This window comes from Platichthys flesus, chromosome 16 (assembly GCF_949316205.1).
Source record: "Platichthys flesus chromosome 16, fPlaFle2.1, whole genome shotgun sequence".
Taxonomy (NCBI): Eukaryota; Metazoa; Chordata; class Actinopteri; order Pleuronectiformes; family Pleuronectidae; genus Platichthys; species Platichthys flesus.
The window spans coordinates 9,197,448-9,268,759 of NC_084960.1; the positions used below are offsets into that span (position 1 = coordinate 9,197,448).

Sequence of the window (71,312 nt, forward strand, 5' to 3'; positions counted from 1 at the left end):
TGATGATGTGATGATGAGGATGTGATGATGATGATGATGATGATGACGAAGATGATGATGAGGATGAGGATGATGATGAGATGATGATCCAGATGGTGAAGATGATGATGACGACGATGACGATTATAATGATGATGATGATTATGATGATGATGATGGTGATGATGATGATGATGATGACCATGATGGTGATATGACATTATATTATAAACCAAAAGATTTACCATGTATAATATAATATATATATATATTTATTATCATATATACATATTTAAGTTATATTCCAGTATTATTACTTTTTGTTGTTAATTAAAGTTTCAATAGTACCGATCAACTCAGAATAACCTTAGTGTAACTTCTTGCACATCACCACAGCTCACTCTCTAACTGCCGCTGAAAGTTGTTTTGTTATATTGCATCATAATTAGCAATTTGTCACAGTAACAGACTTGCATGGTAAAATCGATGTCTTTGCTGTCTGCTAAAAGTGATATAGTGTTGGGGAATCCTTGTGTTGAGAGAAAGTGCATCATCTTGTGGGAAAGCCCCGTTAAAACCACACACAGTTGTGACACCTAGGTTCCAGCAGGGGGAGCCGCAGGCCCACACATTCCAAAGCAAGTGCACAGTGACCTCCTGTCGCGCAGTAGTATTGCAGGTAGTGGCATCTCGTGCCTTGGCTCCATGGCTGTCTGAGATCTTTTATCAGATCCGTTACTGCTGGAAAAACACCTGGTGTTTAACGTGAGGGTTGATTTTGTTGCTCTCTCATGTGCACCATCGCCCCTCTAAACAGCTCTACAGCCACAACAGCATCAAGTGATTTTAAATAACTGCTGATGCAAACAGGAAGACATACACCCCAGTATATATCTCTGATAAGCAGGCCCGTCCTCTGCAGTGGGGAGTGGAGCCCCCGTGCGTAGCTTTTGGCAGGGCAGGCGTGGTAAATGAGCGGCCCTCACTGATGGGGATGGCAACATTAATTGTGGCGCAGGCTGTGGGTCTGAGAACTGGGGCAGACACCTGCTGCAGAAGTGGGTGAAGATGAAGAATGCTGCCCTAGATTGCCCACCAGCTCACCTAAACCCAACCCGCTGAATTAATCAACTCTTCAGAGGCCATCCGGTTGTCTGGGGCAGGCATCCGAGGGAGGAAGGGGGGCAAAGGTCACACAGACCTGTAGGAGCATCCTCAGTGTAAGACAGAGAGAGAGATGAGGAACAATACCAGGCTGCAATGTTGCAGAGGCACTGGGATTTACACTTGCCCTGCAGCGTGGAGTGGTAAGATGTAGCACGTCTTCAGCCATCTGCCTCTTTGTCTCTGCAAGTTCTCTCCTGAGAGGTGTTTTGAATGTGGTGGGGTGGAGATGCTGCTGAGGAGGGTGATGTTTGATGAGGTGCGCTGAGACAGAGGGGGTGTTTGGGGGCCCCACGGGGAGCAGAGATGACTAACTCACTACTCCTCCTAATCTAGGACAAGCACACCTAGACATCCTTCATGACTCTAATGTTTTACTCGTGTCGGGCCAAAAATATGTCCACTGAGGTTAGCCAAAGTGGGTCGCCCAGCAGCTTTTTTTGGATCACAGAAAAAGAAATTGTGCCATCTAAATGATCGCTGTCTTCTAACACCCACCCTGGATGACGGAAAAAAAAAGTCAGTCCCCTCCAGTTTATTTTTACAAGTATCAAACTGGGTCAATGACACCACAGAAGACCACCAACCCCAATTTAAACAGTGTTTAAAAGCATCAAAAAAGCAATGTAGCAACACTTAAAATCCTTTTTCAAAACATTTTTATTGGTCTTATAGAAAATAAAGTAAGCTGTATCAACAAACATACAATATATACATCAATAACTTAGACACCTCGGAGAACCACGTTTAAATCCACAGTTGTAACTGTATATATGAATACATAGTACTTATCTACAGATTGCAAAAAGTACAATAATTTAATTTATAAATAGTTACAATTAACTATCGTCTGTTTTCATACAAAGTACTACAATATTTTATTACAACCCATACAGAAAAATAACAAAACAGATTATTTACTTTGTATTACTCGCTGTATTCAGATCTTTATACCTTGGAAACACAGACCCTCTCCATGGAGTAAGAGGGGGACGAACCTGCACAGTCAACTGTTTACAAAGCATAAATTCATGTAAAAACAAAAGCCAATGTCTGGAGAGCTCCTAAATTCAACCACCCCACAAGTGCTGTTATTTATTCTCTCTAACAAGTTGCTTGTGAAAACACGAAACTAACAAACAAACAAAAACAAAAAAACAAAAAAGAAATAACCACAACCGATTAAAATGTAAATCTGCAGAACAAATTACAGTGTTAAGATCAATTCCAAATACACACTCAACATGTAATGAGAACAGAAACACTGCGAGTGGTGCTACAGCAAACGACAAGCATTAATGACTGGTGTAGCAGCAGAGGAACCTCAATCACACAAAAACACACACACACACACACAGACAGACTCACAAAACCTGGCATACCGAGGGGAAATAAAATAACCCAAAACAGATATTGCAAGAGGCCCTTGTGACAGAATCTATTGTTGCATCCATTTCCACTCAGTGCACAAAACCTAAGACACTGTATATTACAGCAATATCTTTGAGTCAGATATCCGAGTCCGATTTATGGATCTGCAATTCAGTTAATTTAAGACCAGAGTAATGAGGGAGTAAGGCTCGAGTGCAACCCCATGGTTCCTTTTAATAAACAGTATACACTGTTACACTGTTAGCTCCTATAAAACAAGGGCCAGGGATGCAAAGTCTGAGGGCAAAATAAAACTTTATACAAACTAAAATCTACAAAACAGCAAGGTTTATTAAATAACAGACCATAGTCACTTTGACAATATTGATTACTCTTACATCTACTCTTTCACACCTTTTCCACTGAGTTGCATATTAAGGGTCACTTTTCACAATGGTGATTAATACCTACTGTAGCTACATACTATACAACCGTATGTGTGAGAAGGAGAGACTCGTCATCTCTGGCGGAGATTGAGATATTGGTCGACGGTGCCGCTCGAACACCTTAAAAGACACTTGACATGAAAAAGATTCACTCCACAGGACAGCCACAGCAATTAACGACGCCAACATCAATACTGGGCTATGTCAAGAGTCGGATACATATTTTTCCCACAGTTAACCAGTCAATGTAGACAGCTAAGCATGTTGACGAGATGAGGATAGCGTAGGCAACTGGCGCACAGACGATAGACCCAGCGCCCAGGTCTCCGGCAGGGAGTTTTGCTGAGGCGCGGTTTTGAGAGGGACTGTAGATTAACACCTCGCCGACACCGTACGACTTTCTGACCAGCAGGAGTGAGAGTGAGTCGTGGATGAAGTGCATTCTGTTAATGTCATTACACAACTACTTTCACCTTGAGGTGTAAAACTGCTTCACTGTTAAATTCCTTTTAGAGGACCAGGAGAGCGACGCGACACTTGGCACAGAGGGAGCGCTGCTGGCAGCTGTTGTTGATTGTAATTCTACGGGTCCGTGCTGTGTCTCTTTCTGAGTGAGGATTGAAGCCCTTTATGACATGTATATTATTATTAAAAAAAAAAATGAACAGAGCTGCCATCCCCGCTTTTCATCTAGAATGGTTTGTTCATTTTTAGAGTAACCTGTTTTGTCCTGAGCAAAACAAGCAGGAGCTTAGTGCATACAAAACCTCAGCCAAACTCTACCGCCTTTAATCTGACAATCTGAAGACCAGTGGGTAAATTTACACAAGAGATGCTGCACCATTTGGCGACTTATCCTTTGAGTTCACTGATGCAATTTACAGTCTTGAGGAATTGCAGGGTTTCAAAACAAACAGGTAAACAATAAAAACGGTTGTTAACTTCACATTTCCTTTAGTGTGCGGGAAGGTAAATTTGATTGGTTACTTGTTCTATTTCTGGGATCTAATTCAGACTAATTAAATGGCGGAAGTAAATACAACAATTAAATGTGCCCTTTAATGGAGTCATTTCCTTTCAGGTTGCAGACAATGTATTTAGAGGGCATCCAGCACCAGGTGCAACCATAATTCAGATTCTGTAATGACAGGTTCACTTTGAGCTTCAGGTAAAAGCCTTTGAATTAATGTCCACTAAAGCCATTTCACCCACTTCTGTCTAACATGGGTCAACGTGGTAAACTCTTAACGACAATATGATTTGTAACTAACACCGAGGAAGCGGAGGATATCACAGATGCCGATACGCACAAAGACAATTGACCTTGTTTACACCACCTAGTTTAGCTCTACAGATTTGTATTTGTTTTTAAATAGCACAGCATTGACATCTACACAGTGAACGACACTGCCAACTTGTCACTGACACATCACATCACGCGCTACCCCACAGTACGCGCCTAGTCACTAGAAAAAGCTATCAGACTTCAATAGTAAGCCACTTTCGGTACAATTGCAAAAAAGATGTCACAGGATTATTTATTTTTTTACTTTTTCTTTTTCTGTATTTCTATAAATAATGGAAGGTTATCTACCAAGTAATAAAAATCAAGAACCCAACATTAGACAAAGTTTTCTACACCTTAACAATTCAAACAGTAAAGCTTGTGTAAAGATTTTTTTTCTTTTTGGAAATATCTGAGGGCCCTGTCGACAAGTAATTACAAAAAAATGCAATATATATCTGTTAAACAAAAACGGCTCCAACAGATTTTCTTTATGAGCAAAAACTATGTTTCAAAAATGCTTGTGGATTTCACTGTCCCCACAACACATGAGGATATTACTGTGATAACATTCAGATTTTCCGATATTGTAGAAGAATCTTGTCATATTGAGATGGCACTCGGGCTCTGAAGCAAAATCATTACGAGTTGCTGATCAGCTCTAACGTTTCCACTTAACCATAAATATGCAAGACCTCTTTGTATTTTCAGTGCATACGTATATTATTGCATCTACCAGTCATATTGATAATGACGAGTTCATTAAAGCCTGTCACACATGAATAAACAGAAATTAATGCTAGATTTGAGAGCATTATTTCACGCTTATATTCCTGACAGACGACCAACAAAATCACAAATAGGATTAATTTACTAGTTTTGGGTTAGTCAGGCTGTTTTGAAGACATCTGTAGCATCCACACCATGATCCTGCGACCAATTGTTATTAACCGAATTAAAAGTCAGTGCATAACAACAAGCAAAAGGGTTTTAAAGGAGACATGTTATGCTTTTTGAACTTTTTCCTTTCCTCTAGTTTGTTATGTAGGTTTTTTTGTGTTTATAAAAAGGTCTGCAAAGTTAAAAGCCCAAGGTCTGTGGTAAGGGAAGCTCTTCTCCTGAAGCCAGTAGTCCGACCGATACTTCAGCGTCGCGTTTGCATAATGGACACCTATTGGCAAGCCTGGCATGCACCATAACAAAGCTAGGTAGGTCGAGAGTGGCAATCGGGAAGAGTTTAATAGCTGCATCATCTTGCAGTGGAGACACTGAACCCTTAAGTGCATGAAAGCAAGTGCTGAAGTCTTCACTTCCAAAAGAGGATGGGTTGAAGAGCCAGGGGTTGAAATGTATTTTCAATATTACTCGTCCTTGACAATACATCTCCAACCTTCTCTTGTTCCAGTCAGTTCATTTCATGCTTCCTGGTTGTGGCTTAGCTGTAGCTCAATTGGAGGCCTTGGCCAACATGCTGGCCAACATTGTTATGACATTTTTTTTGTGAGTCCACATCTACCTAAAACTGTGCAAGAAGTAAGGTTATTGTTTATCAATCTTAACATGTTTAACAGTGTTTCAAGATTGCGACCATTAACTTTGGGCATTTTTGCTGCTGCTCTGTTTACTTACGAGTTTTATTTTATTTCGATTTTGGACATTTAATTAATTGCTTTGTGGACCACGACAATGATTTTAGAACATGGACAGTTAGCCTAGCCGTTGACTGACCTTGTTTCAAGCCTTTTGCTATTGGTAGCATGGCTGTTTGGGACATTTTTACACTGAGGCCAAACAGTTATTCTACAGTGTAGAATTTCCCCAGTCAGCATTTTCGTTTTCAGGGAGGGGGAACCTTTAAAATTGACAGGAGCTTCAGACAGAGGCTGAGAGGTAGAGATCCGCCAATGGACAGTGATGTTTTTTCTTAATATTAGAGCATGTAAACCTTTTCAAATAACAACCCACAATAAAATGATGACCTAATTAAGAGTATAAGATGTCTCCTTTAAGTAAGACAAACCCAGGCTCTTTCTGTTGTTTATGTTGCAAAATCTCCAATACTTGGGACGGAAAAGTCTGAAGACCTAAGTCTTACAGCTAGCTGACAAATCATTTAGTATCTTACCAAAAACCATCAACAGGCCCTTAACAGTCAGGCAATCAATGCCACCCAATATTGCCTTCTTGAATACTTGTGACCGGAATTCACATTTTAAGTGAAATGTGTTAGTATTGCCAATACATCACAATTTTTACTGTCAAATCCTGACATGTACAATTTGATTGTGTCATCTTATAGCACAACATGTCTGTTGACAAGTGCAGACTGCTGAGTCGTACTTTAAGGGTGACATTGGGAAGCATATTTTTAGGGTTAGTGCCAAGGGGTAAAACTGAGAACTTACACAGTTGATCCTGTGCCATGTTATAATGCACTGACTAATCTTGAAAACTTCCTCCCGCTCTTTCTGCTACTACGACCTAGCCTGCGTTTTGGATTTTACGATGGTGATGACACTGGTTGCAGCTACTTTACCAGGGATGAGGGGACCTATGACAGATGCCATTGGTCCCCTGGCTGAGATGACGGGGTTGCGGGCCACAGTCCTGGCAAAGCTCTGGAGAGCCTCATACTTTGAACGCAGAGCGTCCAGCTCCACCTTCATGCTGGCATTCTCTGTGGCCAGCTTGTCCACTTCTTGCTGCAGCAGAGACTTTTGCTTCTCCAGCTCCTCTTTTTGGGTGACACGCTTTACTCGGCAGCTGGCAGCATAGCCCCGGTTCTTAAGGGTGCGCCGCCGCTGTTTCAGCTGCACGATCTCCTCCTTCGTCAGCCCCCGCAGATGCTGGTTCAGCTCCCGCACTGACATGGTCACCAGCTCGTCATCCGTCAGGCTGGTGCCATTTTCCCCTGGCTCCCGTTTCACCTGTGCATAGGGGTTAGATGGTGTTATAAATACAATTATTCACACTGACACAGTGTTACTTTTGTGTCATGCAAGCTATTTACCTTCAAGGCCTTGTTTCCCTTGTTTGGGGTAGTCATGCCACGAGTCCACCTGTAATGCTGGTTGTTCTGCAGGTAAGAAAATACTATTAGTATGATACCGCTAGAAAAACTAGGAGGAAGCAAATTTCTTTGAAATATCAGTAATGTATTAAAGTGCAATGCAGCTACAGCGTGACTCAGTCCTTGCACAAAGAGGGTCAAGGACTCCAGACTTCCCTCTAAGTGTTGCCAAGTCTGTTGAGCGAATCCTACCTGGACTATTGCTGCCACTAAGGACAAATAACCTGCTGGCATATGCACGTCCCTTTCCAACATAGGTCAATTTGAGTAGGACGAGGCCGAACAAGTCCTTAAAGGTTTCTCACTTGAATCCTGCATTGCATTAAAGTGGAGAAGTGGGGTGAGTCACAAGCAGAGTGACATTTTATTCAGATGGCAGCAGTTCACAATGATTTCTTGGAAAACAAAAATTGTATTACTTGCAGCCTTTCAGGGAACAAGGAGCCATGGATATGAATGGACTGAAAAAGACTGAAGTTTTTCTTTTTCTTCAGATCATACATCATTACCTAAACACATTCATAAAAAGGGACACGGGCAGGGTTTCCCAGTACAAGCCATCCAGCCTACACAGTCACACCTGCCTAGATTTATGTGGGACTTTAATCCCATAAATCAATGAAATAAAGGGATATGCTCAAACCACTGCAGAGCTTCAAATACCATCCAGAATAAAAGCACTGCACTGCAGTTTATTCTGCAATGTCAGAACTGAGGGAGCACCAGGAGAAGAAGCTGGGCTGGAAAGAAATCTAACCCACTGGTGTTAAGACCGACAGAAGGTTGGGTGCCTTTCACTGTGTGAGCTCTGTCACCAGATAAGTACGTGCTCACATCTACACACACACGTGCACACACACACTCATGGCCCTGGGTGCTTTACAGTACACGCAGCAAATGCTGTGTCGGTGACACAGGCACCCACCACTGTCAGCCCAGCCAGCACATTGCCTTAGTAAGCTGATTACACAGCCCATCGGTGTGTGTTTGTACAGAGCACATAAACAAATGCATGTGGGCTCTTACAACTGCATCAAAAGAGGAGACAAAAAATCCCAAAAGGGAGGACTGTCTGCGAACAATGTTTTTGTAGCCTACATGCCCACATAGCCAGTCATCATGTGCATGTGTGATCTGTGCGGAGAAGCTCCGTGAGGGAAGGAAAAGAAAAAAGAAGCACGTGAGTCTCAGCTCTGCAGTGCACTAAGATGGCCAGGATATTTCCATGGCAACAATAGTGTGCTACAGGTGGACCGGTCACCTGAGCCAAACAGGGAGAGACAGGCGCTTGTTAAAAATGACCTGAATACGACACTATCACACAGGCTGGGGACATAACATGAGGTCAGATTGTGACTTGGATTCTTGATGCTTTCCCTTCAAAGAGTCCTCTGGCTGTGCATAAAATGGCAATGTTTCTCAATGCCTCGGATGCCCATTTAAAAATCCTTTCAGGATCTACAAAGGACTTTTTAAATGTGATACTTTTCATCTCTTTTGGGATGCCTATGAATAGCAGACTGATAGTAACACCTACGTTTCACTGGCCTTTGTGGTGACTCATTTCCAGTAAGCATTTGGACCACAGATGCAAAACATAATGGGATAATGGTCTGCCTGATGATGCACAGATAATGGACAAATAGACAGGAAAGTACTCCACTAATAGCTACTGGGATGAGAGTGGGAAGGGGGAAAGGCTGCATCTTCCAAATTTCCAACTGAACCCATATTCCCCTCAGCAGCTTGGACCCAACATTGTTCAAAAAACAAGTTGGAGTCTTGAAAATGGGGGGAGATGGGACAATGTCCAGGTCGAGGAGTCGCACTCTGTCACACAGCTGTGTAGGGTAACATGGCTTGGCGCGTTAAAAGCTCACCATACGACACCGTGGAAGGACTGTGCCCAGGCTGCAACCCTCCAGCACGGGCTGCTGCCAACAGACGGCTACCAGTGACAGGGCATGGCAGCACAACACAGACAAGGTCCAATGCACAGCTGCTCCCTTCCACTACAAGGCATTTCTTACCTCGCGGAGACACTCACACACAGAGGCAAAGAAAGGAAAAACACAATCATACACCCCCCCCAGCCCTGCTTAATTGCAAAAGAATGCCTTTGGATTTGACAAGTTCCCTTTCTCTATGGTTGTCATCAAGTACATGTATTTTCTCCTCTAGTCATTTCAGGTTAAGGAGCAGGAGGTGAAAGCTCCAAAGAGTGGAGCAGGGGGTCAGCGCAGGTAGGGAGCAAGAGGGGGGGGGGACACAAGACATCTTTTGTCGAGGCTTGCTGAATTTGTATGAATTGCCTGGAAGAATGCTGACAAATCAGAGCTGATTGCTTGTGGAGGAGAGACATCACACCCACAGGAAATAGAAAATGCTGAGTGTGGTCACCCAGAGAAAGAGAAGGAGGGGATGGTGAGAGAGAGAGAGAGAGAGAGAGGGAGAGAGAGATAGAGAGAGAGAGAGAGAGACGGACGGACGGACGGACGGACGGAGAAAGAGAGACGGACCGAGAAAGAGGGTGAGAAGAAAAAGAGAGAGAGAGCAAACAGCCTTGTGAAAAATGCATGCTCGACACATTTAGAGGAGCTTGAGAAGAACAGGTTGAGAGAGAGAGAGAGAGAGAGAGAGAGAGGAAAAAAAAATACTGATCTCAGCAAGGACCAAAACCAAGGTGCCAATTAAGAAGTTGTGAAGTTGAACTAACACGATGAGAGCAACCCAGCCAACCTTCAAACGCTGTCTGTGTTCATCTAAATCTATGGAGAGAAGCTCACGAAGGTGGGGTCGACTTAGGTTGAGACTCAAGTGGGAGCAACAAATATATATATAAGAAATAAATGGGATAAATGCTGATGTGACATGATAGGTCCGGCCTTGAGCCTGTGTCATGTTTTAATGATCTCATCCCCTCCACAGACTCTCCCCAGGGGGGCTGCCAAGGATGGACACCATTAGCTAGGGGACCCTTTGTTGAGGGGGAACCGAGGCTACAGCATCCAGGCACTGCATCCCCTGATGAATATTTATCACTGTCGTTCGCTGCCTAAGGTGGGGGTAGGAGACAGAGGCGGGGGTAGGAGGCTGAATAAAGATGCTCAGGAGGTGATTCCTCAAGGATACAGCCAAGGCTCGTCAATCAACGGTTGTCTCTAAAATGGCTGTAGGCTGGTGGGGGCGGCGAGGGGGGGAGGGGGGGAAGAGGTGGGGGTGGTGGTGGATTTCTGGTACGGAAGGTGGCGAGGATGGTGGCTGAGGACTGCAGGGAGAGCCAGCTCCACTTGACAGCAGTGTAACAAGATTATCAGGGCCATAAGTGCAAACAAAAACCCCAGCAACCTGCCTCAGAACCCAGATTACGACAGCGCCCGCTCTCTGAATACTAAACATGGCTGGGGAGGACTTATGTGGAGCGAGCTTCACGGAGACATGACAGCGGATTGCACATCACGCAACGGATCGCATGCGCACGTGCCCACACAGAGACTGATTACCAAAACCACACAAGCACATATAAATTCAACTTGTCATGATCAATTCTTGAAATGAGGCGTCCGAGCACTTGGCACTGGCAGCTTGCTAATGAAGTGAATGAAACTAGACAGTGGAAGTGCATGCTGATGAAAGACTGTTTTCAGGAAAGCACGGGCAGCATCCAACAATGGCAACTCCGTTCTGTGAAACTAACAGCTGCATATTATCTCAGAGCAAACAATACATTTCAGTCCAAAAGAGAAGAGACACAAAGTGGCTCATTTAGCTTATAAACCGATTTAATTCTCTTTCTTCTGCTACAACCAAACTTGCAAAGAAGGTCTGTACATCTATAGATCAATGGCCCAGGTGATAAAAAGGCCCTATAGGAGACAGAATGGTTTAGCACCACCTTGAACTCAGTCTTTGCAAAAAACCTGCAAGTCGATTAACACGACACAAAAGAAGAAAGCTGGATGTGAAGTTGGTACGATCACCTATTCAGTTTCCCCCGATCAATAATGTATGAGGGTCGTAGTCTCTCGACCCTTTATCATGGACTTTCCACAGGAAACAGTATGATGATCACCACAAAGATACCGAAAAGCACAAGTGAAAAATAAGGGGAAATGTCAGCGGCTCTCTAATCACGCTTAGGCTCATTAATTTATACTCTGTGCTCATCTGTTGTACCGTCCACTTGCTGTTTCAGGGTTGAGATTCTTAATGCAGCCAGGCAACATGCATGCCATAAATAGTCATTCTCAACACTTCATGCCTGATCAGAGTCACTACTTTTACTCCCTCCCTTCTAATTCAGAGTTGAAAAGATCGCTTAGATATTCAGATCTAATCATTCCTCCCTTCAGCTGAGTGAAGTCAATTATCAAGCGAGCTCCATGTGTCGGGCGCCATTTAACTGCAAATTAAAAACCAGACTCCTCTGATAGCTCGGGAAGAGTTACTGGAAGACTGGTGTAAACTTGTGTATGGAGACAACAGTGTGTAAAGCGTGTCTGTGTGAGAGAGAAGGGTAAGACTGTTAGAGGGGAGGGAAGCTATTAACTACTAAGTATTCAGAGCGTGAAATAAGAGTGACAAAAATGGGGAGAGGGGAAATCATTCAGCAGCTTTCAGAGGGAAATGTGATACGCTTGTGGTAGAGGGGAAATACTGAGCCCATACTTTTGATTTGGGTTTAAGGGCAATATCAAAATAGCAAGTAACGAAAATCATATCTTAAATTTTTAAATAAATACAATAGTGCTGTTAGCAACAATCTGTTCATCATCCTTAGTACAATGGATATATTCTAGAAGGATAATTGGGATTTGATGTTTTATCCAAAGATGTAGATGCTTGCTGCATATAAAAGGTAATCGACTGAGGAGAGTATAATCAGCACATGATTTGGATATTCGCAGAAAATTCAATCCAATTCCTTTAAATAAAAATCTGTGCACAGGTTGTTAGAGGCAATTGGGAAAGTCAGGAAGGTGTCATTTTTCAAGTTATCTTGTTTACACATTGGTAATAAAGACAGTGATTAATGCATTTAAATGGCTTCTTTCTTATACAGCCTAGTGCTTTTGAAGCAGAAAAATGCTAAATAGGTACCATCAGCGCTAAAGTAAGATTAGCCTTTATGGATAAAGACAAATAATTAATTATACAGTCTCATTTGCTTCAATCAGTTTAAAATATTTAAGTTGTTATAAGGTTGAGATAAACAGTGAGTGACAGAACCAGAGAACATTAAAAATCTTAAAATATTGTACAACTTCATGTCTTTTCCTACCACACAATAATATCCACATTTTTTTCGACCAAAAGGTTTACATACACAACTAATACTAATTATGTGTCACTATTTAAAAATAGACACCATAAAATGATGCACTGTGATAGAGTCTGGCTTTGAAAAGCCCCATATGGATTCTAGTGGGTTGTACCATGCAGATGAGCATGTGGCACATTTATGTCGTAAATTTGCATCTAGTTCATGTGGTTTAAAGTGAAAACATGAATCACTTCCCTCGGGGGATTTTTTATTTTCTGAAGTCACTGATAATGTGAGGGTTATTTAAAGGGACTCGGGCTGCGCTGGTTTGCATTAACCAATGTTTCGATATTTACAGAATCCATTTCCAAGCTCAGCAGATGCTGTTTACTCTTGAAGCTGCCCTGTTACTATAAGCAGCAGGACAAGAGGAGAGACTTCATTGGTCTTCCACATTATCTGCCTGGAGGACCTGATTAAACAGAATAGCTCTTGATACTTCGGCCTTGCACTGGCAGAGGTAGGAAGGATTGCAGGCGACCCACACACTGGCAAAATATCCAGGAGCTTTACTACACTGGTTGCATACATAAGAAATGCATATCGCTCCCATATAACAGCTACAACACAGCCTCTGCAGCACAAAAGGCTAAACTACTACAGTTCTGCTAGTTTTATTGCAATTTCAAGGGAAATAATACAGAAATAATTCACGTTTTATGATTAGTGCCGCTGCACAGCTAGGATCTGAGGAGGATTCTCTTCAACTGAAACATCCCTAAGGCTATCAAATAAACAGAGCTCAGCAGCATCAACAAATAACAAAAAACAAGCAAGAAAACTAATTTATCATCACATTTTCAGATTTGATTCTGATAGTCCGCTGGCAGTTATCACCTGAAAACAACAAAGATGCTAATTTCTATTAATAATATTGTCAGCCTTCATTCAGTTCAATTATGACAAGTGATTGATGAGGTCTGCCTACGAGACATTTGATGAAGCCGCAGACTCAACGCAATTGTCCCCAAAAATTACAGAATTCAGTCTGAATTAATAATTCAGTACTAATATCAAGGGCTCAGCACTAAGGATTTGTCCTCAAGTCTACCTCAAGTGATCACTGCAATGTGCCGATGCAATCTCTGTTTGATTTCCTCACATATTTTAGTCTGAACTAAAGCTCAAAAAACTGGAACAGATTACAATCATAATCCCATATCATAGAAATGTTCAGCATTTGAGTTTGGGATTTTGAAAGGTTGCAGGTTTGATTCCCACAGCAACTAGTATGTTAGCCCACAATGTTAGAATGTTCTAGCTGAACAAGAGACTGAAGTACAAGCTGCTCACGGTGTGTACGGCAGCTAAATAATAAATAATGCCCAGAGGATGGTTTTGCTGATTAAATGTTCGTCACATTGCCTTAATGAATTAAAAAATATATTTTTATATTTATTAATAGATTGTAATTTTGTCTAATGGTGCTAGTGAAACGATGGTGACTAGAGAGAGGAGGTAATACAAATATTAAAGCTGGATCCTGCCGCATATAAAGACCAATTTAAACAGGTAGTGTACAAACTCAGAAAGCTTTCATTTGTTTACAGAGAATCAGAATTTGATTAAGTACTGATGTCATTCATAATGATCTGAGGATCCCTCCAATGTCGGTTATACACTGCTCATGTGAAGACACATTTTCCCTATCTTTTAATTTCTTAAGCCAAGAAAACTGTTTTTTTGTCTCAGTAAATGCTACAAGGAACAAGGAAACCAGCAGCTTCTTCCCTGTGTGATTCACTAGTTTTATTTTTAAGTATTGGTGCGGTCAAATAAGTTGTTTTTTAATGTCAGTTTACCACAGATGTATCCAGCACATAAATCAGGCAAGATAAAAGTAGGTTAGATGAAGAAAAAAAACAGCCACCAGTGGACCGCTCTGCTCTTACACTCCCCATGTTCTGTCCGATATTGGCTAATGTAAATTATGAACACACACAGGGCAGTAATGAACATGCAAGTCTAACTCACACAGAAAATCATCAAACGCACTCGCTACTCTGGATGAAAGTAGTACTTTGAAAAGAGGAGCGGGTATATCGCAATGCTAAGCAATCATAATCTGCATTGCACTTGCAAGAGGTTTCATCACCAGGATTCACTCCCTGTTGCAAAAAACGGGGGGAAAAAAACTATATTGATCTTTTTCTCCTTTCCTTCCAGGCATTCCCATTTCCCCGTGCAGCTTAAGCAGCACTTTTGTGGACAAATCCCACAATTGTGTTCCTTTCTTGAGGCTATTAATGGTGCTGAATAGGCGTAACCACTCCCAAGGCACAGCTGTGTTGGCCAGACAGAGGAGTTGGTGACCAGACTGTACACTAAAGTCTTGCCTTGTGTTTCATCAACCTCACATATCCTCTTCCACCTCCTCCTCTTACCACCACAACAACCTGCCCGTTCCGAGCATCGCCGCTGGGTATGAGTTGTGCGCTGGATTCACCTCTGTGGCATCCAGCCTTATTTCATCTTCGCTACCACAATGCAAGAAGCGATAAATCTCAGAGCTGATCTCCGCCACTCCCTGCCTCCATCCTCACAGCACCGCCATCCCCATTGGGCTCTTATATTGGCCCTCATCTGTTCTTGTTACCTGCAGAGAAAGGCAGAGATGGGCATTACGCTTTATTGAGAAGCCAAGCTTCTGATGTGGGCCTGGCCTGTCTGCTAAAACACACTTCAATGCCCTGCTCGCCTGAGGAGAGATGATGAAATAAGTTGAATATCGGCGCAAGCGTGGGGAACTTCTATTTGTTAAGCCCTGCCTGTGTACGCTCAACAGCTTCCAAGGTGACTTTTCCAATTGCACAGAGATTCTCTGTGGGTAATTCATTACCTGCCCTCCATAAGCGTGCACTCTAATAGGCGGTAAATTTCATCAGGGAAACAAGAGCATCTGCCAGCCCCTAAATACAAGGAGAGACAGGTTCCATTGTATTAAATGTCATAAGGAAGCTCCTTATCTATAGGATGAGAAAATTACAATCTTACGCCAACATTTAATCTCAAACACCACACAATTTAGGTGGTGTTTTCAATTTGCCATAATCCCACAATTACACATGACCCAATTTAAACAAGTCAACCGTTGCAGGACTCCTTTATAAAAATCACAGGCTTAATATATTGCTTATCATTCTTTTCTGTCTTTTTTTTAAACATGGATTTGACATCGTACTTGACACCTAAGCACTTAGTCTAAATGTACTCACACCCTGTTCGTTGGTGCACATCATGACAGAGCGCTAATAAAGCGCACATTCCCGGCTGCATGTAGATGAGAGACTATTGATAAATGCATGATGGTGATCATGACTTGATGACTGACTCGCGGGGACAGATCAGCACCGCTTCGATCCATCTCCTCGGTGATAAACATCGACCCTTATCCACCGAGCAGACCTTTGTCCGGTGGTGCCATATTTCGGGGTGGATTCTGCTCCCGTCCAAAATAAATCATTGTGATGATTCAGCATGATGACATAAAAATAAATAAATAAAAAAAAGCCCACCGCCGCTTGTTGCTCGGCTCTGATGAGAAGATAAACACTGCGCGTAATTGCCTGGTTGTGATATTAAAAGCCAAGGGCGGCGGGGGTTGGTTTGCCATTGTTGCAGGTTACCCGTGAATTGTCACTTCAGGTGAAGCAGTTCAGGAGGAAACGATGGCTTTGATGTATTTCCTAAACTGCTTTTGGAATTTTGCATGCGTTGTGAAGCTGCACACACACAAAAAGCACAACCCGTTGCTCCAGCTTTGACGATCACATTTTTGAAAATACATGTTGCAACCAACCTGATCTCGGCTGAAGCGCAGCCTCTCGCTCCCCTTTCCCGACGAGGTGATGAAGCAGCAGGTTTAAACGGCGGGAGGCGCATGAGTTGACGGACCCGCGGAGAGGAGCCGTGACACCGCGCGGACGCGAGACGAGACGCCCGGGCTCCGGCACAAAGGCGACCCGCGGTCACACAGCCGGTGACATTCCGCGACTCTTCGGTGTCTTCTCCTCCGCCACCGCCACCCCCACTACCACCGCCGCCCCTCCGCCTGGTGAGTGTGGCAAAACAACTCCCCGCCTACAACAACAAGCAAGCGAGGAAATCCCCGTGCTCAGCCGTCCTCACTACACTGCGGGTGACTCCTCAAACCGGGGAACTGCGCGTCACGGCGGGCCACCCCTCCACAACAAACCACCACCAAAAAAAACTGACATGTTATTTTATTTCTGTAATGATTTGCGGGAATGTGTACAGGAGACTCGCTGCCATCTCAGCAGAGGAGGAGCCCCGAGCTTTTTGTCAGCTCTCACCGACCACACGAGCGTTTCCGCTTAGAAAATAAACCCCTACTGCCCCGCCAACCGCTCGGCTCTCTTGTTTTGAAAAGCAAGCCCTTGACACTAGCCGCGCTAGCTTGAGGCGGTAGGTATGCTAGCCGCGCGGAGCTAGCAGCCGCGGCCAGCTTGTCAGCGGCGAGGGCGAAGGCATGCACACTCAGCACAACAGCAGCACCGCTGTGTTTGGCTGTAAAGACCCACCTGACTGACAAACGACGCTCTTCCGGAGTTGTAGCCGTGGCGGTGCTCCTCTCACAGCGGCATGCGGGCGACCAAGACCCCCGGAGCCGCAGCCGAATCGTGGGTTTCTCTGACAGGAGCGCTCCCGACGCGCCAGCTCGTGCTCTCCTTGTTGATTCCCTTTCTCCTGTATCGAAGACAGACGTCATCGTGTTTGGCCACGTGACTTCATTCATGCAGGATCTTCTTTTCTGAAACGCGAAACAATTCTCACCAAAAAAATAAAAAGTAAAAAAAACAAAAACAGTCTACACGTTGTTACAATTTAAAAACCTCAAATCTGCCAGGTGACAGCAAAACAATGCTTACTATAAACAAAAAAAACAAATAGCACCCACAAGGTTTACTTTTTCATATTTATTAATACAAGTAAATATGAAATCACCCAGCTTCATTACAACATAAAATTTCACGGTTCACATTTTGTTGATCAAATATGTAAGTAGTCTATTTTGATATATCATTTTGAAAATGCGTAAAAACACACCTCCACAACAGAGGCACTTTGATTAGCTAATGTCCCACCATGATCTAAGAAATGTTATACCTGAATATATGCACATACATGCAGCGGTCCACAGCTAAATCAATAATATGAGCAGTGTTGTGAAACTTCACACTTCTCATGAACAAGTTCAAAGTTCAGTTCATACAAGTAAACATGAATAGTTCACGTTCATAATTCACCATTTAAATTCTGAACTAGTTCATAGTTCAGTTCATTTCACAGTTTTAAGGTGGAAACTGAGAATGAAAGACTTGTTAAAGAAAACCTTATCCATCTCTTCCCCTTGCCTTTACTGTTGGAAGGTTTTTCAGACAGTGTGTAAAAATCCCTCAGATAATAATAAGGTGCATCGGATTTCGGATGTAGTTGCTGAGTCTGCGTCTCTGCTTTCTCTTGCCATCTGTATATGAGACCGAGAGCTGTTGTGTCGCAGGTATGGCCTGCCCCTTTAAGGAACGTTGTAGTGTGTGACGTATTGCACCAGGGTATTATGGGAAAATACGCTAAAGGTGTGTTTATAAGGAGAAGTGACGGACCACCTAGAGGGGGTGCGAGTGTTGCTCCTGCTGTATATCAGAGAAATGAAGTGGCCGCATTCCAAATAAAGAAACATCTCTCCTCCTTATTCACCGAGCGGTCCGGACGGCTGGTTACCGGCCAGACAGCGAGCCAAGATAACCAGTGACAGGGGCTGCTCCTGGTACAGGCGACATAGGAGACTGATTCATCATGACGTTTTTTTAAATTAAATGAAATGGAAAAAAAAAAAAAAAAAAAAAAGCGCACGCACATCCTGCGCAGAAGCCCATTGCGCAGATCCTGCGCAGAAGCCTACTGCGCGTGCATTTTTTTTTTTTTTTATTAAATTTCCCCCTGTTTTTATATTTAATTAATTTAAATTAACATAGTGTAAGATATTTTGCAATTAATAGGAGAATTCCTGCCAATATTAAGAGCTTAACATATTGCCAGCTTGAAAATTGGAAGGAGTGGGATTCGACCACAGGTCACTCTTTCAAGGGGCGAACGCTTTACCCACTAGGCCATTTCTACTGATAATTCCAAATCAGAACTAAGCACACTAAGTCGATGGACAAATTATCGTGTGTGTTGGTGTCATATTATGCTGCTTTTGATAAACACTTCAGAGAAAATATTATCTACTTTACTACATAAAGTTGACAGCCTTACTTAAAAGTTACTTTTATATTTTTGGCTTTTAGATACTGGATGAAACCTATTGTTAGAGAATAGCCAAGTTGGGGGGGGGGAGATATTTTTTGAGAGAAGATTCGAGATTCATCCACTATACGGCTCAACAGATCTCTGATCCATGAAGCTTCCTTCTACCAAGTTGTGTGGTTCGGAGCCGAGACACTGGTCAGAGAAGAAAACACTTGGAATACGTTGCTTGATTGGTCTGCATATGTGCCATGAGTGATGGGTAACGTAGTGCGAAGTCGAGTTAGTTGGTTTCGGTTAGGCTAAATCGCGGACATTTTACGGGCACTGACCAACGACATGGTGAAAGCATTCGAAATGTCCCGAGGGTCAGTGAACAGGTAGGAGTGGGGCACGTGACAGTTCTAGGCCAATGGCTGTAGGGTTTTTGTGGGATGCCAGGCTCTCATTGGCTGATGAGTTGGCGTATCAAGCGTGAATGAGGAAGGGGAGTGAAGAATACAGTGGTGGATGATAGGAGTGTCGGAGTTACGAACAAGAAGTGTGTCGTGTTCGCTGTACTTTAATAAAGTTACACATACAGAGAGGTTTCCTGTTGTCTATACGTGAGGACGCTACAATATGAACATGTTCACCGTTCAAATTCATTATTTGTCATTGAGTTGCGTTCAGTTCATCGTTCTCATAAAAGTGGACGCGTTCAATGAGCGCGTTCTTTTGCGTTCGTTCATGCACAACACTGAATATGAGGTACATTGGTGTCAGCATAAAGTTTATACTGCAAATCAAAAATCAGTTTTCTCCTGATCAAGTCAAAGAGCTAGAGCATAGGCCTACAGCATATTTCGGTATCACCTTAAACTTGTGATTTTTAATAGCTAAGGAGTTGAAGCAATTTCTCGTAAATTAGATGTACAGATTTATCCAAAGTGTAATCAGCGGTCAAATGCAGTGGAAGTATGAGATTTTTAGTATGAGTTGTTTCTTAGTTGTGATGTTCACAAACAGAATGAGGCATAGACCCCAAAATGAAAACAACAACATGTTCCAACCATCATGTAACATATTGGCGGAACACAGAAACAAACGCTTAATTAACTGCGTGTTACGACCATGGTGACACACAAAATCGGTGCATACGAGGAGGTGAATAACACATCTTCTTCCTGTGGCAAAGTAAATCCTCGGTGTGGTTTTGCATTGAGTTCAACTTTGGTCAACATGACCTGCGATACTTGCTTCGCATTTAAGTATGTGAGACCTTGCCCTATCTAGTAAACGTACTTTTCAAACTACCACAGATAGCAAGTGACAGAAAATTTGGAAAACATTAATGCCCACAGATAATGAAACATAATATATCATAAAGTCCATAAACTCACCAAGGAAAATAATTTGATAGCACAGGAACTGAACCTTAAATGGGGAAGATTTAAACATGCATCGGGTATCATCACAAATTCAGAGTTTTTTTTTTTTTATCTAGACAACATTTCATTAGTTTAGCTTATGTTTCAGAGACCATCTGCCAGTGGTTGTGTATTAACAGCATTTACTGAGGGCTTAACCTGGATTGTCAGTGATGTGACAAATCAAATTAAATTGTGCGGATTCAGTTCTTGTCGGTCCTGGGGTTACTGCTGTTAAAGAAACTGATCGCACGGCGTTTGATTCCTGCAGCCTCTACGTTCACTCCGGGCTGCTGGAGCACTTTGTCCAGAGTTGTCTTCTTTATGGCGGCTGGAGAGATGTTCTCCTGGTCAGCCAATAACTGAAGTTTCCTTTTTAAAAGTAGGGCAGTAACACAGAGACTTTTACAAAGTAGCATGCAACGCACATATTTAGCACAACACAGTTAATGGCATAATTATAACCTCATCACTAGGTAATTAGTAACCAGCTGACACTATTAAAATTATTGGCACGTGGCGCCACCTACTGTCTGAATTATGAACTTCAAAAGACCCTTTGGCAACTTGAGTGTGACAATTAACTTAAAAGCATTTCTCATGCACCGCTATGACAGGGAATATGATTTGCTGCTTTGTTTGTCTCACATTTTTTCATATCAACCTACCGAGTCCTAACACAGGAGGCCTCCACAGCATCAATCAGCAGGCTGCGGAATCCACCACTCTCCATGACATGCAGGGCATGGATGGTGGCGCCCCCTGGTGAACACACATTGTCCTTGAGCTGCCCAGGGTGCTGGTCTGAGTCCAACAGCATTCGAGCTGCTCCCTTTAACAGAAACACAAAGGAAGTTCCACATCAGCCCAACTTAGCACTTAGGATTTATTTATTTGTCAGTGGCAGAGAAAATTAATTTACATCAGAATTCAAATGTGTGAGCCAGAAAGGAGTGACTAATTTTGTTCTCCATGTCAACACCAGATGACTAAACTGGTTCTGTCTGAAATGAAAATACATATTTTAAACTAGAATACAAATCAGAAGAGCGACTATCTCTACCCAACAGTCCCCTCAAAATTCAATCTAGCCACACCAAATTGTACAAACTCTTGATCCATGTATTTTTCCCTGAGAAATTGATAAGAACGCCACAAACACCCGGTCTAGCAATGTCAAAGAAAGTGAAAAAAAAATCCTGGATATGCCACCTGATCCAGATCAACAACAAAATTTAATAGATTCTTCCTTGGTTCATGCCGCACGACTCAACACAATTTCATGGAAATGGTTTCAGTAGTTTTTGCGTAATCCTGCTAACAAACAAACAATCTAGAATGGCACTCAGTACAGTGAATACCTCTGCTGAGACATCCCTCTTATGAAACCACATTTAAACTTACAAGATCCAGATTTTTATTTGGATCTGCACCAAATTGCTCATAAATATCAGTTCTCACAAGATCCCTTTATTCTTATCTGAGAAATCAATGAAAATGTTGAAAACTCTTTATCCTGCAATGTTGAAGAAAGTGAAGAAAACCCTGGATCCCCCTTGATCAAGATCTGCAGCAAAATTGTCCCTCCACAGCATTTCATGGAAATCTGCTTTGTAAATTTGGTGCAATCCTCCTTGCTGACAAACTAATTAAAACAAATCAAACCCAACAAAACAAGGAAACCTGCATTTAAACTACCAGCACAACTGGACAAACTAACAATCATCAGACCAAAGCTAGAAAACAAATCCATGTAACATACATATATTTGTAAAAAATAAGGGAGCACTAACCAGCATGGCCTGGGCTCCGAGGCGTACAGCCAGTCTCCTGGGGAGGCCCATTTTCACTCCACCATCAGCAAGCGCATCCACCGCTGTGAAAGCCTGCAAAGCCACAAGGAACACAAACAATACATAGGGCAATTTTATTCACCATTACATTAAGTAATTCATTATTCCCAAACACACTGGATACTTGTTTAATTGACTCACGTAAGCAGGGCCACTGCCACTGAGACCCGTAACAGCGTCAATCAGATCCTCTTCCACCTCAGTGCAGTATCCTACACTGGCCATCAGCTGCTCCAGAAGCTTCCCATCCTCCACCTCTGCATGGGTGCCCGTGGCGTACACAGTAGCTCCTTCACGCACCACCACTGGAGTGTTGGTCATGCAACGCATCACCTTCGGAGCAGGGCGATACTGCAGCAGCTTCTGCAAGGGGGAGCAAAGCACTATTTCATGGACTGCCTTGAGATTACAAAAGGAAGAAGCACACGTGTTTATTACTTTAAGGGATAATTAATGACATTTTGAGTCTGCCCAAAAACTAGAGTCACAAGCCCAGAAATCCTTCTCAAAGTTTTCTTAAATATGTTGGAGGTCCTTCCCCCTCCGCTTCAAAGCCAAGACAGCAACAACTGACTGCTATGAGTGCACCACGTGAATTTGTATCGCAGTACATGTTGCCGCACTTGTCAGTAGCCCTGTTATTAACATCCGACTTAAGAGATCCGATCACAAGTGCTCAGCTCCAACTATTCTGTACACACGATACGAAATCATGATCGAATCATACCTCTGCCATCTTTATGCAAAAGATAATCATGTACATGATTTTTGTGACAAACTCATAATACTGAAAACTCACATAAACTCAAGATCAATTTAGGAAAATATTTTAGCACCAAGCAATGACTGTGGCTTCTATCTATAATATTGGACGTAGTTCGGAAGGGATACTTAAAATGATCATTACGAAGAGGAGGAACGATTACAACAATCAAAAGCTTATTAAATATACATATTAATATGTTAGGATGGTTTAAAAGACCGACTTTAACATATATGCCTTTAAAAGGCTAACATGCATCAAACATTAATATAATGAATACTCTAGAAGTAATTGCTTTTGTGAGATTAAACAACATATCTGTTTATCTAGGTTTTCAATAAATGGAAGTGTTTCAAATGCAGGCAGCAAACATGTGACTATTTGGCCAGAGGCTCTGCTGAGATAAAGCTACAAAAACACAGAGACAGCTTTGTGTTACCAATTGTGTGGAAGTGAGTGTGTTCCTAATGTCTAAAAGCTGAAGTTGCTTAATAAAAAGTCATGAATTTTACCCGCATTATACATCATCAATAGCTGGGAGAAATATATCAATGTGATGTTGATGTGAAACTAGAAATCATCAGGGATTTCAATTATGATAATGTGGGGCAACACTTCAGTTTAAATAATGTGTTTTCCTGGTTTAACAGGTTTTTTACAATGAGCAAAAACAACTAGGAACCACATGCTGATTTTGAAATCCACATTACTCACCTTCACTGATTAAGTTACAAGCATTAATTGACCTCGGAGTCTCTCAAGCCTTTCAGTTGTTTATCAGTAATGCAGGAGACAGAGGGATGTGACTTGCCTTCTCTATGGAGCTGATGGTGACGCCCGCCGCACACGACACAATAAGGTGACGATCCTCGATGTCCGGTCCGATCTCATCCAGCACAAACGGAAGTATGTGGGGCTTAACGGCCAGGAAGAGGATGTCGCTTCTTTTCACCGTCTCTTTGTTGCTGGTAGTGAAATTCACCCCCAGTTTCTGTGAAAATGAAGTGTATTTCATAGTAAGGCCAGGGAATCATCTTGTGCAGGCACAGCAATGCTTTATTCACGATGCAAAAATCGCCCCCTGAATTAAAACAGAATTACTTTTGGAACAAACATCAACACTCATCCCCTAATTTGACTATACCAACCCTCAGTCCCTGCACTGTGGGGAGATCTGTGTCTGGGGAGCTGGCTGTGATTCTGTGGGTGGCAATCACGCCTTAAAGGAGAAAAATACAGAATAAAACATATCACTGACTGATTGCAATCAACATACATCAACAGCACAAATCAAATCTGAATAATCCCAGATATCAAACGGATGTGGTCCACTTCAGGACACTTTTTCTGGTTTTCTTGTGGCACGGACAAGATGGATGTGAGCCTGAAGTTGCCTAAATATCCTTAAATGAAAGTGGACCTTTTATAGAAAACACATCGTCCTATATGCAAGGTCTAATTCGGATGTAAACCTAAAGTGGCTCATGTGATAAATGGTGAATGGGCTAAATAACACAAAGCATTGGGGCCACCTTTGGTTCACATGCGGTATTGCTGTGGCGTACTTGTGGACCAGATGTGGCAAGCAGGAGCGGACAGGGGGACAGTGTGGGCCAAATCTGGTGCGAAACTATTAAGTAATATGGGACTCGAACGTGGTGCAGTCTGACTTAAAGCTCACCTGCTGCTGCGAAGCCTCTCACCAGAGCGTGGGCCAGCTGGCCTGCTCCTATGAACCCCACACTCATTCTACCTGCGGGGAAATCACACAGATCAGACACGATGACACATTTATTTCAATTTGAGATTATGGTGGCTTTTCCCAGTATAACAATAGACATATCTTTCCGTCCGCTTGATCTGTGGTTGTAAACAAACTAACTTCCTGATTAAGCAGAGGGAGTTTTCTGAACACACGGAGGCAGCAGCCATGTTAATATTGACAGTGAATGTTTTCACAATGACAAATAAACTTACTAATATATGGAGGCGTCCCCGAGGTCACAGAACAACCAGGAAACACAGCGAAGGCTCCACAGACTCACCTGAGTGTCAACGTGGACCCGACTTCTCTCCCTTTGCTGTACCCCCGGAGAGAAACCTGACTGACGTGTCGAGAGAGCCAATGAGCGCGCGTGTTCGGCGAGACACGTGATATATTTGACCAATGTAAAATAATATCCCTGAGAGGCGGGGGTTTGCAAATCCGAAAAGGCCGGTTGCATCAGGTAGGAGCCGCGGGGCAGAGGCGTCCAGGACGGCGGGACTCTGCTAACATCTGCTGGACAAAAGCTTGAACGACACGGGGAAGACGTGGAGACGCGTTGCCTCGAGCCTCGAAGCCAAATGTGTGTGGAGTGTGTCCAAGTTAGAGACCAGAAGTGAGTAGCCGACCTGTTTCCCCCCACAGTCCTACTCCATATCCTGCTTCCTTGTTCAGTAACTTGAGCCTTGACTTCTACAAGTAAAGTTAGTAAAGTATTTACCTGCGAGACTCGGGTGAAGGAACCTCAGGAGTGACCCCTAACCCTTAATTCCTTCGTCCAACAAACAGTATAACCAAAGCCTTTGAAAAATGACTCTAGTACAATTTACATTTAATGATAATGACATTTTATTTAGAAGTTATGACACGTTACTGATTGACCTCAGATTTGTAAAATGGTTAGCTGTCTATCAATTTATCAATAGTTTAAAACAGGAAGGTTCAACTTAAGAGCAACAATCTGTCTCTTTACTTAACAGAAATAATGATGTGATATTTATAGTGATAATTATTCATAATGACTGGTATGATTTATCTTTTATATTGACAAAACGTTTTAGGTCATATAGCACAGCCCGAAAGCACCATGTATAGATTTAATTCTGTATTTTATTTCTATGTTCAATCCTTTTTGTATGAAGACTTATGTCAATGGAGGACTGGCAATGTAAGAATTTCTTGTAATGGTATAACAACCAATTTATATGACAATAAAGAATCTTAACCTTTCGAAAATCACCAATTTCAAACATTTCCCAATTTACAAAGGATATTTCTGGTTTGTTTGTCCAACACAAGTCTCCTGTTTCCTGAAAGTAGAAACTAAAAGTTCACACATGAATTAGAAGTATTTTGTTTAAAGAAATTTTAAAAGAAACACAACAAAATATTAGATATTTAATTAAACGTAGGACACATTAGAAATGTATTAAAAGACAAAATATTACACATCATGATCATTCTCATCACAAATAATCAATTTGATGCTGTCTTTACACCTGCTCTCAAAACTTCCGTGTATTAGATACATTGACAATTCAGTGGATAACTGGAAAAGCCTTATAAATGTGAAATTTGACATTCTATTAGGAACATTACTGAAATTAACAACATAAGCAAACACCAAAATGTCCGTAATGCCAAACCCAACCGCTACTTTCAGTGCACACTGCAGACTTAACGTTTACTATGCTTCTCTATGAGTCATTTTTTCATTAATTTATTTGTTTAAATACAATTAAATACATTTCTGAGTCTTTGTAAGACTTAGGGTGTCTATCTAACATAGTACTGCTCTGATACTCTAAACATTATCTTACGTCTGTCTTGTGCGAGACCACCAAAGGAAGTTGGAGAGGAGGGATGTATTTGGTGCTGAGATGGACGTATTTCGTATTGCTAACATCAGCTAAACGGTGCACCTGGCATGCTCTCCCTGGAAGGTCATTACACAACTTTGCAAAAGCCTTTTTTCACAAATACTGTATCATGGGCAATACTTTCAGTTTTGACTGCTGAACAAAGAGGCTCAATACTAGAATGCTGAATACTGATAATAAAAATTGTTACACAGAAATAACACCATCAATTTGTGGATTCAAGGGAATGAGTCCGTGAATGAGACCTGACTGTGGACGGCATGTTGCATACTCAAACCTGTCCACTTGTCTCTGAGGATTAATTGTCTTGAAGGGGTGACATTTAGACAGCAGATCTGGAGACAAAGCGGATCCTCTGGGAGTAAATCAGATCAACAAAATACAAGATTAGGTTGACACCGGTGAACACTGCCACCACCAGCTTACTGTCCCAGGGACATTCTCCACGTGGGCAGTCCTCAGGACGGTCGGTGATGCCGTATTTTCTATCAAAACTGAAGATTGGCCAGATAAGTGTAGTACTGAGGTAGAGGATCACAGCAAAGAAGGTGTAGACAACTACGAATCGGTCAAAGGGGAACCGCAGTGCTGATGACCTTCCAGAGACGGTCACGATGACCACTATCACAGTCACAGAGAAGCACAGGCTGTACACCACTACACAGTACTGGGTGGCAATGTAGTTGTTGTATTCCATGTCATTGGCTAGAGCCCCGAAAATTATGCAGGCCACAAAACCCTGGATAACCTTGAGTAGACCGGACACCGTGGCCATGTAGCCAACCACAGCCCCTGGTTTGGCTCGAGTTAGGAACACCTCAACTCCGTAGGGGAAACAGCAGACACTGGAGCAGACAGTGACAGCAATTTGGTAGATTTGGATCTCGCAGCTTTCATCCGGGCACTCTGTCTGGAGGAAGTAAACAGGATAGACCACAGAGGCAGTGATGTACATGAGAGTTGCCAACATGGCAAAGGCCACGGTGAAGTTATCCCAGGAAATGGGCATGCATGCGTGGAGCCGCGTGATGTCCAAGGTGAACACGACCAGTGTCACAGCGAAGCAGAAGCCCCACACAAACATGCAGAAGGTTCCATAGGTGGCGCTGTAGCCTGCACTGTGGGACACAAGGGCCAATATGGTGCAGCCGAAGAGCATCTGGCACATTCGGGCTGCGCCTAAAGGTGACAACACAGCTTCTTTGTTGAGGTAGTGTCCTCCATGAGAATCCATGGTGTGTTTTTTTTTTTTGGTTCGGTTCTCTGGGTCCTGTTCTCTGTCTTGGTGTCCTTGCGGTCTCCTCTGTCGATGTAGACCTCACCCTTTCTTCTGTTGGTCTTTAATTACAAACGTCTGTCAGTTTACCCTGAGCTTACTGTGTAATTACAAAACTGTGTTTAAGTTACATTCATACACTGTTTTGTCGACGTTTTTATGGTAGTTTGTAATAGTAAATGAGTAGATCAAAGTGATAAAATATCCTTGTTGATAGGTAAGTTGTTTAGGAAAGAAATGGTACAGCTTCGTCTATGAAACATGCATATAGAAAACACTTAAGAAATCAAAATACAACAGTCCTTTCTATTTTGTCTTTAAGGGTAAGGGTTTGATCCCAGTCTTACTCGAAGCTGTGGTGTATGTCCTCGGAAATCTTGGTTTTCCTTTGTTTGCTCTCTTCAATCCTCAAGCTGTCCAGTGTGTCACAAGTTCAAAATAAAGAAAGAGCTTGTCCAATAAGCTCCCATCAGTAAGTCTAGCCGAGATCAGTCTTCCAACAGTAGCCCTCGCTGCCGAACAGGTGGAGTACGTTGTTCTCTTGTCAATCAAGTCCTGTTACTCCATGATCCCTTGTAAGTTCTTCACTACAGGCCCTTAACCGCCAGTGAAAGTCACTCAAACTATTGGCTCTGTCTCCTGCACTTTGTCTCGCTGTTTCTGTTTCCCTTTGCGTCTTGGATTTGGTCTCCCACTCTTTCTCCCTCACACAGTCACACACCCTTTCCCTCCTGAATGTCTTGTGTGTGAGTGTGTCTGTGTGTGTGTGTGTGTCAGTCTGTACTGGGTGGACTGCAAGGGGTGGCCGTTTAAAGTTTGTGTTTGTGCCGAGGACAGGGTTACAGGCCTTGCCAGCTCTATAAATAGGGGGTCTATATTCCACAGAGGGGTGGGAGGCTACATGTGGCAGGCAGTATGGGATTCGTATTTGGAGGGTGCACCCAGAGAGGCTGAGTCAGAGCTGCCTTAGTAAGAAACTGGCATTTATACGCAGTGTAATGACAGGGAGTCAGGCTAAGACTCCCATTAGAGACTGAAATTACATAGAGGTCCAGAGGGATGATTATACACATGTGATGACAGATTTAAGCTATGCATGTGAGAAGGAAGTGGAAACGGATTAGCAGTTACTTAAAATACTCTAACCTGTGATATTAGCACACTGTGATTTTTGATTTGTAGTGTGCAAGGTGATTCTTACAGAGAACTACCAAATAAAACGGTTTTGAAGGTGTGTCAAATGGCGCACTCCATATGACAATATATATTTTTATATCCCATGCATTGAATTTTTATGAATATATTATTACAAAAGAGAGAATTAGGAAAAGGTATTTGAGAAATGTTAGATAAATATATATTGGTTTCAGTAGAATCAAAGTCTGCTTGAGGGTCTTGATCTGTTGAAAGTTATGTAATAGAAAAATCTATATCTTGAAGCAAGAGATGATTAAAAATCTTGGGGTTTAGATTCAGAAAGTAAACCTTTGCGTTTGCTTCTGATCTCTGTGTGAGGCGAGTTGTATGAGGCTACATTAACTGCTATTAACATGACACACCCAAATCCGAACCCAAGTTGTACTGTGGGCAATGTGTAACAAGGAAGCACAATGCATGTAAGGATTAAGAATAGAATATACGGTTTCATCCACATTCTAGGTCACTTGTTGTGAAGTCGTCCCAACACTGTCTGATTCCTGGGTATAAGGTTTTGATCTGTGACACTAGAGGGACTGCATTTGTGAAGCACTTGTAGACACATGCAAATACTCAAAACTTTACAAGTCACCTTCACACACACTCAAATCAAACCTTCGACCTTGAGGTTGGCAGCCGACTTGCTCTACCTCCCGAGCTCCACAGCTGCTTCAGAAACAATCAATAAATTCAAATCTTTTTTTTTCTTCTGCTGGATCATTTTATAGAGAGGTTGCCAAATTGGCCCAAACTGAGATTTTGAAATCCTTTGATCTGTTGTTTAGGGTGTGTAAATAAGTTATGGGTTCAATACTTGGCTCTTCCTGATAATAAATCGGAATATCCTCGAGCAGGAAACTGCTCAATTTGGTCAAATTAACCCTGATGGTTTTGACAGTGTCTTTTTTCGATGTGTAAAATTGATTTAGCTTCACTTTGTTGCTGCAGTACCGCGAAATGTATTGTGAAAATAAATGGATCTTAGATTTGGTTTTAAATTATCAGTTCACTTTGTAGATTTCCCTGTACTAGAGGATTAGTTTATTGAAAACTTAAATATTACACGATTTACTGTGCATTATTCAAAACTATTTCCATTTTTAGGGGATTATAGGTTTCTTAAGATTTAACAGAAACTGTTGTATAAGTTTTTTTTTTAAATGTTGTGCTGTGCACTGAACCTCATCTCTATTATCAATCTGTTCGGTGGCTCTGGGACCTGCTGACCTTACCGCCTGCTAAAGGGATTTTTACTATTTGTGTAAAATAGGAATTTTGTAACAACAAACAGTACTAGTAATAACATTAGTAATAAGCATCATCAGAACAGCAATTACAAGACCACACAGCAATATTTACCTTGTAGTTTATGTAATGTGACGTTTGTTTCAGGTCTGATACAAAGACATGCAATCAACACAAAGAGAAAAAAAACAGCAATGTATTTACAATTTACAAAGAATCACTTCTCTGTGAAAATAGCACTTATAAATATGATTTACATAACAAAATAAATATGTAAATTACCAATGTAGCTGGAGTTTTTTTTATCTGTTAAAAAATATGTTACAGAATAAACTTACAATTTGTAATACCCTTCCTTCTCTGGTGTGATGCGAAATAGAGGTCTTTTAAAAAAAACATCATATATAAAGACATCATTACATACAACACTGTCATTATATTAATAAGTGATCTCTATTATGAAATATAATAAGGGAGTTGCAATAGTGAACACTTGAAAGAACCTATTCAAATACTCCAAAAAATATACAATACACGGTATTTGTCTCCCTTTAAATGTTCATTGCATTGATCTGAGGATAGCTGAGCTACTGAGGTGACCTAAAATGAATGTGTCGCCTTTGATTGGGTCTGGACCATCGTATTGTGGGGATGCAGCCTGTGAGAAAGAGGTGTAGACTAGATGTAATGTCACTATGGTGTGTGTACGTACAGCTACTGACAGACCTGCAAAGTGTTTCTAGGTTCACTTTAGCACCGTAATGAGTTACACAATATGACTGGACACCGTGGCGTCTTTCACAGCTGTTGAAATTATGCCACTCGATTTAAACACTGTCAAGAGGGTTTTTAACAATATTGATAATTATTGCAATATAATTTTAATAGGAATATAACAACGGTTCAATATATATATATATATTGCTTCTGGATGCACATTGAGGACGTTTAACGTTTATGTCATCTACCTCAGATTTGTAAATTTGTTACTGTTTAGCATGTTTCTCATTCTCTGCTCATAAAGAAGAGGTTAAAACCACAACCATCACTCATGAGCAATAATTCATCTTTAAATTTGAATGAAAATTGTACTGTGAGATCTACTGGGGAGAGCGTGGCCTAGGGGATAGAGCGGGTGTTCTGCAACAAGAAGGTTTGCTGGTCGAATCCCACTCTTTCCCATCAGCATGCCTAAGTGTCCTTGGCAAGATACTGAACCCCTAAAATGGCCCCTCATAAATGTTGAGTGTTCTTAAAAAAAAATGTAAGTCGCTTTGGACAAAAGCGTCAGCTAAATGACATGTCATGTACTGTACTGTTATAAGTATCAATATAGACTGCAGCCTATCTATGTGGAGAGTGAGAAGTTGATCAAAGGCATTATTAGTGTTATTAGGGTTGTTTCTCTCTATCGTAGAGGTAAATATGAAATTTCCTCTCCGATCCAGTGCTTTTAAAAACGTATCATATGTCCCTGTTAATGATACTTTAGTTTTTTTGTGTACAAGAACCCAACTATAAAACAGTTTGAACAAAATTATACCCTTATATAATCTATAGTCATTGTGACATTTTCTTTCTTCAAAGGTCCAGTGTTTAAGATTTAGGTGAAAGGGATTTATTGGCAGAATATAAAATAATTAGTGATATTTTCATCCATGTGTAATCACCTTAATTTAAAAAAAATTGTTTTCTTTACCCTAGAATGAGCCATTTATTTTTAAATACTTTATATTTACATCGGGAGTGAGTCTCCTCTGTGGAGGCCCCCATGTTTTTACTGTGACCCAGTCAGGACAAACTAAACACCTTTTGAGTTTTTATGACAACCGAAGGCTACCGAGGGTTCTCTCACAGAGGCTGAGGTGAGGAATATTCAGCTGCAACATACAACTTCACCAGTAGATGTCCCTAAATCCTACACACTCAACCTTTAACAATGACTTAATAAAGTCTATATGGAAGGATGGAAATAATATTTAAAAAAAAACAGAACATCAATGAGCATCCTTAAAACTGGATTACATTTGTTATGATTTCTTTCCTTTTACGAAGCAAAAGATAATTTAAATGGAGAGTAGCAGAGAGTTTTGCCTTGTCATGGGGGCATGTTGGCCCTGTACCCAGTAGTTGATGGAAAGGGTTGTGTCTCAAAATGTAAGCCCCTTTGTATGACCATGAGGTTTGGACTAAAGTAAGCAGAAGGTCAGAGGGGAACAGACCATAGGTAGAATGGGTTGTGATGGTGGATGGGTACTTGGAGGTATTTGGCATGAGACATTGGCCAGAGAGAGCAGACAGCCCTGCTCGGACTTATAGCTTGAAGATACTGAATGTGTGTGTGTGTGTGTGTGTGTGAGTGTGTGTCTGTGTGTGTGTTTGTGTGTGTCCCTTTAGCTGCCGCTGCTGAGCATGCCCAATAGCTTGCTTGGGTCCATGCCCTGCTGCTGAGCCATCTTCTGCACATCGAAGCCCATGTGCATGAGGAACTGAATCACATTCATCTCTTGTCCCGTGAACTGGTCTCGGATGGTCGGGCAGGTGGGGTTGCAGTGTGGCCACGGGCAGCTGTCGATCAAATGCACCGGGCAGCCTTTAGGTGGGGCTTTGTTGTTCCTGTTGTCGTTGAGGCTCCGGTCCCAACAGTGCAGCGCTCGAGGCAGGGAGGTGCCTTTAACCTGCACGTCAATCCAGTAGCTAGAACACAACACATGGTGGCAGTGTTAGCTCACACGTAGAAGATCTGAACGCACGGTTTCCAATTCCCCCTGTCAGTTACAGACTTGAAAGGGAGGTGTGAAAACAAATCATACTCACTTTCTGGTGATAACTTCATGAGATAGGCATGCTGGAGCAAACATAGCCCTGAAAAAGAAAAAAAAAACATAAATCAATCGGAACAAATGCTATAGACCTAATTTTGATTCTACATTTAAAATGTAGAAACTTACGGGACATCTTTGAGAGTGTTTCTCAGCTCTATGCCCAAATTCTGGATGTAGCGCCACTGCCCTTCCTGTACAGGTTGTCCGGTAAGGTGGATGTTGTCCACTGTAAGCTGGGCCTCATCAAAGAGCCACTGGACCACAAACACAGGGCCTGAACAGGGCGAACAGGGGATTAATATAAGACTAGACATGGACCTTGCTGTGGATACATACATAGGTAGTACAGAATAAGACTCACTTTTTATTGAAGGGAATACTCTGTATCCAAAGAAACAGTTCCACTCTTCTCCTTGATGTGCCTGCTGGCACCTCTCTGGCACCACTCCTCCCCAGTACCTGATCGGGCAGGTAAAAAAAAACGATAAGACATGATGTCTGTACAAGGCACCTGCTGATCTCATCAACTCGAATACTAATACGACTAATTTTGGCGACTAGTGCTACCATCTTACAAAATCTTGACTTCTTATATTTTATGATAACAGTAATTGCCTCCCTTACTTTATGCCTCTCTTGATTGTCTCAGTGGGTGAACAGTTGACAGCGTCCACACAGTCTGTGCAGTGGTACTGTTTGTTGTCCAGGAACCAGCCAGAATCAGCCAGACCTCGCACTTGTATCCCAGTGTGTCCAAGTCCCTCCAAGGTTTCTGCCACACGGTCTACGTTCAGCAGGACCCCAGTGCCACCCGCACTGCACATCGAAACACGACTTAATCACACTGGTACGTACATGGGAATGTGAATGAGATGTGGAAGGGTGCTCTCACGTGTACACACCTGCTTCCTGCTAAGAGGAGGACCTTTGCGTTGTCCAGACCTTTGTTCAGCAGGTCCTTCACTACCTCCTGGATAATCAGTGAGCCCATGAAGGCATAGCCACCTTTAGATAAGACAAAGAACGTAACACTGTAAATCAGCTCTAATTATATGTTCAATATGTTATGATTTTTATGACTTTTGTCATTTCTTACTTTGCTCCGTTTTGGCAGTAGCGCCACTCCACGCGTCGCTGGAGCAGTACGGGAGGAACCTGCAAAACCAACGTAAGGTTAAAATTGCCATCAATGAATACAAAGCTGAGTGTCACTAAGCACAAAAACAAGAGTCAACTTACACCATGTTGGCATTCCACCAGTGAGGGTTTTCCTCCGGCAGTGGAGACAGGATCCCTGTGCCTGCAGAGACAGATCAACATGTGTCATTAACCATCCTGGCACTCCCAGGCAACATCCTCTTCTTCCTCATCATCATTACCACATTGATTACAGTTATTACGTTGCAATGAGAGAGGGAGGCATCTCGGTTCCGACAGCAGTGGGCGCCAGGTGGCAGGGTGTTTGTCTCAAAAACACTGAAGATGAACACTGATCCTTTTAATTTCTGAGACACAGTGGGATCTAAGCACTTTTTTTCCAATGTGTTGGGGGGGTCAGGCCAGAGTCGTACACAAAAGTGTGAATAGTGCAACATTTATGACTTGCTGAAGCTGACCTGTTTTCGTCTGGGCCCACTTGGATGAGCTCATCAATCTCCTCATGGTTTCGTATCGGCTGTCGCAGTTCTCCTTGTTGAAGCAGTACCAGCCACCTGGATGCAGAAACACAGCAGATTCAATTTCTCACACAAATCAACTACAGTTATTATTGAATATGAATTTGAGGATGAAATGAAACTGGTAAGAAGCATCGTTAATACTGACCCTCTAAGAATATCAGCCACCGCCTGCTGCCTCGCGATTCTTTCAGATAGTACCTACAAGATGCAAAAAAAACTTAAAATCCACACATTATAGCAGGCGTATAAGTTACGCAAATATTGAAAATATGTAAATGAGATTATAAAGTCCTCAAAGTGTATTTTATACTGCCAATGTAGCAATTAAAACATGATAAACATCAAACAGAAACAGACACATTCCACAAGTTCAACATGATGCCCTGGAGAGAGAAAGATGAAACGCTGAAAAGTATTACCCTCAGTGTTTCCACCAACAAACATGGTATCCAGGCATGAAACAAAAACAAACATGACCTCATCGTTTATATCTAAACAAGGATGTCCTTTTTTGGATCGTTATCTTAAGAAAGGTGACCGAAAACAGCCGAAATGTAATGCTGCCAACAGAGAAATCAGGGAGAGGAACAATGAGTGTCGTGTGTATGATCTGCACTTAGGGAACTGATCTACTGATTAAGCAGAAGATAAACAGCCTTCATTCCCCCATCCCTTTTATGCCTGTAGATGGTACTCCTTATGTTTAATGTAGCAAGAATTGGTAATGTACCATCATAATCTCCTCATTGTGAGCTCATCATTCCTCAGCTGTTGTCATCACACGCAGTATAGATATAATCAAGGCTCCTGTCCACAGTTATGATAGGATAAGGGACATAACTTAATTTGGCATGTGGCTGTGTCAACACACACGTACGATGTCTTTGCTGTATTTAGGACTCTTTACATGCTCATGATAATGTCCTTAAATGCACCATGGGTAAGATAAGTGTGAAGGAAACATTTAGTTGTGTGCTGTATGTTGTCAGCCCAGAAGACGCCTTGATTCTCCTGATAATCATCTATTTTTCGACATAATGATGGATATGAGAGTATTTCTGTTCTGCAGAGTAGCTCTAGCCACAGAGACGAGTTCTTCCAAATGTAGTTCTGTGAGGCTGAGGGGTGTTTAAACACACAAATATTCTCCCAACTTTGCCAGTGAATAAACTCCTTTAAAGAGCAAAAGAAAACAGACTTGGCTGAAGCTCTGAGCCGTTTTCTCAGACACCGAAGCCCATTTTGGCTAAAGCTGATGTCTTGTGCTATTATTTCGAGCCACAGTCAGTGATGTAGGCTGAAGACTGTGCACTCTACTTACTACTTCAAAACAACAAAGTGAAGGCGATTTGGCAAGCGAGACAAGCCAAGAAGCAAAGGCGCTGCTGCATCAACCCGATCGCTCTAACAAGTGCATCTCCAAAAGATGATTCGCACAGTTCCACCATTGCGTCCAGTGAATGTTTTATTCATTTTTTAAAAAACTTTTATCCTCACTTGTCTGTTAACCGTTACAATACCTCTCTGGAAAATACTGCTAGCAGCTGATGGATTAGTATTTCAGCTACCGCACGTGTAGTGAATGAAACGGCCATCTGCCAGTAACTGTCCCCTGCGCTCGTCCTCATGCTGTGTTTCTAAAGAGCGCAAAGAGCTTTTCCACGCTGGGGGGACAGCTCTCTGTACCATGCACTCTTGGGTTTAACAAGAATTAAGACAGGATAGTACTGTATACCTCAAAACATATCTCAGTCAAGTCGCCACTGAACTTGTCCCAGATAAGCTCCTTTGCATGATGGCTTCAAAGCCTCATGTGGCCACACAATTTAAATGCTGTTCTTTCATTGTGGCACAAACCTTTATTATAATAATGTAGCATACGTATGTTGAATAAGTTGTGTGCACTATCCTTAGGACATGGCTCATATAGCAAATGATGTAAAGATGTGTATGAATATGAAAGATGACATGTTTTAAACCGCCCATCTTATCTGAGTCATCCCCACCTGCCAGAGCTGCGTCAACAGCATTATTTATATAAGAATCGGTTTAACCCACTGTTTCACTCTCTGCTTTACCAAATGGCACATAATCCATTGCCTATAGGACGGAGAGGTGTTTATGTGTTATACAACAGAAGAAACAGAGGCTCTGTCTGATGTTAATGTGCTTTTAGTTTCGTGGCTTATCCCCCTTTAGAAGAGAAACCATGCAGGCTTTTCTTACAGCCAAATGGATTCTGCTTTACGACAGAGTCAGGAGTGGATGTCAGACTAGCGATCCATTGTTCACCCCATTAAGCAAACAGAGAAAACCTACTGTTACAACTAACGTACAAACACAATAAGTCAACAGTTTGCGCACTGGATGCAACATAAAGAGAGACACGGAGACGGAGGCAGAGGAGAGAGAAAGAGAGATAGGGGCGGGGTCTGAAAACTTAAATCTAAACTTTCTGCGGAGCAAATCCTGCATTCTAATTTGAAGGAAAGGAAATGAAGCATGGGCCATGTGGCTATCGGCAAATTTCACGCTTCGCTGACACAAAGCAGCTGTCTGTCTTATCCCGACTAGACCTTTGTACTGTCCCGGAAAATTATTTTTTCCAAATGATCCTATTTCATATCATTTTAAAACCAGTTTGGGAACCAGGAGTAATATATTCTGCGCGCAGTCCACTAAAATGTATATGGAGACGAGCACCGGTGTCCTGAGGCCAGATACATGTGGGTTTACTTCGCGTAGCAGGATGTCCTGCTGGATGAGATGCGCCCTGCTGAAGTACCCTTTACGCAAAATAACAATTCCTACTGTAGCTCCAGGGCACACTGCTGCAGCTGCCCTTGCTTTGACCTGTCGGTGATCCAGTCTCATGTAAATCACGGATCTGCTACACTGTAATACGTCTCTCAGTTGGTACATACCCCGCAGGACTTCCGTCGTTGCAGGTGACTGATGTATTCTCCAAAAAGTTCAGCTTCATGTCGTTTTCGAGCTTCTGCGCCGAGCACGGGTACAGGGACTGCGCGAGGTTCTTGACTTGTGTCATGAAGTTATCCATGTTCTCCTCCACGGCGGTGAAATCCAGAGGGAAGCTCTCCGTGGTGTCGCCACGGTCGGCACGGTAAGTTGGAGGAGGTGGTGCGCGTCGCGGTTGTGGGTTGCGGCCACCCCGGAACCTCCGTGCGCAAAGCGCTCCGGACTGCATCAGCACCAGCACCAGCAGTGATGAAACCATTCTGAGCGCTGTCATCATATCCACTGGGTTAGATGCCCTTCCTTCAAAATTCAGCGTCCTGTCACGGAGACACAGGAGTTTTCACAAATGGAGTTGAGAAAATAAACGACTATTACGCACAAAAAAATACGCCACAATCTCGCCGGTGGCTCCGAGAAACGCAAACGTTTTTAATGTCACTTAAAAGAACAAGTCTTCAGACCAGTCACAGTCATCCGTCAAATACGCTCAGTACTTGAAACTTTCACGAAGTGCGTCTATAGCTCTTTGCCCATATATCAAGGATAACTGCTGGACAAGCGCGCAAGCTTGAACGACAACACTCGTGCCATGCTCTTGTATTTTATTCAAACTTTCCCCCCTTGTGTGTCAGTCCAGCCAATAGCAGGAGCGGGGCAGGACTCGGGGCATGATCAAGCTTGGCAGACAACCCCCCTTTTTAATTTATAGAGGGGAAAAAAATGCCCAAGCGTTGGTTCCTTTGATCCGCGATGTTTCATTTGATGTGGTGGCTTTTATTGGCCTTAAAGTGCACATTTCCCATTCCACCACAAATTTATGAAGTGAAAATACCCATCTTCTTACACACATGCCTGAGAGTCAAGTGGGAACAAAAAACTAAAACAAATCATGACCAAATTCCTGTCCATAGTGTTTGACCAGGGATAAATAAAACAAATATAGTTAATATTTCACCTGTTATTTCTTAAGATAAGCAAAAGTCTACTATTGTTAAGAGAGTATCATCATCTTTTTAAGAATCGTTTATATACTTGACTTCCTCGCGTTCTCTTAAGGTTAAGAAAAAGGGACTTGGACACTTGTCTTTTCTTTTCTTTCTTTCTTTCTTTTTTTTGTTGTAAATCCAGACAAGCCTTCGAAGATCAAAGCGACCATCAGTCTTTCTCCCCCTGAGTCTAGCCTCCTCCCTCCCTCTTCAGTCTCTTCCAAACTTTCCTGGTCTACTGTATATTTTAAGTCAAGCAGAGAATCCCGATGTGAAGCCAGCTTTTTAACACAGGAATGCCTCGTTATGGCAGAGGTAGGGTTCCCTTGCAAAACCTCTCATTTAAGTTACATGCAGCCCACACAACAGAAGTGATTACTCATCAAGGTATACTCTCCATGGTGATGTTTTTAGTGAGAGTTGTCTCAGACTGAGCTCCTTCGGGACATGAAAGGGAGTCTGATTCTGTTAATCAATTTAGATTTTAAAGGAATGGACATTGCCAGGATTCCTAAAGTAAAATTCACATCCAATAGTGGTAATACATACTTTTACGTCAATTGCTGTTCTTTTTGCATTAATATGATAAGTCACTGTTATGTCAGTTTAAGAAGATTTAAGTCATGTTTTTGCTATTTATTTATATATATATATATATGATCATTCTATTTTGATATTTTTATAGCAGTTATTTCATGCTTTTTCATATACTTTATCATCTCAATTTGTGTGTGTGACCTAATTATTGAGGCTAGCTCTACAAAAAATTGCATTTATCTGCATGGTGACAATAATGTCTTGAATGTCCTCAGTGCAGATGTGAACCGTAGCTTATTGATTAATGATGTAGTTATGTTGCAGCGAGATTAGGACTGCCAACATGCCTGATGTTATGGCACTTAAACGAGCCACGTGCCCTCAGACATTGGTGTAGTTTTTGAAGGATCACGTCGAGTGACGACAGCTGGGACCAGCTATAGAAGTCTAAATTTAGTTTGACACATTTCTTAGACAAATGGGGAGTGTGACTTTTTGGGACTTGAAGTATAAAGCTATTGATAGAAAATCAGTAAAAATGTATAATTTAATGTAGCCTCTGTGGTTAATAAATGTAATGTAATGACGATGTTGAACTGTAAGATGCATATGAAGTCACCAGTAGGTCTGATGGTATTCATTGGGAACTTCAAACAGATGCTTGTATAGATTAAAACATGTGGTATGGCCCAGGAGGAGAGGCTCTGTCACAGATTGAGTCTAGTCACTTTGACCCATACCTCCCTGTTTCATCACACGTCATCCCAAAAAACTCCTTAAATCACTGACAGATGGACGCTGGCCTCTGAAGAGATGCCCCAGTGGTGTGTCAAAACATCCTCTGACCCGACTGAGTGAGAGGTGCGAGCTAAAGATGATCGCTATTGGAGGGATCTAAATGTGATTGTTCAGAGAGAGCGCACAAGGGATTCTGTGTTGAAATGATCTAACTGTGTGAGACTGGAGACAGAGATAGAAGCACTGGTTTACTTTGCTACTGTTGGCGCACAGTGGTTCGTTCTCTCCTGTGCACCTTGTTTGAACTCAGAGTGCTAAGCCTTTCTGGCTTTCACTGGTAATTCTCCCTCTTTTTCTTTGCCTCCCATCAACTGTGTGTAGCGTAGTCGCAAATTTAACCATGCACGTCCTAATGGATTAATCCTAGAATTAGGTCATTTGAAAATGACCCAGCTGTTCTGATGGCCGTCCCTCAGAAGTGCTCCTATAGCCCCCACCCCAACTCCAGGCCTCCTGTGAAAGTCAAAGCCTGTCTTTCATCTCCGATCAGTTGCATGTGCCCTCACAGATCCACAGGTTTTACTGCTTAAGTCTGGGCTGGCAGCATCGATCATGTGACCGTTGCCTGCCTTGCGTTTGGACACATCATAGCTCTGCGAGCGCTCACTGACTTCGCCAGCCTCACAGTTCTGCTCACACATCCCCATTGTCCGTCTCTCCATGCCTGTTAGTTTTGATTTGCACATGCCGTTGTCGAGGATCCATCCGTGATCATCAAATCCTGCTAGTTGGAACTGTTAGGTCAGGTTACATCAAAGAGATCAGGAGGGATCAGCCTCTTGAAAGGGACAGGCTCTGGCTCACATCATCAGAAACAGGTGGAGGTCCTCACTAGAAGAACAAAGGAGAGATCACCATCTATAAACTTTAATATTTTATTGAAGAGTTTCCTTAAATTCCTTTGAATTGTCACCCTCTCCTAAACAGTAGATTCCCCAGCACAAGGTTAAAACATATATCAGGTCAGGGATTGTGGGACACACTATAAATCCCATAAAGGTTGCAACACCCAAGCATGACACTTAGTGGTATTAAGCCACAAAATGTTTAAGTGTGAAAATCGGCTAAAAGCCAGGACCAAAAAGGCAACTGGAGATGAAGTAAAACTCAGCCCGTTGCTTCAGAGCTTTGGTGTATATTGCAGTAATTACTCATAATTTCTCCTCTGGCCAACAATTCTCTGCTGATTTTTCAAAAAGGAGAGGAGTTTGATATTTAGTTTATTGCTTGTCATAAGGGAGTCAAACTGTTGCATTAAAAAAAGAATGAATCTATCATTGGAGATGTTTGAGGCTACCTCCACTGTGAAAACATTTCCAGCCTCAGCTCCTGTTCTGTGTCAACTTGAGGCAAACCTCCGGAAAACAGGTCCCCTTAATTTCATGTCGGAGCTATTGTTTAAAACCCTAAACAAACATGTACAGAGGTTTTGGGTGTTAACACACTGTGGAGTTGCTTTCATGTGCCCCCAACACATGTCCCTGATATTACCCAGAGAATCAGTAAACAACCTTGATCCTTACTTAAGTCAAGAGGTGCCATCTTAAATGTGGATGTAAACGGGTAGAAAGAGAGAGTGCAGGAGACATCTGTCGAGCAGGCTCTCATTTCGTAAGAGCGGGGCCGCCTATTGGTTACAGATGATGCCCCGTCTGATAAAAATGAACTCTTTCAAGATAGGACAGCATGCATGAGGGGTCTCTCGGGCAACGAGGGGTAACCAAATAGTTCAGCTAACAGGTCAGCTGTTTGTTGTTGATCATTCATTTGAATGGTGGTCACAATGTGGATGCAGTGGCCTGTAAACAGTTTTTTTCTCTCACATAAGCAGGATGGATGTTTGTGTCTGTCAGGATGTCAGGATGTGGGTACCTGCATGTTATGCATGTATAGGAATGTGTCGGTTCACAGTAGGATGAGTCAGCCGGACCTGGCTGTCTTAGAGTTACCTGTGTGTGCGCCGTTGGATTTTTCCATTCATACCTTGCCCCTGAATTATTCTTTGCAATGCCCTCCTTTAGGTAGCGACAGAGGAGGGAGCGTAGACCAATTACTATCCGAGACCTGCTATTATTATCATCAGAGAGGCGGCAGCCCTCCTTCCTACTGCGCCCACTCTCATCTCCACACAGACGGAAGAAGAATCAAGTCTTTTTGTCTCGGAAATGTTTATTTATTCCACAGATTTGCCAAAAGACATTGAAAAGTCCTTATTATAGGTCATGACAGTGGAACCACAACGCATTATTCATTTTCTGTCCTTTAACCTGGAAGTCTCTATGGGGAAATTTTTTTGAAGTCCACACCCTGCTGAAAAACATTGTTATTATTCAATTACGAGAGAGAGCTGTATTTGACACTGTTCTCGAGAGCGTAGACTTTAAAGAAGGGATGTAGGTAGAGTTGAGAATTTCTTTTTTTTAATTTTATACGGTTATTTACAAGGACAGTAACATGAAGGAGAAAGAGATTTCTATTCAAAGCCTTTTGTGCTATACAGGGATTAAAAGTCTAGTCTAGTTCTAGACTCAAGGCAGAACGTTCCACTTCGTAGTCTTGGACTAGATTTAATCCATGTCCGGGACATCGGCCCTCACAGTTGTAAGTACACGGTATGTGCTTCAGTCCCCTGAGCCACTGGGACACCATAAGCGCATGGTATGTGCCTCATTATTTTTGACACTCTCTTAACACCAAGCAGCCTTTTTCTTTTATCCTCTCAGCAAGAAGATGAGGCTACTGTAATCGAAGAAGACAATGATCAGTGCCAGCCTCTTATCCTGGCCTGGTACCTGCTTTGATGTCATATTTTGGTGTATAGCAGGCTGTTGCCCATGCCAAAGAGCACCCATAGTCGCCAACTGTCTGACAGGCCGCCTTTCATCAGAGTGACATCAGTGTGCTACTTGATTACTTTCCACAGGCTGATCCAGTCCTGGGAATTTTCTCCCAGGAATCCGAAAGCATCGTCACTGCCTTTATACCCTTTGTCTCGAAATAAAAGAAACACACATCTGAGACACACATTAGCTTGTGCGTCACAGATACACTATTTGTATTAAAAGCTAACAGTAGCGTTTAATATTACACAGCACTCACTAACTGTTAGTCCTGTTAGGTATTTGCCTTATGAAGCCTAGTTCCGTTTTCAAGGTTCTCTAATATAGTGTACTTTGCGATGCTTTTAAAACCAGATGGAGCTCAATAAATATTAATATGCAACATGATGAGACAAAGTGAAACAAGATAAATAAAAGGAAATGTGCACACTGCAATCTTTCAAGTCAAATTTTTCCCTTCCCTTGATTTTCCCTCCGCAGGGGAGAGAGCGCAGTGATAAATTACAAGGCAGAATCTGAAGTGTTTGCTTTTGGAGGAAACTGAGGAAAGTGTTGTGTGAGGTGGATATTTATAACCAACCTCTTTGGCTGGCAGCACTGTCTGTCGGCAGAGCACCGGCTTCACAGGACTGCCGTCTGTCTTTACCTGTAGGTCAGGAGGCTCTCCTTCCCACATCATACAGACTCTCCCGTCGATGCCCTGAGGATCAAGAGGTGTCTTAGGGCCCCCCTGACCATCCTCTGACTGGAAACTAGAGTTTATGATTCTTAAAAGAAGAAAAAAACTTTTCAAAGGATTAGAGAGTGTGTTTGTTTATTCTCAGCTGAGAGGATTTAGAGAATGACTGCATATCTTCAAGAGGCTGAAGTGGGATTGACAGCACATAACTCATGTGGCTGCCAAGTCCGCATGGCTCTTTGATGTATTCCGATGCATTCAGCACATACCCTCTTACAAACACTGGTAGGTATAATTATAATGGTGATCTAATTAGAAACAAGGACTGAGATGAATTGAAGCCAGTTTAATCGAGGTGGAGTACCACTTCCTACAAAGCCAACTAAGCCATTGAAACCTGGGTGTCTTCCCGCAAAGATCTCATCTTTACTTTGAGGTCACTTGTGGTCAGCCAGTGGAAACATTTATTCAAACAAGGTAATATATCCGTTTGAGAATGTACTTCACCCACTTCCTTTTCTCCTGTGTCAGGAAGAATGTGGTCATTTGCGGGAAGAAGAAAGTGTTACTCAGAGTTTACTCACAAAGAGGACTAGCAGGTCCGTCATCGGGACTCATCATCTTGTTTTTGCGATGACTAATGAGCACATGCCAGCACCTTTTGTTCATTGCTATCGGTTTTTGATCGCTTAATAATGCACATTCCTTAAATCAGAAAAATAATAGGTCCGTAGAATTTAACACATGTGTAATAACACCAACTAGTCATTTTTGCTAAAAGAGAGGAGTGCAAACACAATTAGGATGAAAAGCAAAACAGAATTCCACCAAAGTGAATAGCCTCACATCTGGAGGACAGGTGTAGTCCAAATTCTCACGTGTCACAACTTTCTCCCTAATTTACTTGTTTAAGAGTCAAAAGCGAGAGGGAACCAGTTCTGTACCTCGGAATTAGACACAGGAGACGATTCTGAGGGAAACCAAGAGGTTTGCTTATCCCTCCAAAATGAAAGCATAGCGGGCAGGTACAGGACAACTGTAACGTGTCTGAAGCGTAACCTGTTCTCTGGCCCTTGCTTTGAAACCAGATGAAGATCGGCTGCAGCCCTGAAGTCATTACACCTTCAAAGGTAATTAACACATGGCTTTTGTTTAGTCCCGATGAGCCCCAGATTATGTAGGTACAGATGGTCAGGGGGGCGGACGACAGATACCAAGAGCAAGGTGTGCTTGGATGTGCTTTCATGTCTGCAGGAAGTGCTTGACCCCTGGCCCTCTCTTGACCTCAAATCTAGGCTGTCAACGCCACTTCCTTGAGTGCCCTGTAAAGATTAACATGTGGACAGAGACAAGAGGCCTTCGTACCCCTGCGTGATGAACAGGAGAACCCAGCTGGCATCTCTGCCCTGCAACACCTTTTGCCAGTTATCCTAATGTAAGGTTATATAAGATAAAAGGCTTGTTTTATCTCTTTCTATCACGAAAGCGGAGTGAATGAGAGCGGTACAGTTTGTGTACAAAGAGCATGGGAGCTGGAAATCAAAAAAGTGTTTACAAAAGTTTGTCAGCAGGTTTGTTTGTGCTCTGCTTTCATGTTTTGGGTTTGTGTTTCACTATGTGCAAAAAAGAAAATACCACCTGGTCTATTTCTCAAGGTGGTAAATAACAGCACTTCCTCCTTTTGCCATCAAAGGGTAAGAGGTCTTGCCTTGACCTTGAAGCCACTCAAAGCTCCATATTGCACACGGGTGTTCCTACATTTGAAGACAACTCAGATGAGCCATTTTACCCTTCAACCCCTCTGACCTCTCTCCCAGAACAGATACCACAGAGGCCATCTTTAGAAAGGTATTTTAAATTGTCAAGGTAATACCATACCATACCAATGTATTCATCTGTTATCAATTCTGTTTTATTAGTTGATCTTAAAAGGAAAAGTTTGACATATTTGTATTACAAGATACAACTTGTTAATTAGCAAGCTACAAGTGTTCTGGTTAGCAGTTTTTTACTCCAGGCTGTTTCCAGTCTTTGGACTAAGCTAAGTTCACCACCTGCTCACGGTAGCATATTACTTCCTGCTTACATGAGAATTATGTCAATCTTCTAACTATGGCGCCTTTCCCAAAATGTGAAACTATTTGTTTGAGTTTATATTTTCTCCAAAGCATCTTTTACGGAAGATTGTGAAATATTAGTAGGGTCTGATTGTTGTGAATGGTATACTCTTTCTGCGCTGGAGTATACCTGACCCAAGGCTGTCGGGATCCATTGAGTTGGGCTTGATTATAGGAGGGGGGGGGGGGTTTGAATGATATTCGGTTGGGGTCGGGTTGTGTTTTGGCTAGGCTATCTATTTTATTTTTTATTGTGCTGCTCGTGCCTGTAATCGGGGAAAACAAATCTGACAATAAGGTCTGGTTCAGACACAAAAAACTAAATACCTTTTTTTCTCTCGGGCTCGATCGGTTTTGGACAAACAATTGCGGCCCCAAACCGCACTTCATTCACCACATGCTGATTATTATTGATGTAATGATCTGCCTGTGGTTTGTTTTTTGACTGAATCAATTTATAAACATTCAAGATGATTCAACTTGACTAATGCTCAACTTAGAGGAGACACATTTTTTGCACACATGGATGCACTATGATGCTGAAACCACAATCATAATAGAGATTATGTCATCAAGCAAAAGCATTACAGGGTGGTATGATTCATAAAGCAGTGTAGTAAACTCTACTCCGCATGTTGTCAGTCACAAGTCTAGATCCACAACATCTTTCTTCCCCGCAAGCATCAAACAAAAACACATATACAGAGACGCAATGATCCCTACAGTTTAATATGAATTATCACAAGCAGACACTTGGATCTGTGGGTCAGCAGTCAGTCCCAGGAGAGCGTTTGATGATGGAGTTTTATTGTTCCAGAAGGTCAAGATCTTCAAAGCTCTTCTTCTGTTCTCTACAGGGCACCCAGGCAGCAGCTGTCAGAATACACTCGGCTTTGTGTTTTATACGGCAGAGGAGGTAGATCAAGCCCACTCTCACAGAAATGTTTTTACTGGGGGGTAGGCACTCAGTGGACACCATAATATTGTTGTTCTGTCCCTTTGTGCTGGAGAGCGGGGAGCGTGTGAATTCCGTTGGATGGGACGTCACTTCTCCCTGGTTTGACGCGAGTCAAATAGCCTTTTTGGCATGATTCAGCAGTATGTCTATGCCTGTGAATGGATGTGGATGTGTGTGAGTTGTTACAGACTAAACAGACCACCTCTTGGGCTTTAGATCAAATGTCTTCTCTCTTGTGCTTCTGTAATGCATTGTGTAAGACTGTTTACACTAAGGTAACACCAAAGTCTTATGCAGTCAATTTTATTTTCACAGGTTTATCCAGCAGATGATCTGATCTGACTTGTTGATCTTTTTAGAACATACCAAAATGTCTCTTGTCAGGTTGTTTGCTCCTATAAAGCATTCCGAGTATCTGTCGTATAGACTACTCCCAAGATTGCATTTAATTGGACGCAAATCTTTTAATAGCTTATTGCAAAAAGCAATATTTTAAAAAAATGGCGTTGATGCACCTTGACGACAATTAACCAAACAAAGAAGATGAAGAAGTCCAATTCCTTTCACACATTGATAATGGTGGACACTCGCAAGATCGTCTAGAGTGAATGGGGGTTTATGGAGCTGCAGCGCCGAATTATTTGAGGGATAAAAACATCATGCCAATTTTCTTTATCTTTTAGACATAAGTGATAGCAACAATCAAAATAATTAGATTAGATTAGATTTCTATATTTTCAATCAAAGTGAAGTATTTGTGATGTCACACACCATTGGCCACTTTAAGCAATTTGCATGCAATATACTCTTTCATGCCAACATGACTAATAATAAGCTACTACATTAGCCAGATTTACATTTGGCTGTCAAACAAGACAATCCCAGTGATCCTTCCTTCTCCACTCATCATGCCATTGAGGAAGGTTGTCCTGTCACAATCAGCTGTAATTCAATTGCCCCCCCCCCCCCGTAAGAAAAACAAGGGACATTATTGTTTTTTTATGGAATTTAAACTTTATTTGGCAAAATTGAAATAAAATGTGGACCATCATTTCCAAATACATGTGTTAATAATTATTTTAGCCATTAATCTCCACTCACTCCAATTGATTTTGGGGCCTCCTCGTTCAATTTTGTTGAAACAGCATTAATTGGAAGTGGACAGGCTCTCTGGAGACAGTCTTCCTGTTGTAGGAAGTGGTATCCTGTTAGCCGACACGTGAGTATCTGTAAATGCAGATAACACACAGTAGATCTAAAAGACACACAGCCGTAGGTGCATGGTTTTGTTTTCTCAGAACCCTTTCCGTAGGCCCCATGTTTTCCTCGTCACATTTTCCAAAGCAGAATAGAGTCATAGAGAGTAATAGTTTAGAAGTTCAGGGAGACGGTCAAATGAGCAAATTTTTGATTATTTTTTGGCTTTTAAGCTTTCCTCTTACTCTAATCCAGTGACGATGCAGAATTAAGAGAGCAATGTTTCAGTAGTTCAGACTTGTCATTTAGGGGTGATGACCCCCCCCCCCCACTCACACTCCAGTTAGGAAGTCAAAGCCAACAAGGATGCACTGACAAGATGAGATGGTGTGGCCTGGTGTAGAATAGTTCACACACTGTCTCTGACCTCCTGCACCCATTCCCGCTGACCACCCTGAAATGCTGAATTTCTGGGGTTTGCTGTGAAGCTGCTCCACCCGCGCCCTTGCCTCTTGACAGGATGTCCGTGAAAGATTCTGTTTTGCCCCCCTCCACCTGTTTTCACACCCAGCAACATGAAAAGGCTCCTTTTCATACTGTTTTGTGCATTTGAAGTGTCTAGTTGCTGAACTCATGGTCTTAAGTCGGCCTGTGGTTTGCTCCTTTGATAGCTGCTATTTTAGATTTACTCACATAGCTTTGGGTCAAAATGCCCCAACTTTCTTTTCCAGCTTTGCAGACATTGGAATAAGAGTGGCTCTGTAGCGATCCGCATCTCATTCACATTAAACCTTCTGAAATAACCATTTGTTTCCAGTTGGTGTTTATTCATCCAATTTTGCCTCATTGAGACTCAAATCGAGGCAGAAAGTAGCAGTCAGCCACTCTGCTCCATAGTTTATCAGTGGATTGTCACAACTATCAGAAATAGATGAAATTTTAGCTGAATAGAACCTAATTAAGAAGTGTGGATAGTAAGTAGTGGGGATATTTCATACTCTACAGTAACTGCCGTTTATAAGAGCTGTTCCCTTTGAGAGCCACAACACTGAAAACAGTCAGCAGACTCAGTCCTGGATTGCTTTTTCCAACATTTAATTTTTTATTAAGTTATGAAATAACAAATCACAATTCACATTTAAATAGGACAAGATGCTTGACTTCTTTCAAGCATCAATATAGATGGTAAAAGACAAACTACTGCAAACCAGACTTTTGTCATTTCATCAGATCTGTGGCAAAGCAACATCAGGGAGCAGAACACAGTAGTAGAGAGGGCTTAGAGCTCCAACGAAACACTGCCACTTTGATCATTTTCTACTGGTCTTTGATCTTGGCGCTCTTGAAAGGCCCGATAATCATGTTTAATTGATTATGTAGAATGAACAAGTTTGGTTTTGCTTTTATACAATTCATTCCACCCCCCTTTTGTGTGTGCTCGCTACAAAAAGCGATCGCTTGCATGCCATATCGGCCCTTCCCTTTCTTCTTCTAAAACAAATAAAGACGTCAAACATCAAAGCTGTTCTTGGTTAATAAAAGAAGACCTCAAATATTTTCCATTATGTTTGACATGGTTTTGGGTTTCGCTTACCAGAGGAATAACAACAGGACAGAACAAAATGACGTTTGTTTTTTTCTGTTTCTGTTACAAAGGTTAAGTAGACCAAACTTGAGCCGGTTCTTTGATTCTAATTATTCAAAGGTAGTCTTTCAATCTCCTTCTTCTCCTGAGGGACATCCCCCCCCCCCCCCGCCCTCCGCCCTCCGCCCATCCCGACAACACACTCAACATCTCTCTCTCCTTACTGTCCCTTCCCACCCTCCTGATTATGATATCCAGAGCTAAAACAACACTCTTTCAGGGGATCGCTTTCCTTTGAAGTCGACGTCAGTCAGTTGTGTTTCTGTCTTGGGCCAGAGCACTGACCCCTGACCTGCGGTGATTACTTCCGTGGTGCAGGCAAGCAGAGATAACTGTAAATGCAGGCCTTTGATATCCACTTGAGAGCAGGAGGTTGAGCCTGAAGGGAAATATAATGAAGCTTAGGCATCTTAGTGTGTGTATGTGCACATGCTCACACACAGATACACAGACAAGGGACCATATGGCAGAGGTCAAGGGTATGACTTCAAGATCAAAGCTGTAAAACAATGACATTTGAACTTCTCTGAAGACTTGTGAATGCCTTTTAATTAGTCTCGATCATCAGTCTGCCTCCTGGCGTCACATTTTATATCATTTTGTTGATTCAAAAGAACACTTCATTAGACATCAACCTGATGAATATCACCTCAGATAGTTAAGGTGTCATTTTACAATTTTACCTACACCAATGAGTGTATCTGCAGGATTGCTCAAAAACGACCACACCCTTTTCCATGAAACATTTTGTAAATATTCAGGCTGCATTCAGCTCATGAGCCAAAATGCTTTCCCAGCTGATGACTATTTGAGAATAGTGTTTCAAAGCTCACGTTTTCTATAAATCGAGCCCAAGTGGATTTGTATTGGTCAGAGAACGCCATTAAGGGTCCAATGCTCTGACATCAGCATATTTAGTTATTACTGGAATGAGGGTTGACATGTTCTGCTAAACAAGTCCAGAGCCTGCCGCGTTCTCATGAGAGGGACAAATGAAGATGAGCAGATGAGAGTTCCCGATGGGGACTCACTCTCCCTCTTCATCCTCAGCTGTAATTATGGCCTTCCTATTTTTTCACTCTGTACTTCCACTCGGCTGCGGTATTTTCTTTTCTTTTTTCTTTAACTTTCTTTCTTTTTCCTGGAGATAAGAAAAAAAAAGCCGAAAGACTAGCATGCAACAGAATGTCACGTCCGAGCTCAGAATAGTAAACACAAAGCCTTGTAATTTACAGAATGCTTTTGTCATCTTTACCTCTAATTTCTCTTTCAGCGCAGCGTCACCGCCACATATGACGAGCACGTATCAAAGGAAGCTGTGGAATGCGCCTGGGTAAAAGTGAATGCAAAAATGAATGACGGTCGGTCAAACCGCTTGTCTTACTGTATACGTTGTAGATCTTAATTTTACACCCAAATTATACTGTTCAAATCATTTTATAATAATTTTGTCCCATGTGGTTACATTGATCTACATTAGATTAGGCTTTGAAGTTTGCATTGTGATGTCAAAGATTTAATCTCTTGTGCACATGACCTAACAGTGTGTTGAGTAAATTTGTGGAAACGCAAGTGCTGATATCTATTTTGATATCTGATTGACAGCAATGTTTATAGGTTGCTCCTGTGTTTGATAGTTCAGTTGTAAAACTAAGAAATATATATATATTAACTGATTCAATTTAATATATTCATCATTTTGCTATAAATATCACATGAGACACAGAGTTGATGCAGATTACCCTTATTAATTCCATGTATAGTTTAGTTTGGTTCTAGATGCATATAGACAGCATTGATGCAGGTCCAAGCAGCTAGGCAATATCACACTGAATCCCTTCAATTTATATATGCTAATATAAACACATGGTACCAGCGACATGGGGGAAAATGATGAAACCAGCTGTTGTTGGGTTGTTTTCATTCTAAAACCGCAATCTTGTTTCTGAATGCTTGGTTTCAAAGATACATTATTCACTACACCAGTATATAACAAATTATAATCAGTGAAGTTACCTGGATGATACAACGACACGTCTCCACAACATCCTCCAATGAAAGGCTATGCACAATCATGACATTTCTAGTGCTCAGGTAACTGTGAAGGAGAGAATTCACACATTTGGAGCAAAGTTATGCTGCCGTTATATTTTTTGTCATATTTCTGACCCTTACTGAGAACGTGTGAAGCAGCAATGCTGTTTCAAACAGCCACCTCAGGAGGGAGCTGCAACTGCTCAAGATTCAGCTGTAATTTCACTCACAGTTCTCGACTGCCGGCTCTGTCAGCTGTCACCTTCTCGACCTGCCCCTGTCTCCTGTGCCACCGTTCTCCCTCTCATGGAGCAGCTCTGTTTGTGAAGTAACATAACCTGCTCTCTGAAACTAACATGACAGCATGCATGTCAGTGTTTCCGTCCCTATATCGTCTCTTCTGTCAGTGATTTGACCTCTTAGAATACTCTTCATGTCAATTTGACAACCTGCTGGTCGACTTCCTCCAGGTGATGAATGATGATCTGAAAGGTTTCCAGTTTTTTCTTTTCTTTTGTTGTTCTGTTCACATTGTGTGTAATTCTTTACCTCTGTGGCATTTTTTTAGTTTTCATGTTTATCCTGTCGGAGTTAGTGAAGAGTTGATATAATGCACTCGTTTAGTTGACAGGGCAGGGCACCTCTTTCATGTCCGGTCTGTAATTACTTCAATTAGTCATGTGGGGGAGGAGGGTTTCAGCTCTGTCTCTGGGATGTAATTTACTCCCTTGCCAAGTTCAACTCTGCTGGTTTCCATGGCACAGTTATCGTTTTAACTTCTGTCATTTTAGTCCAGGGGTAACAGGATGAAAGCAGAGGTTCAACCCCATCATGCATAGACATTATATTGAGTCAAGTGATTTGTGAGTAGCACCATTTTAAAATTAAGGCCTGCTATTTCTCTTGTCCTTACATTAAAAAGCAGCGTGTTGTCCTCTGTCTTTGAAATGTAAATAATTTGGCAGCTCCCATTTTAACACCTCCCATGTAAACAGCCGCAGCGCCACCAGTCCATCATTGATATGAACTTTGTTTAGGGGTAGAGTTGGGGCAGAGAGGGGGGGACTACTCGAGGAGACGTAACTTTGAAATTCCCTTTCATGTCATGGAAAAGTGATGAACTTCTGTTGCAGTTTATTGCCGGTGTGATTTTTTAAAAGCATCCCTCAGGCTCTTTGAAGTGAGCACAGGTCTGTTTTCCCTCTGCGGTGGTGTCACCGTGTCACTGCTCATCTGTTTCTTGTCTCTGATTGAATCGGATGGAATTCTTGTTCAGTGTCCAAACCCGTCCGACTGGCCAAAAAACTGGTTACATGAGCAGTTCCGTCGCAAACAAATCTGGTGACTTGACATGAGTGTAATTACCATACTTTTGTAATGCATTCACCTCCTGACTGGGTTTTATCTACTAGCATTAGGAATGTAGAACATTGTTACCACATAAGTTGTTTTCAGACATGCACTGCACTCCTGCCTGAACGCTCCAGAGATTTTCACATTGTTGCAGAGAATCTCCTGCTGCGTTCTTCATATGTGAAAGACAAACTACAGAGAGAGACGGGACACAATTGTGCTGAAATTCATCGGAGTTCATGATTTAAAGCGACTCGACTGTCAGTAATAGTTGACCTCATTGAAATGAAATCCCTGGTCCCTTTTGTCGACATTGTCGTTATGACGATTGCGCCAACACTAAGCATCAGGTCTGCCCAACATCAAGCATTGAAGCAATGCATACACGTGACATAGGCTAGCTATACAATTGTTTCACTTCTTTATGCTAAGCTAACTAGCTGCTGACTGTAGTTTACTTCTACCCAACTGAAGTTAGTGGTTTCACTCGTCTCATCTTAATTTCAGCAAGAAAGTGAATAAGTTCCTGTTTTTAATGTCATATTTTTCCTTTAACCGAGAGTAGAACTAAGCTTTAGTGAATGATTGGACTAAAGAAGATTGATGTCCTGAATGTTCCCTCCTTCAATGTTAGCCAACCGAACCATAATCCAAGTATCTTTCCTCACTTTTCACTGAGTTTTCCCATGCATGCCTTCATGCTGCTGAAGCCAGTGCCTCATTATGCCTTTATGGTCTATTCCAGTCAAACTCGCTGTGCTGCAGTTCCACACATATTGTTCTGCTGACAGCTGCCTGTGCCTTTATAATAGCTACTTGAAACAGAGCAGGGCTTTATTTTTTTTTCTTCCAAGCATTATTTTTACTGATTCGTGTGTCTTTTTATGGTGTTATTTCAGCTCAGAATGGGTTTAAAAATAGCCCCCAAAGTGCTATTCCCAAGCATTCATGTACCTAACATATAAACATTTTTATTGCTTGAATGTAATTTTGTGGGCAGAAATAAGAAGGAAGACAAAAAAGAGCAACAAGCATATTTTGATTTCCTTCCAATAAATGTTTGGAATTGTAATAACCTCTGGGATAGACAGCCCGTTACTGTCTCATGTGGCTAGAGGATCCGGGTTGCTCGCTCTCCCTGTGGTATGTGTATCCAAAGGCTTGATACTCTTTGAGGTCTTGGTTTGTTTAATGAAGTGGTAATCTGTCTACACAGAGGATCACCCTCAAATCTTAAGTTCACTGTGTCAAGTGGCTGTTTATAAACTTCTCAGTGTCTCTAATAAAAATGGCTCTTACCAACGCCCCCCCGTCCCAATACACACACAGTCACACACTTGAGAATGGTATGTCCATTATTATGATGTATTTCGGCCGCGTACACTGCTCATTTTCCTCAGTGATGCTACCACTTCTGGGTTTGTATACTGCATGTCCAACCCGTTGCTGACATTGAAACCTATGCTTGTGGCTCCACTCTGCTGAGGGCCAAATGTAAATTGTATCCTAGCGGGCAGCTGGCAGTGAAGTCCACGCAATCCAAAGGAGGTTGTGATCGGCCTGACTCGGTTGTGTTTGCGCACCATTTTTCTTTGAAAGGGTGCTGAGGACTTTCCGGCCAGGGCAGAGCAGTTTGACCCAGGACCGTCAGAAAAACAACATCAGCGTCCTAGCTCCAGGGAGGGGGACTGAAAACATGATCCACTCCGCAGTGTGTTTGAAATGTTAACTAAAGAAAACAAGCTGGCTAATGGTTTTGTATTTATATATTTTCTTTGGAGGCTTTGAAGTCAGAGCCCATGTTGCATGTCAGCCCCAGGCAACTCTAGAGAGCAGCCTAACTGTGAATGTAAAGACACCAGAAAAGATGATTTCACCGCTGACTCTGAGGACATGTAGATTTCGCGAAAACTTTTCCCCCATTCCCAGAAAGAGTCTTTCAGACTAACAAGCATTAACTTATCAATATTCGTTTGTATTGCTTTTAACTCTCTTGAATCCAAATCCATTATTTTATAGAGGGACTTATTGGATAATGGAGAGAATTCAGTTAATCAACTTTCCATATTATTTTCCATTTTGTTCAAAATAAAGCTTACAATCACCACAATTATTTAAACATATTTATAGCTTGTACAATCTCATACATACTAAACAACGCTATTTTACATTCACCAAATCTTTTTTGTAATCTCAGTGAAGCTTCTTAACCCCAAAGTTATTTATAACCATATTATAGTACCATGTAATTGATTAATGAATAATGCATGATTAATTTATGATTTATAATACCTTGCACTGTTGTCATTGTACGTGAAATTTATTACCACATAAATACGGCTTCGACTTTTGTGCTGTTTTTAAACCAAATAACAATCTTTATGCATTATAGTTAAACCAGACAATGATCTTTCACAAGAAATGTTCACTCTTTGTATTTTAGCTTAAATAATAACTTACCAGTAATTTACCAGTGAGTCTGAATCTGCTTTCTAATCTGGAAATGTCTCTGAAAATTGTCCAGCTGTGCAAACAAAATTCTTTTCACCATAACCGTTGGATGCATAACTCTCAGTTATGATCATTTGAAACTTACATGGGATCATGGAATCAGGTTTTTTCCCCATGTTTAAAGCCGCAGTTAATGTTGTGAAGAAGATTCAGCCCAGCTGAGTAGACCGCTGTGTGTGTTTCTCTCTGTGTGTGTGTGTGTGTGTGTGTGTGTGTGTGCGTGTTTGTGTTTGTGTGTGTGTGTGGGCTGGGGGGTTATTACTGCTTCTCGTTGGTTGCGGTGCAATCCTGTCTGTTCTGTGGGACATCTGTGGGTTGCGTGATGGGCTTTGTGGAACGGTGCTCTGTTAGTGGAGTTAAACAGGCGCTGTCACGAGCTCCAGCAGACGCCATAGGCACAAGTGGCCTTGTCTCTCTGAGGCTTCACACAGACACGCACACATGCTGACTTACTACACTAATACACAAGTACGAAGCACATTCTTTTATTACCATGGGCCTAATTTTCTTACTTAATTCCATGTAAAATGTTTCAGTGGAGATCCTGTAATGTTACTGCTGTCTCAGTCCTGCCAAAGCTGGCCAAATGTCAAAGAGCTGTGAATGAGTTGTCCTGCAGCTGCCAGTATTCCTGATCTTTATTGGCCTACCAGCACATGTTCGATATATCCTGACCATAGCAGCACCCACCATCGATTTATCAGTTTGGTGTTCGGCAGTTTTGGACACGTTCAGCCTTTACTCAGCATCCAAAATCCCAATTTGATTCCTAATGTGCAGCGATCCAACACTTTAATAGCTGCTTTTATGGATATCAATTTGTTGAATTTTTCGGAAGGACTCTATCTGTGTGTAAGCGTTGTTTGTCCCTCTTGCCCATTGTTCAAAGTAAGGCCAGATCCCACATATGATGTGTAATTTGGTAGGAGATAAAGTGATAATGGCTGGTAAATGTTGTGTATCTGAGGGGTCACTGCAGAGTTAATAAGGTGCTGAAAGGCTGTATTCTCCCTTTGCATGTCAGACCCTGAGAGATTTTAAATTATTTTAAAGGCAGAGGAGGATAATGAAGACCAGAGTGTAAACGGGCCAGAGAAATGTTAAAAAAGAGAGGCAAAACTTGGGGAGATCAAACAGCGAGTCTATTGACTTTGATGTTTGTTTCTTCTTCCTTCTGAGTTGCGGCAGTTTTGGACATTTTACTAGTTTTCCACAAAGATGTGTCATCTCTTCTTGCCACCTATTTTTCATACAGAGTTTTTATGTTTTACTGGAACTAAATTGCACATTTTCCGATAATATTTACTCAATGTAGAGTTCTCAAGCCTTTGTTCACCAAAGACCTAGTTTCATGATGTCTTGAAGCAGTGTGAGATCACAGGAGTATCACCATTACTGATGAAAATCTACTTGAAGCAACGCACAAGCATATCATGTTCACAGATGAGGTAACATATTTAAGTTATATTCATGTTGGTTACCGGAGTGCAATGAATACTCATGATTAATAACAAGTGACCAATACAAACATTGGATGAAAAAAACAGTTAACTGGCTAGCATTTTGTTTTCCCTTCGTCATATGTTGTTTGCCCTGGTGGTTATCGCAGAGACGGGGACCATGGGTAAAGCCGATATGATGCAATCAAAAGCCAACCAAAATCTATTTTCCCATAACCTTCAATAAAATCAGAGATATATCTTGGTTTGATGTGGGTAATGTAAGTCCACAAGTAGACAAAATATAAAATAGGTCTAGTCGTTTCTAGTGATTTTAATGAAGAAGTGTTGCATATAATAATAGTAATAACACACTGAGGTGCCAGCATTATAGGCCTGACTGACTTGGCAGGCTAGTTCAGTCCATCAGAGCGGTCTGCCTTTTATGAGATTACATGAAAGCGCGGGAAATAACGACAAGTGTTTGATCATGGGAGACCAAGCTGATTTACTGCCGAACCCAACACCTCAGCTTAGACCTGGCAGAACATCCACTATGCCTGCCTGAGAGAAAGATGAGAGTGAAACACGGCCCCCAATGCATTCACCTCTTTCACTTTCCCGCGGTTTACTACGTTGGCTTCAGGTGGAGATTTGGATCTTTATGGGGAGAAACTAATGAGCTAATACAGAGGAAATTTTTAACTTGTATCAGACATCCACGTACAACAGAAAGGAATTAACAGCATCCTTATCAAACAAAATGTCTGTTGATGTCTGTTTTTCATTTACGGCCATTATGTCATGGGATTGCACTGCACTTTTGAGGTTGTTCTAAGTGTGGTGAGATTATTTCCCACATGTTTGTGTTGATTAGACAGTTGATGGATGATCGTGTTCTTTCTTTTGGCAGCTAGCAACTTGGAACGTATTTGGAAGGAGCACCTGGCTCATTTGTAGCACCAGTCGTGGCTGCTTAAGTACAGCCAGAACTGGTGCAGTGCAGTGCAACAACTTCAGTCAACAAAAGGCAATAAAAATATTATTGCACAATTTGCCTCAACAACAAATGTGGTGCCTTAATACTTCCCCTCTGACACTTAGCAAGTTCTTTTCAATGATTAATAAGCTGCAAAAGCGATGGCTTTGATGTTGTTTGATTATTTTGTGTAACATCTTTGAATGCAAATCTGGGACTGGTGATTGATAATGTAAAAAATGTGTTAAAAACTAACACATTAACTGGGCTTTCAAGTATTTTTGCCCTCTAGTGTTTGTCCAATAGTGAGCCTTTGATGAGCAGATGCCTGACAAAGATGGAGACAGACAAGAAAAGACAGAGAGCCACTAGAAACCACAGTAGTCAATGGCGTGCTTTACAAGAGACAAAGCATCGAACAAAAGAAAAAAAAATAGGATAAAGGATGTATTTGCTTCAAAGGTCTTACTATAAGTGTAATTTTCAAAGGGGCTGGGTTGCCCCCGTTCTATAATTAAGTTCCTCACATTGGGTTTGTCTGGAATTAAAAGGACTATTGCCACTTTTCAACATGGATGTTTTTATATGTCTATGTTTGTCTGTGGTGAGGGATGAAAGAGACATGCCTTCTTCCCCTGTCTCCTGAAAAGTCTTTACACTAGTGGAAAGTAGACGAGAGAGAGACTCTCTCAGTGTTTGAACTTGCATCTCGTGCCCTCCGCGTCTTCAACCCATTCAACGGAGGTGGTTTTGTTTTTATTGTCTGCTCGACACTGTGCTTTTGTTTTGTTGTCCACAAACGCTGCCCGGATGATCCCAACAGTGAGGACAATGTAAGAAGAGTCTGTCTGTCTAGGTCTCACTGTGGCCTCTTCATTTTAGGTTCCACATGGACATTTTGAATGTACTGAACTCTGGATATTCTCCTTAAATCATCTGTAGAAGCTATATGTGAGAACTGAAGTTTATCCTGCCAGTTCCTAGTAAAAACTGAAAGAATGTCAGATTGAACCCAGGTGAGAATTGTGTAGACTTTACTCTGAGGATTCACAGCGTGCGTTGATGAAGTTTCTAACACGAGAAAAAAAACAAAAGTTAAATTATCTCAGGATAAAATGCCAACATGCCAAACATGAGTCACTGAAGAAGATGTGAACTTGGAGGGAAAGTCCGCAAAAAAGTCTGGACATCATCCACATTTCATTCGAGAAAAATGCTATAGAGAGAAGACCCTTTAGAGATCCTTCAGATAGTTACACTAGGTTAAGTCAAGTTTATTTTTTTATATGGGTGCATTCTTGAACAAACCTATCAGGTGTCAGGCATTAATATAAACTACGTCCATTTCAGTTGTAGTTTCAATGAGTTATGCACACGTCTTATGCCTGTCTTCAGTCTTACATCAATGCGGTGCCCTTCGCTCCGGAGGAAAACCGGAGTGACAATCTTTTTCAGCATCTTACAAAGTGAAAATCCGATGACAGTAGTTGAGAGTAGCGGACTGTAAAGCATTATCTGTGGTTGTGTGGTTTCTTCCTCAAAGTACAGCTTCGGGGCAGCTCACAGAGTTCAATCACAATTCCTGCTCAGCTCCCAAAACTACTCTTGAAATGACAGTGGTGCACTGACATCAGATGTGGGTGTTTTAACTGTAAAAAAACAAACGGAAAAAACAAGACAAAAATACAATAATGATACAATGAGATGAGACCAGCTGATTTTTCCTGGAACATCTGATTCTTTGAGGCTTTTTTGCTTTCTTAAGTCTTTTTTTTGGCTCCAGACATGATGTCGTCCCGATGAAGAATAGTCTGCAGCATTCATCAAAGGCACTTAAGATGTATAATTAATAACAGAAATCAGTAATTTCAAATTACAGCAGAGACACACAGGTTTGTTTGAACCCATCAAATCTCTTTGGATGACTCGTGGTCCTTTAATTAGCCAGGATTTAACATATTGGGTGGGGTCTGTCTATCCGGTACCCACCATCGACCGCAAGCACCTCCACCCAACACCCCAGACTGAGAAGAATAGGGAAGTTTTTCTTGATGTGCAAACATTTTCTTATCTGACCCCAAGCATGAGTACCATCCCTTGACAATAGATTTTGCCCTGTTGGAAAATATATCCTCAATCAGCCATATTGGTAGAACTATGATGAAAACAAGTTTAGGCCAATTACCATTTATGGTCGATGTGCCAAATGGATGTAATAGTTGAAAACTGTTATGGAGACGGCGCAAAACCTTTGTCTGGGTAGCAGAGTGCTGCTCCAATTTTTCGACAGCCATTGGCTCTGTTCATGCCTGACCTTAACGTGCATCTCAGGTGCCCTGCCAACAGTAATTACATCTATGAAAACACCCTAGACGCATTTAAAATCCGATAACTCAGGGCATATTTGGCAATCAGGTGATGAATTGAAAAAACTGCTGGTAAACACCCCCCTAATGCCGTAAAAGGAATTGTTCATCCCCACCCTCATCTATCTCAATACTTGTTCTGTCAGTCAAAGCTCTGAGATGAATCACAAGCTTCAACCAGAGTCTCTGGTGGTGTCTGTAAACTTCATGTGGTGCACACACGGCCCCCTCACCCCCATGGTTCGTACAGCGCACAGGCTTGTCTAAGCTGTACCAGCCTTGTTTACGGCTCTTCCTTCCAGCAACAACAGTCATGGAGACAAGAGCTAAATTTAGATTGGGCCTGTCATTATCAGGATCATTGGAGAATGAAGCCTTTGTTTACTTGCAGCTTCTGATTGCCATTATATGATAAGCCAGCAACCCAAACATTGACCTGTATGCTGTATGAACATGACCTAATTATAATGTAGAATCATATATGTCTGATGTGCTCTAAAATAATTGATTTTAGCTAATAAAAGGGAACCTTGCTCACAAAAACACTGTTTATTCTTGAGATGAGATGTATGCCACCAACACATGAGGATGTCATTCATGAGAAATGGACCTCTGCCTTTGAACATTTTTGGGGAAAAACCTTGTATACTTTCCCCTCGTTCCTGTCCTGGACGCACCATGGAGCTCCTGTTGAAAAGAACATGTGGTCAGCCTCATGTGTCTCTCTACTCTCTGTGGGTGGTCCCATGGGGGGGGGTCCCTTTTATTATTCTGGGATAATCTTTAGATTACAATTCAATATGAACCTCTTGGGAGACAGCCAGTTGAATTTCCTTTTTCTCCCACAAGAGCAGGCATCTGTTGTGTCCTACCTTGACACCCCATGACGACATTCCAATTAACAAATATTCATTTATTACCATTTTTCATCATACAAATGATGTTGTTGATGCTTTTCACGTAAAACTATGTGGATGTCTTAAGTAGAATTCTGAAAATAAATCAGAAAAGTATCCATGTATGAATTCTTGGCAAGAGTTCCTCTTTCAACTTTAATTTATTCAGTTTGACATGTGGAAAGGTCTAGCAATCGAGGAAGAGGTGATTTACAAGGGAACAGATGACACAGGCGCTTTGGAAAAATATTAATGACATACCACTAAAGCAAGTTTTTGGTCTTGATGACGTAATTACCTGCTAGGGATATCCAAAAAAAGTAGAGGGATGCATGTGTATCATTCTCGTAGCCAAGTCTTAGCAGCTCCGATGGCCAAAATGATTTAAACATCTTGGAGTGCAGCCTTTGGTACTACCTCCAACACATTTCTGAGGAATCCCCTGTCGATTGCTGTATATCGTCTGTTATTCTTGATGTGTCTTGGTGAACAGGTGCACCTGTCCATGCAAAGTTATGTTGGAATTTAGGTTTTACCATATGATATAATACCCATAGGGATATTAAGATGCAAGGATGCACTTGAGACCCTGTTTACAAACCATTTCCATTCCTTCCTCCCCCCTCTTCAATGTCCCTTCTGCTTTCTGTGCCCATAAAGGGACAATAGATTAGCCTCCTCCATTTCCACGTGACCTCATCTGTGTTTGATTTTTTTCCTACTTGAAATTGGCCATGGGCTTAACATTGAGCCCTTTGATCAGTCCTGCCAGGAATTGGACTTGTTTATCTTGTTTATCTGATGATGGCCCCTTAATGGGGGGGCATACATTTGGCAGGGGCATGCCTTGATGTTGGCCTTTATAGCTGCAGGGCATAGAAAGAAGAGAGGACCAGGACTCTGTAATGGACGGAGGTGAAGGAAAGACGATTGCAGATGTGGCTGGAGGGCCTCTGAACCTTGTCTCTCTCAGCCTCTTTCCTCTAACACTTATCTGACCCCATACAGATGGCCCCCTCATCATCATCATCAAAAACAACATTTCCAGCATTATTTCTGCTCCCTTTTTAACCTATATGCAGCTCCTCCTTCCGATGAGACTGACAGCCGTTCTGGGCAGCCTGTAGGTGCAGGAAATGGCTCACAATCAACAAGCTTCTCAAATGAGATGTTGTTCACAAACCTGCTGATGGAGATGTGAGAAAGGGATGTAGGTAGACAGCCGGGCCCCATCCCATCACTTGCCTGGCTCAACCTCAGCCCCCTGAAATGAAAGCTTTCCTGTCCTGCACCGCATCTGGACTCCAGGGAGCCTGCAGAGGGCCTGTTTATTTGTGCAACAATGTAATCAGGGGGTCTGTCATTACAAGTCCTAGCCTTTGCACCTTCTCTCTCTCCAGCGGCCCCATCCTTTCTTGTTTCTTGTATTCTACCATCTCTCTTTCACCACACTCGTCATTATCCAAAACCCTTTTGCTGACCCTTGTTGACCTAAGGGTTTGTTTGATGTGGTCCTGGCATGGAGAGAGAGATGAAATGATAGAAAGTTTATTGTTTAAAGGGGAGATTTCCATGATTAGCGTTTTAGAAATAAACTGTCCATCTCTTTACCTAAGAGAATGCTGAGTCCTTGATGTGTGTGGGTGTGTGTCACAGCAGGTTGGTCAACACATGCACACTTTCTCTTGTTCCAATCAAAGGGAAAGAGAGTGTAGTGCGGTAACATGCTAATAGTTGAGTCTGTTTTGTCGTGGTTTGAATCATGAGATTCCTTCAGTTAAAAACCAAGCTCAAGTAAACAAGCTCACACATGTGGCCACAATATTGCTGCTCCTCTGTCCAGAGCAGTTCTCTCTGTGGGAAAAGGGGGATGTCCATCCTTTTCATTCAGTGTTTCCCACTGATACATGACAGAGCCCGCGGGAGCCTTGAGGTTTTGTCCAAAATATGAAACCAAACAAATGACTGATAAATATCTTTGTTAATATGTCTCACATTCACACACCTATTGTGCAGAAACTGGATTTTAACCCTTTATAATTGTTTTCATAGAAATACATGTCCATTTTCAAAACGTTGCAGTAGTGTGTCAAAGGTTAAGAATAAATATCACACATGGCTACAGTTACATGTTATTTTATGCACTTGCATGTTACTAATACTGAATTAAAGCTTAAAGCCTGTCCTGCTCTCTTACTCAAAATTAGTCCTTCAGGAATCTATTATGTTTCTCATTTCCCTGTTTGTCTCAGGAGACAGACAGGCGGGTTAGTTTGGGCTGGTCCGCCTTCTGAACAACAGCATCTCCAGTCTGCGCTGCTTGGCACAGAAGAAGCATCTTGTTTTTCAACTGGTGGTTTTCTAAAGCCACAGCGTTTGATGTGGGCTTCCCTTAATCACACAACATGCTCTCTAAACATGAGCTACATTCATCTTCGTTCGGCGACTTCTGGACTCCCCTCTGCTGCTGCTTTTGTTGAGTTACTGTTCAACAGGAGAGTGAGACAAGATGAAGACAGTGGCCTTGATCTCAATGAAGTGATTTTGATCTATCCAATCCAGCATTTAGGCTACTAAGGGAAGAGTGAACCTCTAATCCTGGATGGGACACATGTGTTCTTTGTAGTCCTTATGTCTCTTTTCCTTCTCTGTCTACATCACTATCTAATGGGAAACTGAGTAAGTATTAAACCAATGCCTCATATGGAAGCCTACCATTAAGAATGAGATGCTGTGCTCTTTGAAGCTTAGGACTTTTAATTATAAGCTGTGGCCCTGATGTAGATGTGTTTCCTCCATCTTGTTGAATAGAGGGTTTGCTCGGAGCTGGCAGGAGACCTGGTGCCAGGCTCTGGAGTCAGCGTGTCACTGGCGGGTACTTTGTCGGTGGAAGACAAGGGAATGCCACCACACCGAGCAGGACTCTACAGGAGTCCCACATGAGGGAAGAGATGAAAGGCCTTTGTCTCTCCTTATACCCCCTCCTTCCAACTGTCCCCTTTCCCCTCTGAGCTCTGACTGGCAGGGCCGTAGGTGAAGGATAGTACCAGAGTAACCAGACTGGTTGTTAACATATCAGCCCTTGTTGAGGCTTCAAGGACATCCAACCAGATCAAAGCGAAGCATTCAGTCCAAAAGCATGACATTGTCTTGCACAACAATCCATCTAGCCTCCAATTCAGCTGTCAGTGAATGAGGAAGTGGTCGTGAACGGCAGTGGAAGGCCTTTCACTGTCCCCTAATGGGCTTTGATGATCCAGCACAAAGACAGCGTCATAATGGTCCCATACAAAGCCTAATGTCGTTTATTTCATTTGCTTATTGTTGTCATTTAACCGAGAATGACCCAACCCACACCTTTGTGTATTCAGTAAATGATGATGAATGTCTGACAAACGACTTTGAGTAAGCGAGATGGTCTTTCTTTCTTTCTATCTTTTTTTCTTTCTCTCTTTCTTTAGTTTCTTTATATCCTCCTGTACACAGTAGCTCTATTTCATTCCCTCTCCGGGAGGGTTTTTGTGAATATCTCCCATCCCCTCCAGGACTTCTTTATTTATCAGTTTTGTTTTGTTTTTCAGGCACTCTGCATTTACACCCAGCAGCCCTTTGATGTTGTTGCCCGGGTGCTGTTGGACAAAAGAGCCTCCATCAGCTGGACTTAAGGATGGGGTGGAGGGTGGGGGGTTGAGGGAGTGGGGGGAAAGGGATGAATAAAGAATCAAAGTAACTGGAATGGGGTTTGGAGGCGGAGGACTCCATGTGAAACTGTGACCCATGTACCCCTCTTAAATATGGGCCAGGATTTCACAGTTGTCATTGTTTTTGGCTCTGGTCCACTTTTTCTTACATGTCATTGTCTCCATATGTCCATACTTGTTTATACCCTTGCTAGGACTTAATTTGTTCATTCTTTCAGTTGTCAGATGTGGCCAAAAGGCTCATATTTTACTCTTTGCGCTCAGTTGATGTTGAAGACTCATGTCGGCTGCTGGGCCCAGTAAAGGCATCTTCTCTAGTGTGCTCATCCACAAACGCCTGGCTTTCTCAGTGACACAACGCCACTCTGCTCTGTGGCACCTTGCTCCATGGCACTGCACTTACTATGTCTTCCACTCTGTGCTTTTTGCCTGCCTAGCCATGCACAGCAAGAGCTACTGATGCCACTGCAGCCCTTCACACCCCAACAATGGGGGAGACACAGTCTGTGCTCCCCCATCCCATCAAATCGCAGCAGGACCGCTCTGGTCCACTGGAGGTGAATTCAGGGAGCAGCCTTTGGTGTACCGACACAGCAACCCTCTTTCACTGAGGGCCTCATTAAACCTGACAACATCTCCTCAGCCTTGGCTTTATTGTTCAGCCAGCTTAATGCTAAATGGCAAGTAAAGGCATCACCAAGGTGCAGGTATTAACTAAACAGCAATTGAAAGTTTCCTTTTATCTTTTGTGGAAAGATATATTTTGTTTGAGCTGGGTCATTGTGTCTAACCTTTATCCTGGATTGAAATGTGCAAAGTAACAATACTAGAATTGATAATATCACAATGTATGAGGGGTTAACTCATTGTGATGACCCTTTAGGCAAATATCCCTGAAAAGCAGTTCAGCTTCTTACTGAGCTGAACTGCCTGCATCTTTACCAATATAGTTAAAAAAAATTGCTCTCGATCCTGGGCTAGGTTGGACAGAGGAAGATCCACCCATTGGATCCGTTGTTGTATGGGAATGTAAGGACACATTTGTGGACTGTCTTTGAACGAGCCTTTCGAAGGGAAAATCTAGTCACATCACTGGATGCAGTCCCCTGAGTGGGACACAGCAGTGGAGAGGAAAACTGAACTACAAGAGAGTGAATTATGGACATTCGTCAAGTGAGCATATGTCGCCTCTGAATGCATGGTAATGTTATTCCACGTATCAACCTATAAGGTGATAATATGTTGCTGTTGTGTTTACAACTCCACTGGCCCAAATGACCAAACACGTCTTGAGACTATTAAGAGAGGAATCATTTGTTTGTGGTTCTGTAAACACTATAATTGAAAAATCCAGTTTAGAGCAAAGCTCCACCTGCTGGGCCTCAAGATTTACGTCTGGGACAGTTTTGTTGTTTGCAAGGGTCATGCCATCAGTCACTTGTTGCAAGGTTAATTTGTTCCATAATTATCAGATCAAAGCATAATGTTCTGTGTCACTTGTTTAATTTACTACACATATACAGTCATCAGTGTGTGTTTAGATCCCGTACTCACCAGGCCAGTTCCTCTATGAGTCGTGGACATACATCTTTGTTTTTGCTCGTTTGCAGTCACGAAACAAGCAGAGGGTACAGAGCACAGGCTCCACATGCCAGAGGGCTCTTGCTATGTAAACCAACCGACTCTGGCTGGCAAATGGATCCAGCAGAGAATGGTCATAGCACAGATGAATGAAAATCTGTGTAAACAGTCTGTCAACCATCAATATGTGCTCGGGCGAAGTGGTGGGATGCAACTGTACCATCTGTCCCCGCAGCTCCACTGGAAAGGGATTAGGCCGTATAGGCCCTCACAGAAACAGACCCACACTTAGCTTACTGCGGACAGGTTTAACACAGATGGTATGAGAGGACAATAAGTGATTTCACGGAAAGACACAGCACTGGCTGCCTGTGTAGTATCTGGTAGCTCAGTGCAGTATGTTGTCAAAGCATTCTCCTCTGTGAATGCTGTCCAACTGATTTTATTGCCAGTTTTATTTATTTTATTCAGAGAAAGTGCCGAAATTGAAGACATTTTTCTAAGATTTCACTCACTCGCTCTAGACTTCAAACACAGTGAAATAACAATAGGAAGTCTGGCAATCGAACATGGCCGTGTTTGTCCATCTCTATCATTGCCACATTTTGAGGGTTTCCATTTCAAAAATCATGTCTGTAGCCATATAAGATAGACTTAAGTAGTTTACTCAGCTGTGGATGAACAAGCTCCGCTTCCCCTCTCATCATCAGACATGCAGTGTAGAATAAAATTGCTCTGATGACGATTTTTTTTCCTTTATTTTTGCAGAGCATCTGACCTTCCTTCTCATTTTATGACAATATTTCTTTAACTGTGAAAGATGAAGGAAGGAGATAGGGCTGCCCGTCAGCAAATACAGTTTCATAACCTCAAAAGTACCCTGCATTTCATGCCCTGCCCTGTCTGCGCTTTCTTCACCTGCCTGGATCACCAACACAAGTTCAGTTTGCCTCAACAATGATTGAGTAAAGGCATTCTTTCTATCAGTGTTTGTTCAGTGGTGTCTTTTGTAGTTGATACAACTCATATCATCACTCTGAACTCTGTCGAATGCTTTCACTTATGGAAAGGTCTTCATCTAGCCAGGAAAATAGAAACCAGCAGGTCACTTTACAGACCTTAATCAAAAGCATGTTGCAGTAGAAATGTCACTCCCACCACTGCTAAACTTTTCAGCTCAATCTTTAATTTAATGTTTTGGTGTCAAATGGGAGGGGACGACAGAGTGTATTATGTTCTTGTGTAATTATACAGATCATTTAATCAGGGTTAGAAGTCTTGGGCTAACATCCTGTTGTCAACACTGAAGCGTTTCTCTAAATTACTTTTCTCTCTAAATTGTCAGGCAGCAATTGTAAGTCAACTACAGCTCAGTGAACTGGGTTCCTGTACCAGGGGTGGCAGATCCTTGCTTCCATTAGTTAGCAGGATCAGTGCTGGATGGGGGGAAATGGAAGGGAACTTAGGGGACACCTGGCCCATTCTCTTTGGGCGCTCACACATGTCACTGCTGTGCCTCTTGACAGAATGAGAATGCAGGATATTGCCCTCCCATTGATGTGCATCCTGTAGCTCCTCAGCCTGTGCATCAATGCAACATCTAACACCAACAGTGTGTCTGGATACAGTGGATGGTCTCGTTTCCACTTTGGCTCAGACATTCACAAACATAAACTCTTAATTTCCTCAAATTTTCTAGAGGGGCAGTATGCGAGACTGCAAATATCAGAGTCAGTTGCTCCAGGCATTTTGCAGGAACTTTTCCTGGAGAATATCCAGAATACATCAAGAAAATCCCAGGAAAATTCCCAGTGAGTGAGTGGGTGTGTCAATAACGTTTCTAACATGTGATGGAGGCAAAACAAATATTAGAAAATATCTCAGGATTCAAAGAGCGTCCATATATTTATCAGATGCAGGCGAAGATTTCAATTTGGAGAAAAAAAAAGGGGAATCGAGAGTTGATGGTGATGTACTGTAAAGAAAGGAGCATGGTTTATCTAGCAGGATGCTCCATCAAGGCACCATCCCTCGCCTGGATCTCCAGAACATTTTCCTGTTGTTGGGAACACGTCTGACCCGAACAATGTCGTGCTGCATATGTCAAAGTCAAACTTCATGTCTGAAAATGGCTTTTCTGAGTCACTTGTATATGACAGAAGATTAGGTAATTTATCACAAATTAGGAACTTACACCTGGTGGGTCATTTAATGCCATAACAAAACTGATTGGGAGCATGCAAATAAACTTGGAGCTCTGTGGACAAATTCCTTATTTAGTTGGATATTATCGCCATATTAAGACTGACTGTGAGTGAGAAAATGGATAAAAAGATAAACAGTCCCTTCAGACACCATAAAAGCCTTCGAATTTGTAAGTCAAATTCAAAGGAGCCTCTCTACCTGTTTCTGTTAGTGTGTTGTTAGATGTGTGTTTCATTTCAGGCTGAGCGATTGAGTGGTTTTACATCCCGGTGCTTTTTTTTATGTACAGAAAAGTAAGTGCACCAGCAGCCCCTTTGAAGCCCTTTCAAATTTATTGTTGTTTTCCAGGAGAGGCGTTTTTACATTACAGCTCATTGTGAGCAGATCTGCTCCCTTGCTGTTTTTGGAGAGGGTTTATATTTTATGCCTGGAAAAAAGGAGATGAAGGTAGAACAATTATGGGAGTGAGAGTAATGTAGCATCCCTGCCTGCAAGGGTCAGAAATCATTTTGTGTTGGCAGCGCCTTTTACTGTATCTTTCTTATTTGTTTCGAAATTCTCCCGAAGAACAAAAAATCTAAACACCTGACTTAAAGACGTATTTCAGAGCTGACTGTGCAAGACAGTAGAAACCATACATTATCCAAGCTCTAGTTGTGTGATGTAAAATGGGGCATTAACTCCAAACACCTCTTGGTCCTCTAGGCCAGCATGTTTCTAGCAGGTCTAGTTTATTTCCAGTCTGATGTCAAAACAGGCTGGTAAATCACCTCACCTAGTCACTCTGTCTTTCATGCTAGAGAAACAAAAAGATCCCCAGTTGCTTCTCCCATTTCTTGTTGCTTTCAAAGAGAAAAAGACACCGGACAGCAGAGCACCCTGCCGTGTCTCCGATTGACGAGAGTTTCAACTTCCCTTGCAGCACTACAGAACTGCATATGTACAGAAACAGGTGCAACCATCTCCGCTTATTGTTGAGATGGTATTGATGTCCCGCTGATGCGTACTCTCGACCAAGTCAGTCTCAGATGTCCATTTTGATGTTTCACCATGTTTCTATAGCCTCAAATAACTAATTAAAAACCAAACTTGCTGGAAAACACTTGAACATACATCGGTGTTGACAGAAATGTTCAAAAATGTTTTGAAAATGTACTTTGCCTTTTTAGTTTTGTTCATGTCCCATCTGCAATGGAAGCTGGGTTCATGACCTGTACTACAGGCAGCCACCAGGGGTGATTCGGATGGTTTGGCTTAAAGCTTTGGGAAACTGTCTTCCATCTTTGCATACAGTCTATGATTAAAATGTATTAGTTTAATTGTTAGTAAGACTATGCAGAACCTTGGCTGGGTTCTCATTTAACTTTGTATTATGGAACCAATGGTAACAAGTTAGCAACGTGGCCGAGTGCAAGTAATGACTCCGGTACCTGTACCAGAGAGTGAAAGAATCTCTTTGCTTTGAACCTGTATCACAAGGGATTACCTCTAAGGTTTGCACACCACAGCAGACAGGAAGCTGTTAAAGACAAGGACCAACACTCCATCCCAACCTTTGACCCCTACATCCTGACCTCTCCTGCAATCTGACATGAGCCCTTGTCTACATGAAAGCTGTCCTGTTGACTCGCCAGTGCTAATTTAGAGTTCCGGTGCCCCCGACCACTGTGAGGACAGACAGTCAACAAGCTGGCCCCTAGATTTGTGAGAACAACTTAAGACAGACTACAAAATAATGGGAACATGCCCACAGTGTAAACTCTTATTTACTTCATTCAGGCTTGAGGTTTTTCACAGATAATCTCTCATAAAGCTGTGTCGATCCTAAAAAACTGTGATCTCTTCTGATCTCCATCATCGCTTAAAGTTGACATCAAAGCCAGGAAGCAGTTTGGCACGTTCACCACTTCTGTCCACAGCTGCGTGTTGTTATTACAGTTAATATTAGCCCGTCACTGAGGGCTTCACATGTCTGCTGATGAAGTCCTTTAACAGGTCTGACAAAGGCAAACCTCACACTGGGCCACCCGCCACCAGATAAAGAGATTCAGGTCGTTACTTGCTCCTTTTTAAATATCATCAAACATCGGCCCTTTAATCACTCCAAGTGTGTGACCTTCAGGTTCACAGCTTTAAGCGTGACTGACGGATCTCGTGAGGGTCAATGCCGGAGTATTTTTGTATCCACCTATTTTTGTACGGGACCTAAAAATAGCGTGCTCCGCTGACCTCCTGTCCTCAGCATCAATTTGCTGTTCAAGTCCAGTTCCGCGCACACACACAGACACACACACACATCCCTTTGAACTCACCATTCAACTGGCTTATTTATTTTTAGTTAGTTATTAATTGAACGGTCTTGTTTCATCGAGTTTCTGCAGTGTTATATAAGGGGATTAATCTGTTGTTATTGCCTGCGCCTGACCACGTAGGCTAGCACACTGATGAGGAAGGTGGAGACAGAGGGTAGAGGGGACTTGGGGTGGAAGAGGAGGGTAATGTAGTTAAGGTAGTAGTACAGAGCTCCAGAAATAACCCAGCTGCGGGCCTAATTGTGCATCGCTCCTGCTCCCCTTTTCCCTCTTCAGCTGCATGCCAAGGTCTTTGACCTTATCATCCACCTCACTGGTTCCGGAAGAATCCTTTCCGCCCCCTGTGGCTACCAAAGCCGCGGCCGATACAAAGAGCACAGCAGCAGACCATCTCCAGCC

General features: G+C 42.2%; 4 protein-coding genes across 6 annotated transcripts; all 4 read right to left on the reverse strand.

Annotated features, from left to right (window-relative positions):
- Positions 1–1,792: 1,792 nt before the first annotated feature.
- Positions 1,793–17,335, reverse strand: LOC133970625 (transcription factor MafG). Of its 2 annotated transcripts, none has more exons than XM_062407579.1 (3): positions 17,180–17,335; positions 7,256–7,321; positions 1,793–7,172 (listed from the first exon to the last, which is right to left on the reverse strand). In XM_062407579.1, exons 2-3 carry the CDS (start codon positions 7,289–7,291, stop codon positions 6,720–6,722), a joined length of 489 nt encoding a protein of 162 aa, XP_062263563.1. In that variant the 5' UTR covers positions 7,292–7,321; positions 17,180–17,335; the 3' UTR covers positions 1,793–6,719. The 2 variants fall into 2 exon arrangements, with proteins under 2 accessions (XP_062263563.1, XP_062263564.1); XM_062407580.1 differs by lacking the exon at positions 17,180–17,335 and adding an exon at positions 16,438–17,008.
- Positions 17,336–19,454: 2,119 nt separating this feature from the next.
- Positions 19,455–25,043, reverse strand: pycr1a (pyrroline-5-carboxylate reductase 1a). Of its 2 annotated transcripts, none has more exons than XM_062407578.1 (8): positions 24,979–25,043; positions 24,615–24,686; positions 24,082–24,152; positions 23,745–23,924; positions 22,312–22,533; positions 22,111–22,203; positions 20,986–21,149; positions 19,455–20,689 (listed from the first exon to the last, which is right to left on the reverse strand). In XM_062407578.1, exons 2-8 carry the CDS (start codon positions 24,679–24,681, stop codon positions 20,521–20,523), a joined length of 966 nt encoding a protein of 321 aa, XP_062263562.1. In that variant the 5' UTR covers positions 24,682–24,686; positions 24,979–25,043; the 3' UTR covers positions 19,455–20,520. The 2 variants fall into 2 exon arrangements, with proteins under 2 accessions (XP_062263562.1, XP_062263561.1); XM_062407577.1 differs by having other exon boundaries at positions 24,911–25,032.
- A 533-nt stretch (positions 25,044–25,576) lies between these two features.
- LOC133970479 (myeloid-associated differentiation marker-like protein 2) lies at positions 25,577–28,637 on the reverse strand. The gene has a single exon (XM_062407304.1). The coding sequence runs from the start codon at positions 27,810–27,812 to the stop codon at positions 26,901–26,903; it is 912 nt and encodes a 303-aa protein (XP_062263288.1). The 5' UTR covers positions 27,813–28,637; the 3' UTR covers positions 25,577–26,900.
- Positions 28,638–31,856: 3,219 nt separating this feature from the next.
- On the reverse strand, positions 31,857–38,056 carry notum1a (notum, palmitoleoyl-protein carboxylesterase a). Its single transcript, XM_062408605.1, has 11 exons — positions 37,725–38,056; positions 34,946–34,998; positions 34,738–34,833; positions 34,361–34,421; positions 34,218–34,276; positions 34,024–34,126; positions 33,746–33,937; positions 33,483–33,580; positions 33,248–33,395; positions 33,114–33,161; positions 31,857–32,993 (listed from the first exon to the last, which is right to left on the reverse strand). Exons 1-11 carry the CDS (start codon positions 38,054–38,056, stop codon positions 32,690–32,692), a joined length of 1,494 nt encoding a protein of 497 aa, XP_062264589.1. The 3' UTR covers positions 31,857–32,689.
- Between the last annotated feature and the right edge of the window lie 33,256 nt (positions 38,057–71,312).

Bases quoted from the DNA above. Each gene is read 5' to 3' on its own strand.
- LOC133970625 (XM_062407579.1), bottom strand. From the start codon at position 7,291: ATGACTACCCCAAACAAGGGAAACAAGGCCTTGAAG. The intron at 7,173-7,255 runs GTAAATAGCTTG...CCCTATGCACAG, and splicing joins AGGGAAACAAGGCCTTGAAG to GTGAAACGGGAGCCAGGGGA.
- pycr1a (XM_062407578.1), bottom strand. From the start codon at position 24,681: ATGAGTGTGGGGTTCATAGGAGCAGGCCAGCTGGCCCACGCTCTGGTG. The intron at 23,925-24,081 runs GTTGGTATAGTC...TCATTTTCACAG, and splicing joins CCACAGTGCAGGGACTGAGG to AAACTGGGGGTGAATTTCAC. The intron at 22,534-23,744 runs GCAAGTCACATC...TCCCCCTTGCAG, and splicing joins CCATCAGCTCCATAGAGAAG to AAGCTGCTGCAGTATCGCCC.
- LOC133970479 (XM_062407304.1), bottom strand. From the start codon at position 27,812: ATGGATTCTCATGGAGGACACTACCTCAACAAAGAAGCTGTGTTGTCA.
- notum1a (XM_062408605.1), bottom strand. From the start codon at position 38,056: ATGATGACAGCGCTCAGAATGGTTTCATCACTGCTGGTGCTGGTGCTG. The intron at 34,999-37,724 runs GTATGTACCAAC...TGCATCTTGTAG, and splicing joins AACGACGGAAGTCCTGCGGG to GTACTATCTGAAAGAATCGC. The intron at 33,396-33,482 runs GTGAGTCTTATT...CGCCCTGTTCAG, and splicing joins AGTATTCCCTTCAATAAAAA to GCCCTGTGTTTGTGGTCCAG.